At 47.9% G+C, this 72,089-nt stretch overlaps 1 protein-coding gene across 1 annotated transcript; it reads left to right on the forward strand.

The window, feature by feature from the left end:
- The first annotated feature begins 32,926 nt into the window (after positions 1-32,926).
- LOC147123745 (uncharacterized) lies at positions 32,927-57,109 on the forward strand. The gene is made up of 5 exons (XM_085975644.1): positions 32,927-33,427; positions 34,339-34,525; positions 39,881-40,004; positions 44,145-44,200; positions 51,420-57,109. Exons 2-5 carry the CDS (start codon positions 34,424-34,426, stop codon positions 51,486-51,488), a joined length of 351 nt encoding a protein of 116 aa, XP_085831770.1. The 5' UTR covers positions 32,927-33,427; positions 34,339-34,423; the 3' UTR covers positions 51,489-57,109.
- The last annotated feature ends 14,980 nt before the right edge of the window (positions 57,110-72,089 follow it).

Below are 72,089 nucleotides of genomic sequence, written 5' to 3' on the forward strand. Positions count from 1 at the left end.
CCTCAAGATCTTGTCATTTTTGATTTTGCCCCTCTGCTTGTTGTTAAACATAAAAGCAACTGAACGCTGGTCAGTGAGCAGGGCAAATCGTTTTCCGGCCAGGTAGTGCCTCCAATGACGCACAGCCTCCACAATCGCCTGGGCCTCCTTCTCAACAGCGGAGTGTCTGGTCTCCGGGCCTTGGAGGGTTCGTGAAAAGAAGGCCACGGGTCTCCCCGCCTGATTGAGGGTAGCGGCCAGGGCAAAGTCAGACGCGTCACTTTCCACCTGGAAGGGGATGGATTCGTCCACTGCGTGCATGGTGGCTTTGGCAATGTCCTCCTTGATACGGTGGAAGGCTAAGCGGGCCTCTGCCGTCAAGGGAAAAGAGGTGGACTTGATCAGCGGACGGGCCTTGTCCGCATAGTAGGGGACCCACTGGGCGTAATAGGAGAAAAACCCTAGGCACCTCTTCAGGGCCTTGAGGCAGTGGGGCAGTGGAAGTTCCATAAGGGGACGCATCCGGTCGGGGTCGGGGCCGATGACTCCGTGTTCCACAACACAGCCAAGGATGGCGAGGCGGTTTGTGCGGAATATGCACTTCTCCTTGTTATATGTCAGGTTTAGGAGTTGGGCGGTGCGGAGGAATTTTTCGAGGTTTGCGTCATGGTCCTGCAAGTCACGGCCGCAGATGGTCACATTGTCCAGATATGGGAAAGTGGCCTGCAACGCATTTTGATCTACCATCCGGTCCATCTCCCTTTGGAAGACGGAGACCCCGTTGGTGACGCCAAAGGGAACCCTAAGGAAGTGATAGAGGCGGCCGTTTGCCTCAAAGGCAGTGTACTGGCGGTCCTCAGGGCGGATGGGGAGCTGGTGGTACGCTGATTTCAGGTCAATGGTCGAGAAGACGCGGTACTGCGCGATCTGGTTGACCATATCAGCTATACGGGGGAGTGGGTAGGCGTCCAGCAGGGTGTAGCGATTTATTGTCTGGCTGTAGTCGATGACCAGGCGCTGCTTCTCGCCGGTCTTAACGACCACAACCTGGGCTCGCCAGGGGCTGGTGCTGCCCTCAATAATCCCTTCTTTCAGGAGCCGCTCCACTTCGGCTTTAATGAAAACCCTGTCCCCGGCACTGTATCGCCTGCTCTTTGTGGCGATGGGCTTACAGTCGGGGGTGAGGTTAGCAAACAGTTGGGGGGGGGTGACTCTGAGTGTGGAGAGGTTGCACCTGGTGCGCGGCGGGCAGTTTGGAAGCTGCTGGCTGCGGACTGTGAGTGGGGGTAGGGGTCCACCGTACGCCATCATAACACTTTTAAGGTGGCACTGAAAATCTAACCCCAGCAGGACGGCAGCGCAGAGGTCAGGCAGGACCAGAAGTTTAAAATGATCGTACACGGTCCCGTCTACTACGAGTGTCACCACGCAGTAGCCGCCGATGTCCGCCGACTGGGACTCGGAGGCCATAGAAATCCGCTGTTGCGCAGGCAGGACTGGGAGAGAGCAACGCCGCACCGTGTCGGGGTGGATGAAGCTCTCCGTGCTCCCAGAGTCAAAAAGGCAGATTGTATCGTGACCATTTACCTTAATGTCCATTGTGGAACTGGCCAGTTGGTGCGGTCTCGCTTGGTCCAGTGTAACGGATGCCAGCGTAGGGGTCGGTGTGTCGCTGCGGGTATCAGATGAGGCGGTGTCGGGGGCCTGCTGCGTCCCGGCTGTCGTCCAAGATGGCGGCGTCCATGATCCCCATGTGGCTGGAGGCGTCCAAAATGGCTGCTGTACCGGTGATTCGCACATGGCCGGGGAGGTCCAAGATGGCGGCCCGCATGGCCCACACGCGGCGCTGCTGGGGTTCGGGGTGGCTTTGGCCCTGCAGACGCTAGCGTAGTGTCCCTTCTTCCCGCAGCCCGAGCAGATCGCGTTTTTCGCCGGGCAGCGCGCTCTGGGGTGTTTTGCCTGGCCACAGAAGTAGCATTTCTGGCCTTGGAGCACTGCTGTCTGGCCTTGGGACACTGCTGCGGTAGTTGGGCCGTTGTTGGGGTGTGGCTGGGGTGGCACGGCGCTATGAGGCGGTCCTACCGTGTCCCAGGCTGTCATTCCCCGCGGCGTCCACGGTGCAGAGGAGTAGGCATCCATGCCCTGGTAGGCTGCATCCAACGATAGTGCAAGTTCAGAGGCCTTGTTGAGGTCGAGGTTACTCTGCTCCAACAGTCGCTGTCGGGTGTAATTGGATCTGTGGCCTGCTACAAAAGCGTCCCGGATAAGTTCCTCTGTGTACACGGCGGCCTTTACATCCTTACAACCACAGGCCCGGCCAAGCACAGACAGTGCCTGAAGGTATTCCACGGTCGATTCCCCAGGTTGTTGTTTACGACTCCCCAGGAGGTGCCTGGCGTACGCTTCGTTCACTGGGCGCGTGTACTGGTCCTTGAGGAGCTTGATAGCGTCCGCGTACGAGGTCGCGTCTTGGATGACCGAGTACACTCGGTGGTTCACTTTGGAGGTCAGGACATCCAGTTTGTCCTCGTCCGATTTGATTGCTTCGGAGGCGGTCAGGAATTTTTCGAAACACTTAAGCCAGTGAGTAAACTTGGTGGATGAGTCCGCCTCCCGATGATCTAAGTCCAGGCATGCTGGTGTGAGGATCTTCTCCATTATAAAAATGTTGTTAATAAAATTGATGCGCTATCAATTACTCATAAAAGACTGAGAGTTAGAAGAGTAACCAAAGGCTTTTATTAACAACAGAATGGAGGTCTGCCTCGAGTGGTCGACCGGTCCAGGATACTAAGGGCTGGGGAGCAGTCACCTTTATACTAGGACCTGTGGGAGGAGTCAGCTGAGGCATGTCCAGGCATGTACACAGTGGAATACAAACAGGACAAACAGGAATACAAACAGTGGTTTACCACAGGTTGGTAGAGAGAAAACGGGGAATTATGGACCGGTAAGCCTGACATCGGTAGTGGGGAAAATACGAGAGTCCATTATAAAAGATGTAATAGCAGAGCACTTGGAAAACAGTGACAGGATCGGACAAAGTCAACATGGATTTACAAAAGGTCTGGGGAAACTTTTAGCAGGCATACTCAGTGTTGTGGAAGTTTGGAGCCTGACACCCATCTCCAGTGTGACCTCCTTGGAAACCCCTCTCCCCACCTTGACTGAACGCTTCCTCAGCTGAGGCATATACCAGAAGCATGGCGACCATGTAATTCCTTTCCTCCTGGACATCAGATTCGGATGAAGACCAGCCGCGGCAGCAGCAGAACAATGAGCAACAGCAACACCAACAACAGGAACATCAACAGGAGCACCAAGCTGCTAGTCACCCAACTGAAGATGCACAGGCCAGTAGACGCCAGAGCGCCACTATATTGCTGCCTGTGATACAAGGGACGCACTCATCCTGGCCAGATTTGCTTAGCCTGCACAATCAAACACTATAGTCTCACTCCTTCTTACCAGATCATCGACAATGGAGAAGAACCTACAGAATCCTATCACTCTGACCACCATTCTGATATTCGCAAGGCGCCCTAAGCCCTCAATGTGAAAGTCCCATTTGCGAAATGATACAGTCCACAAACTTCAACAGTTTGCCATCAAAACACTTTATAATACAATCACAATGATGGCTGGTCCAAAAACAAAACAACACAGCACTTAAGTGCCTACCCTTGTGACTACTTGTGCTTTATCTTCCTCTTATGCGTGCTCCTACATGGTGCTTCCCCTATGGCTTCAGCAGATGTGGAGGCCCCTTGCTCGCTCTCTTGCTGCTCCTGTCTCGACGGCTTTGGCGGGCATCCTCTGGGGTGGCGAACCTGTGCGGGCTCGCCAACAGTCTGCTGCTCCTACGGCTGTGCAGGGGCTGAGACGCCCATCTCATTTGGGTGAGGACTCTGGTGGGGTTCGACCGAGGTCTTTTCTGTGGCATGGTCGTTTGTGCGCTTGGAGAGGAGCCCCCACTTCCTTGTTGTCTGCCACCAACGACCCTCTCATGGGTCAGCCCCACTTCAGAGCTAGCAAGTGGCTTGACAGCACCTTGCTGCACTGCAGGGGGGCCATGAGGAACCATTTCTGCAATGGAAGTCCTACTCCAGAGGACTTGCATGAAGGTCAGCTTTATTTGCCAAATAGCTGACCATCGCTCCACAAGAGATGTCATTCTATTCTGAACAATGACCATGTTTTCAATACCCGTGCGACTAAGTTCCTCCATGGACCATGGAAGGAGTGAGTGTAGTGAATGCATACCATGGATCCTTAGAAGGATACAAAGGACCCACCCTATGTGTTGTAAGCAGTTGTTGTCATGGCATCACAGCGATAGGAAGTATGAGGGCTGCATGGTCGAATAGTTAAGTGAATGTGACCATAGAGAGAGAGGGAATGGTAAGGGTGCAGGGATGTAAGTGTCAAGTGGGATGTGGAGGAGGAGGTTGGCAAAGCAGAGTGCTGGTGAGGAGAGGCGATGGGGATCAGATTGAGGGTGATGGGAAAATCATACTCACTTTTCCGGTGCGGAGGAGGTCACGAAACCTCTTCCTGCATTGCAGCCAGGTTCTGCGGCTCATTGAAATGGTGTTGTCAACCTGGGCCACTTGTAGCCACACAGCTTTTGTCTGCCGGGGTGGCTTTTTTCTCCCTGAGGAAGGGAACAGCACCTCCTTATTACAGCTGGCTCCGTACATCAGAGCTTGGAGCGAGGGCTCATCAAACCGAGGAGCACACTTTTGCTTGATCGGTGACATTTTTCACAATTCAACTCCTTCATATAAATTGCTGAGCATTTGCAGTCTCCAGAAGAATCAAGGCTGCTTGCAGGCCTTAAATCCAACAGCATTGATGACGTCATCGGAGGCGACTTTCTGTATGAAAAGACTAATTGGGCCAGTGGTTCCCACACGCAGGAAATCAATTGGCCAATTAGGGGAAAATTGCACTTTTTCAACACTTCACTGAGGAGTCGGGGTCCTGACATGATTTCCACCTGACACGCCCCAGCCCGCCCACACTGACAAACTCCAGCCCATACAGTACAGGAGGAGGCCATTCGGCCCATCGTGCCTGAGCCTGTGCACGTTCCCAGTTTGTGGCGTGCCTGTATGGGCAGCTGAAATTTTAATGAAGCAACTTAAAATCTCACTGGCAGTTCATCTGAATAAACTGCATTCTCTAAACTAACAGAAGCAAGAATTGGTAACACATCAATAAAGAAGGGCAGTTAAAGATACAATTTTATCATCACCGGGCTTAAAAAGTCACTCAACAGTTCTATCAGTTTTGTTAATCCATCTCAGCAGTGTTGCAGGTGCTGGAAACCGCCCGAACATTTCAACACTGTGGCAAATCCAGATTTATAAGATCCCAAGACAGCTACAGGTGAGGGAGCCAATGGGGGCATCACGAACAAGCAAGGCCGCATTTATTGCCCATCCCTACTTGCTCTGAGAAGGTAGTGCTGGTCTTTCTTCTTGAACCGCTGCTTATAGCGGTTTTGATACAACTGAGTGGTTTGCTAGGCCACTTCCGAGGGCAATGAAGAGTCAGCCATGTTGGTGTGGGACTGGAGTCACACACAGGCCAGACTGGTTGAGGACAGCAGGCGTCCTTCCCTAAAAGGACATCAGTAAACCAAGGATCACTTTTTCTGATACCAGCTGTTTAGATTTTTTTTTAAACTGAATTAAAATTCTCAAACTGCCGTGGTGGGGTTTGAACTCACCGTTCTTTGGATTATTAGTCCAGTAATATAGCCATTACACTACTGTGCTTAAATTTAGCTCATCTAAACTGTTTCCCTTATTTCTTGGACACCAAAACTGAACACTGTACTCAAGTTCCACTCTGACTGGAGCACTGTTGAGTTTAGGCACCCTATTTTTCAATTTATACTCAACCAATGTGGCAATATAATTAAGTATTCTGTTTGCTTTGTTTATTGCTACTCCACAGTGGTTTGACTTAATAAGTACCAAATCTGTTTTGCTTTAGGACAAATGCAGGGCGGACTATCCTCCTTGGAGTAGGGGTAGGGGGTGCTGCAGAGAGCTTTCCTTGGGGTTCATTTAGCTCCTGATGATAGTTAAATGGAATCAATCAATCCCCTTGTGTTGCACATTACCCTTGGGCAGTGTTGAGGTCTGCCTGGTTAGGCTTGTGACTGGCGGAGTTAAGGTTCTTTCCTCTCAGCCTTTCCTCCAACCCTAACAAGCAAGGTAGTCTTAGCTGAACAAGCAGCTCATCATATGCTGATCAGCTGCATATCCTAGCTGGTTAAGCTCAAGCAGAGCTCTTGCAGATAGTTGTGGTTCATTATTTGGCTCTTGCCAACCTGTGCCCAAGTTTTCTAGGCTAAGCTAAGTAAGGCGTGTTCCTACAATGAGAGACTGCGCACCACCACATCAGGCCAATGGAAACTATGTATATGGATTTATCAGTAGTTATAAGAAATAGGAGCGGGAGTAGGCCATTTGGCCCTTCGAGCCTGCTCCGCCATTCAATAAGATCATGGCTGATCTTCGACCTCAACTCCACTTTCCTGCACTATCCCCATATCCCTTGATTCCATTAATAATCAAAAATCTATTGACCTCTGTCTTGAATATACTCAACGATTGAGCCTCCACTGTCCTCTGGGGTAGAGAATTCCAAAGATTCACCACCCTCTGAGTGAAGAAATTTCTCCTCATCTCAGTCCTAAATGGCCGACCCCTTATTCTGAGACTGTGACCCCTGGTTCTAGACTCCCCAGCCAGGGGAAACATTCTCCCTGCATCTACCATGTCAAGCTCTGTAAGATTCTTATATTTTTCAATGAGATCACCTCTCACTCTTCTAAACTCTAGAGAATATAGGCCTAGTCTACTCATCTCTCTTCATAGGACAATCCCCCCATCCCAGGAACCAGTCTGGTGAACCTTCGTTGCACTCCCTCTATGGACAGTATATCCTTCCTTAGGTAAGGAGACCAAAACTGTACACAATACTCCAGGTGTGTTCTCACCAGGGCCCTATATCATTGCAATAAGACATCTTTACTCTTATACTTGGATGCTCTTAAAAATAGTGATGAGCTTATGTACATTTCAGACATCCAACTGACGATAAGAAGAACAGGCTGAAGTGCAGCTTATAAAGGAGTGGCACATTAGTTGTAGAGAAAAGTGGGTTGGAATCAAAGAGAATGTAAGAGGGACCACAGAGGCAAACTCCAGATTGTACGCACCAACTGAATGGGATTATGAGGGAGAATCTGGGGTGCTCCATTGGAAGTATCATCTTCCGTGGCTATGTGGAATAGGCTCCCAGTTAACACTTTCATGTCATAGAGTCATAGAGTCATAGAGTTTTACAGCACAGAAAGAGGCCCTTTGGCCCATCGTGTCCGCGCCGCCCATCCACCCCTGTCCTGTCTAATCCCATTTTCCAGCATTTGGTCCATAGCCTTGTATGCAATGGCATTTCAAGTGCTCATCCAAATGCTTCTTGAATGTTGTGAGGGTTCCTGCCTCTACCACCCTTTCAGGCAGTGAGTTCCAGATTCCAACCACCCTCTGGGTGAAAAAGTTCCTCCTCAAATCCCCTCTAAATCTCCTGCCCCTTACCCTGAATCTATGCCCCCTTGTTATTGACCCCCCTACTAAGGGGAAAAGTTCCTCTTTATCTACCCTATCTATGCCCCTCATCATTTTGTACACCTCAATCAGGTCCCCCCTCAGCCTTCTTTGCTCCAAGGAAAACAACCCCAGCCTGTTTAGTCTTTCTTCATAGCTGAGGTGCTCCATCCCAGGCAACATCCTGGTGAATCTTCTCTGCACCCTCTCCAAAGCAATCACATCCTTCCTATAGTGAGGCGACCAGAACTGCACACAGTACTCCAGCTGTGGCCTCACCAGCGTTTTGTACAGCTCCATCATAACCTCCCTGCTCTTATATTCTATGCCTCGGCTAATGAAGGCAAGTATCCCATATGCCTTTTTAACCACCTTATCTACCTGTTCCGCTGCCTTCAGAGATCTATGTACATGTACACCAAGGTCCCTCTGACCCTCTGTACTTCCTAGGGTCCTACCACTCATTGTGTATTCCCTTGCCTTATTTGTCCGTCCAAAATGCATCACCTCGCACTTTTCAGGGTTAAATTCCATTTGCCACTTTTCCGCCCATCTGACCAACCCGTTTATATCGTCCTGTAGCCTGAGGCTTTCCTCCTCGCAATTTACCACCCCACCAATTTTCGTGTCATCTGCGAACTTACTGATCATACCTTTTACATTCTCATCCAAATCATTTATGTAGATCACAAACAACAAGGGACCCAGCACCGATCCCTGAGGTACCCCACTGGACACAGGCTTCCAGTCACAAAAGCATCCTTCGACCATCACCCTCTGCCTCCTGCCACTCAGCCAGTTTAGGATCCAACGCGCCAAGGCACCCTGGATCCCATGGGCTCTTACCTTCTTGACCAGTCTCCTATGCGGGACTTTGTCAAAAGCTTTACTGAAGTCCATGTGTTAAGAAGGATCTATTTAATTAACAATGGGATTGACAGTGTAAAAATAGAGATGATTGAATGTTATGTGGAATATAATGGTTTCTGAGCTACTGGACTGTGAAAATCTCATGTGGAATAAGGCTATCAGGCAAGAATATTATGTAAGACGTAAGGTCAGATAGATATATGTGAAGTTTTGCCTCATTTACCTTTGAGATCAGGGACTGTTCCCTTAGCACTCTCACTGCTGGGATGGAAGGTTGTAAGTGAAAGGGCCACACCAGAATTGAGTGCATGAACTGGGCTGACAGTTTGCGGGGAATTTTTCGGGGAGGGGGTCAGTGGGCGCATTCGGTGGTGGGTCAGGTGGGAAAATGTTTTTTTTTGTCAGCGGGTCGAGACCCCACTGTCAACCCGCTGCCATGCACCTTTCCCAGATGTTGGGTCTGTCAGCGCTGAACAGACCTGACACGCAGCGGTGGGGAAGGCAATTCAGGTCATTATGACCTTGTTAAAAGCCAATTAAGAAGTATTTTGAGCTCACCTTACCACTTTACGAGGTTGCCCACGGGGTCCACGCTGCTCGGGGATCATGTCAGGTAAGCAGGTTGGGAGTTGTATGACCATGAACTGATCTCATTACTTGACAGCTGCAAATGTGCTATGAAAGCTCCCATCTCTCAGCTGTTCACTTTCCACGCTCAGAAGCTGTTGCTTACTGCATTTGGAAGACAGATTGAGCTTTATGCAGGTTGCAAGTGTTTGAAATAAACTCTGTGTCCACTGTCACCTCATTGGAACAACCTCTCTCACCATTGACAGATCGCTTCTGTCATCTTAACTTCACCTGCTATCTATTACATCAGCATCGGTGCCTTTGAAACTATCTCACCTTGGTCCTCAGAATCCCACGACGATCAGCCCCAACACCAGCAGCAACAGTCACACCAGCAGCACCAACAACAACACCAACATTTTCCGCAATCAACTGATGCTGCACAGGATACCAGGCATCAGCACCTGACCACATTGCTGCCCGTGACGCCAGGGATGGCCTCACCATGGCCAGATTTACTTCACTTGATGCTGTACACCCTGGCTGCCACATGATGCGCCAGGTTGGCACCACACCACACCAACACCATAAAGCATCCCTACAATGCTCAAGCCATTCCATTCATACTCATCACCATTCACTGCAACTCACTAAGCCACTTCCAAAGGTGCACACAAACATGTCCAAGAACGCAGAGTGTTGAAAATAAAGATTTCAATGTTTGACACCACATTAACAGAAACTTCACATGAGCATTGGCTAAAACACACAAGTGCCAACCCTTGTGTGTTGTTAGTTGGTATGATTGCACTAGGATGAGGGTGAGTGTGAGGGGTGGTTAGTGAGATGGGGAAGTGATAATGTAGATAGAGAGGGATGGGTGGAGGTGCAAGGTAAGTTGGTGTGAGTAAGGATGTGCAGGGGTAGGGTAGGAAAGGCAGAGTGATGGGGTCAAGGCCTGAGGAGGATGAGGTCGAGTGTGTCTTTGCAGTAACGTTTCGTGATCTACTGAGATCATTGAAAGGTTTGCGCCACTGCAGCCTTGTCCTCCTGACCACAACCCTACTTGTGTCCTCCTGTGCAATGTGCAACCGGGCTGCATTGGTCTCCTGGGGAGGTCTCTTCCGCCCATTGGAAGGGAAGAGAACCTCCATGCATGCTGTGACTCCCTCCATAAGCATATGGAGGGAGCCATGGGAGAGCCTGTGTGCAGCCCTGCACCTCTGCAGTGCTTGTCAGTGTTTGCAACACTACAATGCTGTGGAACACTGACAGCACAACTGTCAAAGCAAATTTGCACATGGTCTCTTTGAGGAAACCGGCTAATAACGCATCATCAAATGATGTAATCAGACCCGCTTCCTTCAGTTGGCCGGGAAGCACGCTAGGTGGGCTTAACAAACCCAATCAGGGAAATGTCATTTTGGGCAGTGAGCTGGAGCCAGCAGCGAGGCCGGGACCCGCCACCGACATCGCCTGCCACAGACCCACCGAGGTTGGTAAAATCCAGCCCTCTATTGCAGTACTGAGGGACTGCTGCATTAATGAAATGGTCGACAATAGAGGGAATGCACTGCCCGAAAGGGTGGTGGAAGCGGATTCAATAAAGACTTTCAAAAGAGAATTGGATAAATACTTGAAAAGGAAATATTTGCTGGGCTACGGGAAAGAGCAGGAGAGTGGGTCTAATTGGATCGCTCTATCAAAGAGCCGGCACAGGCACGATGGGCTGAATGGCCTCCTTCTGTGCTGTATCATTCTATGATTCTAACATTCTTCAAACGAGACCTCAAACCGAGGTCACCTCTTCCTTTTGGGGGATATTAAAAATCCCATGGCAGTACTCAAAGAGCAGGAATATTCCCCACGAACAACAACAGAAAATGCTGGAAATACTTAGCAGGTCAGGCGGCATCTGTGGACAGAGAAACAGAGTTAACGTTTCAGGTCATAGAAACATAGAAACATAGAAGATAGGAGCAGGAGTAGGCCATTCGGCCCCTCGAGTCTGCTCCGCCATTCAATGCGATCATGGCTGATCATCCAAACTCAGTACCCGGTCCCTGCTTTCTCCCCATACCCCTTGATCCCTTTAGCCTGAAGAAATATATCCAACTCCTTCTTGAATATATTTAATGTATTGGCCTCTATTGCCTTCTGTGGTAGAGAATTCCACAGGTTCACCACTCTCTGGGTGAAGAAATTCCTCCTCATTTCTGTCCTAAATGGCCTACCCCTTATCCTTAGACTGTGACCCCTGGTTCTGGACTCCCCGACCATCGGGAACATCCTTCCTGCATCTAGTCTGTCCAGTCCTGTCAGAATTTTATAAGTTTCAATGAGATCCCCTCTTATTCTTCTAAACTCCAGCGAGTACAAGCCCAATCGACCCAATCTCTCCTCATACGTCATTCCTGCCATCCCAGGTATCAGCCTGGTGAATCTTCGCTGAACTCCTTCCATGGCAAGAACATCCTTCCTCAGATAAGGCGACCAAAACTGCACACAATACTCAAGATGTGGTCTCACCAAGGCCCTGTACAACTGCAGCAAGACGTCCTTGTTCCTGTACTCAAACCCTCTCGCTACGAAGGCCAACATGCCATTTGCCTTCTTAACCGCCTGCTGCACCTGCATGCTTACCTTCAGCGACTGGTGCACAAGGACACCCAGGTCTCGTTGCACGTCCCCTTCTCCCAATCTATTGCCATTCAGATAATAATCTGCCTTCCTGTTTTTGCCACCAAAGTGGATAACCTCGCATTTATCTACATTATATTGCATCTGCCATGCTTTTTCCCAATCACCCAACCTGTCCAAATCATCCTGGAGATTCTCGGCATCCTCCTCACAGCACACACGCCCACCCAGCTTTGTGTCATCTGCAAATTTGGAGATATTACATCTAGTTCCCTTGTCTAGATCATTAATATATATTGTGAATAGCTGGGGCCCAAGGACCGATCCCTGCGGTACCCCACTAGTCACTGCTTGCCACTCGGAAAAAGACCCGTTTATTCCAACTCTTTGCTTTCTGTCTGCCAACCAGTTCTCTATCCAAGTCAATACGTAGCCCCCAATCCCATGTGCCTTAACTTTACATGCTAATCTCTTATGCGGGACCTTATCAAAAGCCTTCTGAAAGTCCAAATACACCACATCCACTGGTTCTCCCTTATCTATTTTACCAGTTACATCCTCAAAAAATTCCAGTCGATTAGTCAAGCACGATTTACCTTTTGTAAATTCATGTTGACTTTGTCCGATCCTGTCACTGTTTTCCAAGTGCTCTGCTATTACATCTTTTATAATGGACTCTAACATTTTCCCCACTACTGATGTCAGGCTTACCGGTCTGTAATTCCCCGTTTTCTCTCTACCAACTTTTTTGAATAGTCGGGTAACATTAGCTACCCTCCAGTCCATGGGTACTGTTCTAGATTCCATCGAAGATGATCAGCAAAGCATCAACTATTTCTAGGGCCACTTCCTTAAGTACCCGAGGAGGTAGATTATCAGGCCCTGGGGCATTATCGGCCTTCAATCCCATCAATTTCCCTAACACCATTTCCCTACAAATACTGATTTCTTTCAGTTCCTCCCTTTGAACAGACGGAGCTTCAGTTTAACGTCTCATCTGAAAGACAGCACCTCCGACAGTGCAGCACTCCCTCAGCACTGCACCGGAGTGTCAGCATGGATTTTGTTCTGAAGTCCCTGTAGCGTAACCTTATCACTCAGATAATGACCAGATAATCTGTGTTAGTGCTGTTGGTTGAGGGATAAATATTGGCCAGGACACTGGAGAGAATTCCCCTACTTTTCTTCAAAATAGTGCCATGGGATCTTTTACGTCCACCTGAGAGAGCAGACGGGGCCTCGGTTTAACGTCTCCTCAGGCAGCGCAACAATTGATCACAAAAGCTGATGGACTGTCTCAGAAAAGAAAAACAATTTGTTCGTTAACATCCTTCAGGGAAGAGAACCCGCCACTCCTACCAACTCCAGCCTACATGTGACTCCAGTCCCATACTGGGTGGTTGATTCTTAAAGTCTTCAGGGCAACTAGGGATGGCCAATGAATGCTGCCATGCTGGTGTTGCCCAGGTCTCAAGAACAAATTAAAAAAACCCACAGAAAATGCTGGGAATACTCAGCAGGTCAGGCAGCATCTGTGGAGAGCAAGAAACAGAGTCAACGGGGTAGATTTTGCCGAACCTGTCGGGAAGAAGGCGGGTCTTCCCCTTTCGGGTTTTTGACCCACCTACTTCGACGTCTGGCCAATCTGTGCGATTTTCTCTTGAATGACCTTGTTGAGCCCACCCACCGGGCTCAGCAGGCCAATTAAGGGCCACCCGGCAACAGGTGACGTCACAGACTGAAATTTCATCTGTCAAGAGTTTTTGACAGATGAAATAGAAACATAGAAACATAGAAGATAGGAGCAGGAGAAGGCCATTCGGCCCTTCGAGCCTGCTCCGCCATTCAACGAGATCATGGCTGATCATCCAAACCCTAGCACCCGGTCCCTACACCGACAGCCATCCCACCCAAACCCTATCCCCGTAACCCCACGTATTTAATCCCCCCTAATACTAAGTGTCAATTTTTATCATGGCCAATCAACCTAACCCACACATCTTTGGACTGTGGGAGGAAACCGGAGCACCCAGAGAAAACCCACGCAAACATGGGGAGAATGTGCAAACTCCACACAGACAGTCACCCAAGGCCGGATTTGAACCCGGGTCCATGGCGCTGTGAGGCAACAGTGCTAACCACTATGCCACCGTGCTGTTTGAAGCTGTCAAACACTGACAGTCTTACTTCTAACATGAGTCCTTCTCCACAGACTCAGTTAGAACTCTCACCGGCACAGAAAGCTGAAGGCTGTCACTTTTGACAGATCGCAGCCGTTCAGCTTTCAGTTCCGGCTGAGTGATGGACTCCCGATGGCTACAGGAAGAAAGGCTGTGAAGGTAAGTACAGGTAAGTAAAAGTTCTTTACACACTTTAGACACACCAAACACACTTACCTTTACACTCATGCACCCATCACTCACCTGAGCACCAATATCGCGACCCCTCCAACTCCTTCAACCCGACGGCCCACCTGCTCTAACCTGGCGTGGTTTGGAGCCATCGGGAAACCCACACGAAACTCCTCAAAATAGGGATTAGGCTAAAAACTGCCTGTTAACTACCTGTTAACAGGCAGTTAATAGGCACTAATCCCATCCCGCCTGGTTTCACCGGGTCCCAGTGCGGGGCGGGTACCCGCCGCCCCTGAAACTTACGTGGGGCGGGGTTTTGGGCGGGATGGTGTCGGGACCCCCAAATTCGGGATTTTCAGCCCCCGCCCACCTGAAACCCCGCGCGACGGCTGGGGGAAAATTGGGGCCAACGTTTCAGCTCGGTGACCCTTCATCAGAACTGGGAAACACCGGCGCAGCCTTGATGGATGGAATGGTCCATTTCTCTGCTGGAACATTCTATAATTCTAGGTTGCAGTCAACCCTTTTAATGTCTTTGTCAACCGATAGCATAAAATAGGTCCCCACCCGTGCTCGCCGGCTTTTCAATGGAAAAAAAATCACACGCGCGATATTTCGAATGCCCTTTCATGGTGCCACGCACCCAAAAAAATTCAACAGGAACGTTATTGCTCGCATGTCAGAATGGCCATCTGTCACCTCTTTAATCCAGCAATATGTTGTAAACTGCATAATCTCAGAGATATGTCCTGGGAGTGAGCAGAAATATCCTCTATCACAGAAGTTGAGGGCAATGGTGACTTTTTCTGCCATTGACAGGGCAAGTGCAGATGTTCGAATGTGCTGCTGGTCTTGCCTATTAAATCTCTCCAGGGCTTTATAAATAAAGGCATAGAGTACAACAGCAAGAAGGTTATGCTAAACCTTTATAAAATACTGCTTAGGACTCAGCTGAACTATTGGCCTAGATTTTCAGTGTGCCGTGAGGCAGGCTTTAAGGCGTGCAGGGGGCAAAAATCCCGAATTCGGGGGTCCCGACACCATCCCGCCCAAAACCCGCCTCCACGTAAGTTTCAAAGGAGGCGGGTACCCGCCCCGCACTGGGGCCCGCCGACCCGAGGCGGGAAGGGATTAGTGCCAATTAACTGCCTGTTAACAGGTAGTTAACAGGCAGTTTTTAGCCTAATCCCTATTTTGAGGGGTGTCATGTGGGATTCCCGACGGCTCCAAACCACGCCAGGTTAGAGCAGGCAGGCCGTCGGGTTGAAGGAATTGGAGGGGTCGCGATGTCGGTGTTCAGGTGAGTGATGGGTGCAAAGGTAAGTGTGTTTGGTGTGTCTAAAGTGTGTAAAGAAGTTTAAATTACCTGTACTTACCTTAACAGCCTTTCTTCCTGTAGGCGTCGGGAGTCCATCACTCAGCCGGCACTGAAAGCTGAATGGCTGTGATCTGTCAAAAGTGACAGCCTTCAGCTTTCATTGCCGGTGAGAGTTCTAACTGTGTCTGCGTAGAAGGACTCAGGTTAGAAGTCAAACTGACAGTGTCTGACAGCTTCAAACAGCTGTGAAACACTGATATTTCATCTGTCAAAAACTCTTGACAGATGAAATTTCAGTCTGTGACGTCACCTGGTGCCGGGTGGCCCTTAATTGGCCTGCTGAGCCCGCTGGGCGGGCTCAACAACGTCAATTAAAGGAAATTCGCGTGGATTGGCCGGACGTTGATGTAGGCGGGACTAAAACCCGAAAGTTGTAGCCCCGCCACCTTCCCGACAGCTTAATGAAAATCGACATTGTGTCCAACTCTGGGCACCACATGTTGGGAAGGATGTCAAGACCTTGGAGAGGGTGCAGAGGAGATTCACTAGAATGGTACCAGGGATGAGGGACTTCAATTATATGGAGGTACTGGAGAAACTGGGATTGTTCTTTGAGAAGCTAAGGTAAAGGGGAGATTTAATAGATGTGTTCAAAATGATGAGGGGTTTTGATGGAGTAAATAAGGAGAAACGGTTTCCACTGGCAGGAGGGTCGGTAACCAGAGGACACAGATTTAAGATAATTGACCAAAAACCCAGGGAGGGAGAGAAAGAGAATTTTTTTATGCTGCTAGTTATTACGATCTGGAAGGGTGGTGGAAGCAGATTCAATAGTAGCTTTCAAAAGGGAATTGGTTTTATATATTTGAAAAGGAGAAATTTGCAGCTCTGTGTGGAAGAGCAGTGGAATGGAGCTAATTGGACAGCTCTTTCAGTGAACCGGCAAAAACACGATAGGTTAAATGGTCTCCTTTTGTGCTGTATGACTTTTTTTTCCATTCTAAACCAATTCGGTCTGATACAATGTTTAAATTAAAAATAAGCTCCCGGCCCCTTCGGTAATGCCTCCTCGCTGGGTAAGTGCCTTCGAGAGCACTGATTCATACCACAAACTGCGCGCACTGTTCCAGCTCCTTTCATTGTAACTCCTCTATGGAAAAAAAAAGTTCAGGACTGATACAGAGAAGCACTTGCTCACAGGAAGAGCGATTAATCCCTGAAATGGGGGAAATAAACAGCAAATACCAGAAATCTGAAAGTAGTGATAATGTGAGACTTTAGCTACCTCAATAGAGACTGGGATAGTAGTTGTGTTAAAGCCGGGGGGGGGAGGGGAGGAATTTTTGAAGCGAGTTCAGGAGAATTTTCTTGATCAGTATATTTCCTGCACAATGAGGAAGGAGGCATTGCTGGATCTAGTCCTGGAGAATACATAGATACATAGATACATAGAAGATAGGAGCAGGAGTAGGCCATTCGGCCCTTCGTGCCTGCTCCGCCATTCAATGAGATCATGGCTGATCCTTTAATTCAGTATCCCGTCCCCGCCTTCTCTCCGTAACCCTTAACCCCTTTTGCCCGTAGAAATATATCTAATTCCCTCTTAAATATATTTAATGAGCTGGCGTACACTGCCCTCTGTGGCAATGAGTTCCACAGGTTCACCACTCTCTGAGTGAAGAAATTCCCCCTCATCTCTGTCCTAAATGGTTTAGCCCTTATCCTTAAATTATGTCCTCTAGTTCTGTTCTCACCCGCCAAGGGAAACATTCCTTCTGCATCCAGTCTGTCTAGACCTGTCAGAATTTTATACACTTCTATGAGGTCCCCTCTCAATCTTCTAAACTCCAGTGTGTACATCCCTAAACTACATAGTCTCTCCTCATAGGTCATTCCCGCCATTCCTGGTATCAGCCTGGTGAATCGCCGCTGCACCCCCTCCATGGCAAGAACATCCTTCCTCAGATGAGGCGACCAAAACTGTACACAGTACTCGAGGTGTGGTCTCACCAGTGCCCTGTACAGCTGCAGCAAGGTATCCCTGTTCCTGTATTCTAACCCTTTTGCTATGAAGGCCAGCATACCGTTTGCCTTCTTGACCGCCTGTTGCACCTGCATGCTCGCCTTCAGTGACTGGTGTACAAGAACACCCAGGTCTCTCTGTACTTCCCCCTCTCCCAATCTATTGCCATTTAAATAATAATTTGCCCTCCCGTTCCTGCACCCAAGGTGGATAACTTCGCACTTGTCCACATTATAGTGCATCTGCCATTTATCCGCCCAATCGCCCAGTCTGTCCAAATCGCTCTGGAGCTTCCTGGTCTCTTCCTCTGAGCCCACCCCCCCTCCTAGTTTAGTGTCGTCTGCAAATTTGGAAATGCTGCATCCGACTCCCTGATCCAGGTCATTAATGTAAATTGTGAACAGCTGGGGGCCCAGGACAGATCCCTGTGGTACCCCACTTGTTACTGCCTGCCATTCAGAAAATGAGCCGTTTATTCCAACTCTCTGTTTTCTATCTGACAGCCAGTTCCCTATCCACGCCAATACTTTCCCCTTTATCCCATGAGCCTCAATTTTCCATGCTAATCTTTTATGTGGGACCTTATCGAAGGCCTTTTGGAAGTCCAGGTACACCACATCTACTGGCTCTCCCCCATCTATTCTACCAGTTACTCCCTCAAAAAATTCCAATAGATTAGTCAAGCACGATTTACCCTTTGTAAATCCATGTTGACTCTGTCCTATCCTGTCCCCATTTGCTAAGTGCTCCGCTATTTCATCCTTAATGATGGACTCCAGCATTTTGCCCACAACTGATGTAAGGCTTACAGGTCTGTAATTACCTGCTTTTTCCCTACCCCCCTTTTTGAATAGTGGGGTAACGTTAGCTACCCTCCAATCCATGGGCACTGTTCCCGAGTCTAATGAATTCTGAAAAATCATCCTTAGTGCATCCGCTATCTCTAGGGCCACCTCCTTCAGTACCCTAGGATGCATGTTATCAGGCCCTGGGGATTTGTCCACCTTCAATCCCTTTAGCTTCCTTAACACCATATCCTTAGAGATATTGATTTGCGTCAGTTCCTCCTTTGCCAATGTCCCTATTTTTCCCGATATCCCAGGGAGGTTTTTTGTGTCTTCCTTCGTAAAGACTGACCCAAAGTATGCATTTAGTTGATCTGCCATTTCCTTATTTCCCATTATATATTCCCCCGTATCTGACTGCAATGGACCAACTTTGGTTTTCACCAGTCTTTTCCTTTTGATATACTTATAAAAGCTTTTGGAGTTAGTTTTTATATTTTCCGCCAGCTTGTTTTCGTAAGCTATTTTGCCCCTCTTGATTATGCCCTTTGCCCTCCTTTGCTCTATCTTAAACTGTTCCCAATCTTCCGCTCTGGCGCTTTTTTTGGCTATTTTATACGCCCTATCTTTGGATTTTATGCTGTCTCTAATTTCCCCTGTTATCCACGGTTGAGTCACCTTTTTAGATTTCCTTTTATGCCAGATTGGTATAAACAATTTTTGCAATTTTGTCATTCTATCTTTAAATGTTTGCCATTGTTTATCTACCTCCAGTCCTCCCAGGAACGTTGTCCAATCAGACCTACTCAGTTCCCGTCTCATGGCATCATAATTCCCCTTGTTTAAATTCAGGACCTTAGTCTCTGAGTCAATTTCTTCGCTCTCCATTTCGAGTGAGAAATCGATCATGTTATGATCGCTCTGACCCAAGGGTCCCCGTACAACAAGATTACTGATTAGTCCCTTCTCATTGCACAGTACCCAGTCCAATATAGCCTGTTCCCGAGTTGGTTCCTCGACATATTGATACAGATAACCATCCCTTAAACACTCAAGGAATTCCTCCTCCTCATTATTTTTACTGATTAGGCTAGTCCAATCTATATGTAAGTTAAAGTCACCTATGATGACAGCTGTGCTCTTATTGCACGCTTCTCTAATTTCCCTCGTGATGCCCTCCCTAACCTCTATTTTACTATTTGGAGGCCTATATACCACTCCTATTAATGTTTTTCGCCCCTCGCTATTTCTTAGCTCCACCCATATAGATTCTGTATTAACTGAGTTAATATCCTTCCTTTCAATTGCATTTATCCCCTTTTTTACTAGCAATGCTACCCCTCCTCCCTTTCTTTTTTGTCGATCCTTCCTAAATACTGAATACCCCTGTATGTTAAGCTCCCAGCCCTGCTCACCCTGCAACCATGTTTCCGTAATCCCAATTAGATCATAATTATTAACCTCTATTTCCACAGCTAATTCATCTACCTTGTTCCTGATGCTTCTCGCATTAAGGTATAAAACCCTCAGGCTTTTTTTATGCTCACATTTTTTATGAATTAGTTTGGCCCTTTGTTTTTTGTTCCTCACCCTTTTACCATTTATTTCTGTCTGCCTTTCACTTTCCTCTATTTCACTACATAGGTTTCTAGCCCCCTGCCATACTAGTTTAAATGCTCCCGAACTGCTTTATCAAAAATTACCCCGAGAACATCAGTTCCATCTCTGCACAGGTGTAGACCGTCCCTTTTGTATAGGTCACACCTACCACAAAACTGGTTCCAATGCCTCAAAAATTTAAAACCCTCCCTCTTACACCACTGCTCAAGCCACGTATTTAGCCTAACTATCCTGTTCTCTGTACTCTTACTAGCACGTGGCACTGGTAGTAATCCAGAGATTACTACCTTCGAGGTCCTACTTTTTAGCTTGGCTCCTAACTCCCTAAATTCTACTTGTAGGACCTCTTCCCTTTTTTTAGCTACGTCGTTGGTACCAACATGTATCACGACAACTGGCTGTTCCCCCTCCCCCTCCAGAATGTTCTGCACCCGCGCCGAGACATCCTTGACCCTTGCACCAGGGAGGCAACATACCATCCTGGAGTCTCGGTCGCGACCACAGAAACCCCTATCTATTCCCCTTACAATCGAATCCCCTATTACTATAGCCCTGCCACTCTTTTTCCCTCCCTTCTTTGCAACAGAGCCAGTCATGGTGCCATGAGCCTGGCTGCTGGTGCCTTCCCCCGATGTGTCACCCCCCCCGACAACAGTACCTAAGGCGGTGAACCTGTTGCTAAGGGAGACAACCCCAGGGGATTTCTGCACTACCTTCCTGCCCTTGCTCTGCCTTTTGGTCACCCATGTACTGTCTACGCTGGCCTTAACCTGCGGTGTGACCAACTCACTAAATGTGCTATCCACACCCCTCTCAGAATCGTGGATGCTCCAAAGTGAGTCCATCTGCAGCTCAAGGGCCGTCATGCGGTCCCACATGAGGTGGATCAACTGGAGAATGTTACAGTGGAGGTGCATCTCGGGAATAGGGATCATAGTATTGTAAGGTTTAGATTAGTTATGGAGAAGGACATGGAACAATCTAGAATAAAAATACTTAACTGAAAGAGGGCTAATTTCAGCGAATTGATGAGGGATCTGGCCCGGGTGAATTGGAGTCAAAGACTAGCAGGCAAAATATAATGGAGCAATGGGCGGCCTTTAAAGAGGAGTTGGTTCGGGTACACTCGAGGTACATTCCCACACGGTGGAAAGGGAGGGTAACCAAAGCCAGAGCTCCCTGGATGGTGAAGGAGTTGGAGAGTAGCATGAAGCAGAAAAAAGGGGGCGTATGACAGATGTCAGCTTGATAATACAAGGGAGAATCAGGCTGAATATAAAACGTACAGAGGAGAATTTAAAAAGGAAATAAGAGGGGCAAAGAGACAGTATGAGAATAGATTGGCTGCTAACATAAAGAGGAATCCAAAGGTCTTCTGTAGGCATATTAACAGTAAAAGGGTTGTCAGAGGAGCAGTGAGACCGATTACAGACCAAAATGGAGATCTATTTGTGGAGACAGAAGGCATGGCTGAGGTAGTAAATGAGAACTTTGTGTCGGTGTTTACCAAGGAAGGGGACTTTGACAAAGCTATGGTAAGCGAGCAGGTTGGTGGTATTATGTCCGTGTATAATTGAGACATGGACTGCAGGAGTTGATTATAACAAGTCTTTACTGAAAGGAGACAACCTGGAAACTGAAACTACATTAGCCTGCTAGGGCCTTTTATACAGGGGTGGTCACTGCCGGTACTGCAGTCTGAGACCAGTTATTCCCTTAAAGGTACATACACAAAAATTCCTCCCCTTTTAGATAAACAGTACATAACATTCATTTAACAACTAAATAATAACTAATTACAATTACAATTACGGTTGCTAGATACATTGGTTGAAGTTAAGCAATTATAAGTTCAGTCTTTGAGGAGGCTTCCTGATTCTGTCTGGATAACGCCTCTTTGGGATATCACGTTCTTCTGGCAAGGTTGCATCGGGATCAATGTCGTTGTTTGGTTCGTCTGCTTCCAATATCACCGATTCTGCGGTAAATGCAATTGGTACTTCGGTTTCATCGCCAGGTGTATCAGATCGTGGTGTGGAGTTGACGTTTTCCAGTGAATCTAGAATCTGGTCAGCATGGCGTCTTACAATGCTCTCTCCAACGTCCACGGTATACATTAGAGGTCCTTGCCGTGTACAGATCGTTCCTGGCTGCCATTTCTCTGTGCGGTAGTCCCGGGCCAAAACTGTTTGACCTATCTTAAAACTCCTGGTCGGCCTTTCATTCATATTCTGAAACTGCCTGTTCTCCACATCTCTTCTGACGTTCGGCTTAACCAAATCCAAGCGGCATCGTAGTCTTTGATTGAAGAACATCATGGCTGGAGTTTGGTTGGTAACCGCATGTGTCGCATTCCGGTCGGCAAACAAGAAGTTATCCACCTTGTGTTGTAGGGGTATATCTTCATTACACATTGCCTTGATAGCCTTCTTGAATGTTTGAACAAACCTCTTGGCCAATCCATTAGTGGCTGGATGATATGGGGTGGATGTGTAATGCTTAACACCATTGTTCTTTAAGAACCTCCGGGACTCTTCAGACACATACTGTGGTCCATTGTCAGAGCAAATCTGTTCAGGCAGCCCATTCCTGGCGAATATGGTTCGTAAGACTGTGATAGTTTTTTCTGTGGTGGTTGAGGACATTTTTATTACCTCTGGCCACTTTGAATGTGCATCCAGCGCAATTAAAAACATCAAGTCCATAAAGGGACCAGCAAAATCAATGTGCACCCTTTGCCATGGAGATGAGGGCCACTCCCATGGATGTAGAGGGGCCTGTGGTGGGGCGTTTTGGACCTTCTGGCATCCTGTACAGCTCTTGGTCATCTCTTCGATTTCTCTATCGATTCCCAGCCACCACACAAACGCTCTGGCTAAGTTCTTCATTTTTACCCCTCCCAGATGACCCTCATGAAGCTCATTAAGCACTCTATCCTTCAATTTGGGTGGAATTACTACTCTGGATCCACACATCAAGGTTCCTCTGCACACTGACAGGTGTTCTCTTCTCGGCGAGAATGCTGGCAGCAGTGGTTCACCATGTGCTGGCCATCCCTTCACTGTTAAATCATAGACCCAGGAGAGTGTCGGGTCATTTCGTGTTTCCTTTTCTATGTTTGCATTCGTCACAGGGAGACATTCGACTATAGTCGAGTGGAATAACTCCACTGGATCCACTGCCAGTTCTTCTTCCACCATCGGCAACGGTAGGCACGACAATCCATCAGCATTCCCATGCTGTTTAGATCCTTTGTACTCGATGTCATATTGGTGTGCCCCTAGGAAAAGGGACCACCTCTGTAGCCGTTGTGCCGTCATTATCGGTACACCCTTCTGAGGGTTGAAAATGGAGACGAGAGGTTGATGATCAGTTAGTAGAGTAAATTTCTGACCGTGCAGGTAGTGATTGAACTTCTTCACCCCCCACACCAGGCTGAGGGCCTCTGTCAATCTGGGCATAGTTACGCTCGGCTGAAGTTAACGAGCGTGACGCAAAAGCTATCGGCCTCTCTGAACCATCAAGGAATTTATGTGGCAGTACCGCCCCAATGCCGTAGGGAGACGCATCACACGCCAGTCTTATCGGTAGTGATGGGTTGTAGTGAGCCAATGCTTCTCTTGAAGTGATTAGGTCCTTACTCTTCTGAAAGGCCCGCTTACATTCATCGCTCCATTTCCATGCTACTCCCGTTCGTAGTAGGGCGTTCAGTGGATGCAGAATTGTGGACAAAATCGGCAAAAACTTATGGTAGTAATTCACCAATCCGAGGAATGACCTCAGTGGCGACACATTTTCAGGCGCTGGAGCCTTAATTGCCGTTTCAATTTTGTCAGGGGACTTATGCAACCCCTCTTCATCAATCACGTGGCCACAATACGATATCTGTTTCTTAAAAAACTCGCACTTGGGGCGATTGGCTCGTAGCCCATGTTCACGTAGTCTAGTGAGCACCTGCTCTAGGTTGGCAAGGTGTTCACTGTCATCTTCACCTGTCACTAGGATGTCGTCTAAGGAGCACTGAGTCCCCGGAATCCCTTGCAGGACTTGTTCCATCGCTCTTTGCCATATCGCCGGAGCTGATGCTACTCCGAATACCAGTCGATTATACTGGTAAAGACCTTTGTGAGTGTTTATCGTGAGATACTTCCTAGAGGATTCTTCAACCTCCATCTGCAAATATGCTTGTGCTAGGTCAATTTTTGTAAAACACTTCCCTCCAGATAGTGAGGCGAAGATATCTTCTATCCTTGGAAGAGGATATTGTACTGTGTGAAGTACTGGGTTCACCATCACCTTGAAGTCCCCACAGATGCGAACCTTCCTTGGCTCCTCAGACTTATTGTTTAACGTTCTCTTCATGACAGGAACGATGGGTGTCACCCACTCGCTCCAGTCTACATTAGATAACACGCCTGCATTCTCCAGATTCTCCAGCTCTGCCTCGACGGCTGGGCGAATTGCATATGGTACTGGTCTGGCTTTGAAAAACTTGGGAATTGCATTCTCCTCTATTTTTATCGAGGCGGTTACGCCTTTAAGAGTGCCCAGTTCTTGTTGAAGTACCTCTTTGGCGTCAGCTAAGATTGTTGACAATCGTCCAGGAGTGACGTCGTCATCCTTTTTACCAGCCACCGTCAGTGCCTGAATGGAGTGCCAGTCTAAACTTATCTTTCTGATCCATTCACATCCCAATAACGGTGGTTCCACCATCTTGCAAAATGTAGAGATACAACTTCCGTATTTTCTTGCCGTTGTATTCGACAGGCACCCTTATTTTTCCTCTGGGGTATACTTTTTGCCCCGTATATGTCCTCAAGACAATGGATGTCTCTCTCAAGAGTATGTGTGAGAATAGCTGCGCGTAGTCTCGTCGATTCATGACGGTCAGAGCTGATCCTGTATCCAATTCCATTTTGACTTGGGACCCTGCTATCGTGAGGGTGACCCTAATGGTTCAGTGATCCTCTTTTGCGATTACGTTGTGAATTTTGAGACAGCTTAGTCTGTTGTTCCCGGATTCACTATCGCTCATCTGGTCTTCGGAACTACTGTCCGTCATCTTTTGTACTTTCCTGTACGGTTCCTTAGTAGCCTTTTTGTTGTCGTTGGTCTTCTTCCCAGACCTGCAAACTCGTGCAATGTGTCCCATCTTTCCGCATTGCCTGCATATTTTGTCCTTGGACCAGCAGTCCTTCTGGTCATGGTTTGTTCTGCCGCAGCGATAACATTTTGCAAATCCCCGTGTCATTTCGTGGGTGCCGTATTCCTGTGGCTTTTGTTGTATTTCCGCAACTCCCCTTGCTGCTGCTTCGTACAGTACTGCCACGCTGAAAGCCTTATCCAGTGTCAGCTCTTTCTCTGAGAGTAACCTCTTCTGGGTTCCTTCACTCAGGAGTCCACAGACAAATTTGTCCCGTAAGGTATCTGCCAGTCCTGCTCCGAACTGTAGTGTCCGTGTGTAGATAAAGACACTGAAGACAGGAGTTGGTTCATAGGTATTTACTAAGCAAGTCTGGGGGGGGGGGTTCTAAAGGATATACACAATACACAGGCTTATATAGCCCAAGTGGCAATTACCGGCATTACGCACACCTGGGGCTCTTAAAGGCACATGCACCACAATTCCTCCCCTTCTAGCTAACTAGTACATCATATTTTAAGTAATTATTAATTACATGTTATATGCAAAATAATATACATTGCTGTATTAATTAATTATAAGTTAGTCTCTCAGGAGGCTTCCTGACTCAGTCCGGATAACGCCTCGGGGGTGTAGTAGTTTCTGGTGGTGTAGTAGGTTCTTCTGGCAAGGCTGATTCGGCTTGAAGGCCAGTGTCGGGTTCATCGGGCTCCAGTATCACCGGATCGGAGGTAGATATGGGTATCTCTACTTCATCGTTAGATGTATAGAGTGGTGGTGTAGGTTGTCCCTTTTCAGATGACTTGATGATTTGGTCAGCATGGCACTTTATTATGCTGTCTCCGATGTCCACGGTATACATCAGTGGTCCTAATCATGTGCAGATAGTTCCAGGCTGCCATTTCTCGGTACGGTAGTCCCGGGCCAAAACTGGTTGGCCTATCTGGAAGGCCCTAGTTGGCCTTTCATTCATGCCCTGAAACTGCCGGTTCTCCACGTCCCTTCGGATGTTGGGCTTGACCAAATCCAGCCGGCATCTTAGGTTTCTATTGTAGAACATCATGGCGGGAGTTTGGTTAGTAACCATATGCGTTGCATTCCTATATGCAAATAAGAAGTTATCCACCTTGTGCTGAAGTTTTATGTCTTCATTACCCATGGCCTTGATGGCCTTCTTGAAGGTCTGGACAAACCTTTCAGCCAATCCATTGGTGGCGGGATGGTATGGGGCGGACGTGTAGTGCTTTACCCCATTGTTCTTTAAGAACTTTCTGAATTCTTCGGACACAAATTGCGGTCCATTATCAGAACATATCTGCTCCGGCAGCCCATTCCTGGCAAATATGGTCCTTAATACTGTGATGGTTTTTTCCGTGGTGGTGGAGGACATCTTTATTACCTCCGGCCACTTGGAGTGTGCATCAACTGCGATTAAGAACATTGAGTCCATAAATGGACCAGCAAAGTCGATGTGCACCCTTTGCCAGGGAGATGAGGGCCACGCCCATGGATGTAGAGGGGCCTGTGGCGGAGCATTTTGGACCTTCTGGCATCCTAGGCAGCTCTTGGTCATGTCTTCGATGTCTCCATCGATACCTGGCCACCATACAAACGCCCTAGCTAGGTTCTTCATTTTCACTCCACCCAGATGTCCCTCGTGAAGCTCCTTTAGCACTTTATCCTGGAGTTTGGGTGGAATCACCACTCTGGATCCACACATCAAGGTTCCTCGGCACACTGACAGCTGTTCTCTTCTTTGCGAGAATGCTGGCAACAGTGGTTCGCCATGTGCTGGCCATCCCTTCACTGTTAAATCGTAGACCCGTGAGAGAGTAGGGTCATTTCTTGTCTCCCTTTCAATGGCAGAATTTGTCACTGGTAGACATTCCACTATGGTAGAGTGGAATATCTCTACTGGGTCTACTGTAGGTGCCTCTTCTATCGTTGGCAATGGTAGGCGTGATAAACCGTCAGCATTCCCATGCTGTTTTGACCCTTTGTATTCAATGTTGTATTGGTGTGCCCCTAGAAAAAGGGACCACCTCTGTAGTCTTTGTGCCGTCATAATGGGGACACCTTTTTTAGGGTTGAATATGGAGATGAGGGGTTGATGGTCAGTCAGCAAGGTAAATTTTTGTCCGTGTAGGTAATGGTTGAATTTCTTCACTCCCCATACCAGGCTGAGTGCTTCCCTGTCTATCTGGGCATAGTTACGCTCAGCTGAGTTCAATGAGCGTGACGCAAAAGCTATCGGCCGTTCCGAGCCATCAGGGAATCTATGGGACAATACCGCTCCTATGCCGTAAGGGGATGCATCGCACGCCAGTCTGATTGGTAGTGATGGGTTGTCATGAGCCAAAATTTTCTCGGATGTGATTAAGTCTTTACATTTATGGAAGGCACGTTTACAGTCTTCGTTCCATTTCCAAATCACTCCTGTCTGTAGACGATCATTAAGAGGGTGTAGAATAGTTGATAAGTTCGGTAAAAATTTATGATAGTAATTTATTAATCCCAGGAATGACCTTAATTGTGAAACATTTTCAGGTGCTGGGGCTTTTATAACTGCTTCAATTTTCTCAGGTGACTTATGCAACCCTTCCTTATTAATTATGTGGCCACAATATGATATCTGATTTTGGAAAAATTCGCACTTGGGGCGATTTGCTCGTAGTCCCCGTTCTTTCAGCCTAGTGAGCACCTGCTCCAAATTGGCAAGGTGCTCGTTGTCGTTTTCTCCTGTTATAAGGATGTCATCTAGGTAGCATTGAGTCCCCGGAATCCCTTGCAGGACTTGCTCCATAGCTCTTTGCCAGATAGCTGGAGCTGATGCTATTCCAAAAACCAGTCGATTGTACTGGTACAGGCCTTTGTGTGTGTTTATTGTGAGATACTTTTTAGAGGTCTCCTCAACCTCCATCTGTAAATATGCCTGTGCCAAGTCAATTTTTGTGAAACGTTTCCCTCCGGATAGTGAGGCGAAAATATCTTCTATCCTCGGAAGAGGATACTGTACCATGTGAAGGACCGGGTTTACAGTCACCTTAAAGTCCCCACAGATGCAAAATTTTTTCTGTTCCTCAGAGTTATTTTTCAATGTTTTTTTCATGACTGGGACGATGGGTGTTGCCCATTCGCTCCAATCCATTTTGGATAATACGCCTGCCTTTTCCAAATTCTTCAGCTCTGCCTCGACTGCCGGACGTATTGCGTATGGCACCGGTCTTGCCTTAAAAAATTTTGGAATTGCTGTATCTTCCACTTTTATTGAGGCGGTGATGCCTTTCAAGGTTCCTAGTTTCTCTTGAAACACTTCTTTGGCATTGGCCAAGATGTCTTTTAATCGTTCAGGTATGATGTCATCATTGTTTTTTTCCTTACTGGTCACCGTCAGTGCCTGAATGGAGTGCCAGTCTAAACGTATCTTCCTTATCCATTCACGTCCCAACAACGGTGGACCACCATCTTGTAGAATGTATAAATACAACTTTTGTATTTCTTTGCCGTTGTATACCACAGGCACCCTTATTTTTCCTTTGGGGTAGACTTTCTGCCCCGTATATGTTTTTAAGATAATGGATGTGTCTTTTAGAGGTATATGCGAAAATAGCCTCTCGTAATCTCGTCGATTTATTACGGTTAGAGCTGATCCTGTATCTAGCTCCATTTTAACTGGGGACCCTGCTATTGTGAGGGTAACCCAAATGGTTTGGTAATCCTCTTTGGCAAGTACATTATGTAATTTGAGACAGCTTAGTCTCTTGTTTCCGGAGTCGCTATCGCTATTCTGGTCTTCGGAGCTATTGTCCGTCATCATTTGTACCTTCCTCTACTTTTCTTTATTGATTTTTTGTTTTCTGTCAGTGGATTTATTTTGTCCAGATTGGCATACCCGTGCAATGTGTCCAATCTTACCACATTGCCTGCATGCTTTGCCCTTGAACCAGCTGTCCCTCTGGTTATGGGTGGATCTGCCGCAGCGATAACATCTTCCGAACTCCTGTGTCATTGTATGGGTGCCGAAGTCCTGTGTCTCTTGTTGTATCTCTGCAGCTCCTTTTGCTGCTGCTTCGTATGATACAGCCATACTGAAAGCTTTGTCCAATGTTAAATCTTTTTCAGAAAGCAGTCTTTTTGTGTGTTCCTTCACTTAAGAGACCGCAAACAAATTTGTCTCAAAGATAATCTGATAGTCCTGCTCTGAATTGGCAGTACTTTGATAGCTTTCTTAATTCGGTTAGGTAATCAGCGTTACTTTCATTCTTGGGTTGATTTCTCTTGAAGAACTTGAATCGTTCCGCTATCAGCAGCGGTGTTGGGTTTAAATGCTCCTGCAGGGTATCAACAATTTCTTTAAAAGTCTTGTCCTTTGGTTTGGCTGGAGTGATTAAATTTCGTAACAGCCCGTATGTCTTCGCGCCCATTAAGTTCAGAAGTACTGAAGCTTTTTTTTCATCTGTTATTCCATTTGCAGTGCAATAAACCTCTACTCTTTCCACGTATGTGGTCCAATCTTCTATTTCGCCATCAAAAGCCTCAATATTACCAGATTTAGGCATTTCAGAAAAGATATGGCGCTTCCCGCGCTTTTTTTCTCTCTGCAGCAACGATATGGCGCTTCCCGCGCATTCCCGCCGCTGCTACCGATAACAACGCTGTTTTACTGTGGTTTCCATTTATTCACTGTTGGAGACTCGTTCCCGGCGGAGGTCTAAACGCTGACCTGCTTGCCGCGCTGGCCGTCTCTCGAGTGCACCCTCCCAGTCCGTTATTGCTTGCCTCCGATTTCGCTGCCTGTCTCAGCTGTAGAGCCCGCCACTGGAGCTCCAGCCTGACGCCCAGGAAGGATTAGCGCAGTACCTGTCACTAGCTTGGCCAGCTGGTGAAACCACAGTTTCTCTTACTTCCTTGAGTCTTCTGGACGCTGGAGGAATCGATGTCCTTGAGGTGCTGCCGAATTGCAGGTAAGTCCGTTTCCACTTCGTCGCCACTGTAGTGTCCGTGTGTAGATAAAGACACTGAAGACAGGAGTTGGTTCATAGGTATTTACTAAGCAAGTCTGGGGGGGGGGGGGTTTCTAAAGGATATGCACAATACACAGGCTTATATAGCCCAAGTGGCAATTACCGGCATTACGCACACCTGGGGCTCTTAAAGGCACATACACCATAATTGCTCTTAAAGGCACATACACCACACAAACTGGCAGTGCTTTGATAGCTTGCGTAGTTCCGTAAGGTAATCAGCATTGCTCTCATTTTTATGCTGATTTCTCCTGTGGAATTTAAATCTTTCTGCTATCAGCAGCGGTGTAGGATTTAGGTGTTTCTGTAGGATAGCAACAATTTCGTTAAAACTCTTCACCTTCGGTTTGGCTGGAGTAATCAGGTCCCGCAATAGGCCGTACGTTCTTGCGCCCATTAAATTTAGCAATACCGATGCCTTTTTCTCATCGGCTATTTCGTTTGCCTCGCAATATACCTCGACTCTTTCCACATACGTGGTCCAGTCTTCTATTGCATTATCGAAGGCAGTGATATCGCCAGTCTTTGGCATCTTGAAAATCTAAGATGGTGCCTCCCGCGCTTTGCCTTTGTCCCCGATGGATCAAAATGGCGCCTCCCACGCTTTTCCTTCTTCCCCGCCGAGTTAAGTTGGCGCCTCCCGCGCTTTCCCGCCACTGCCGCTGCTGCCGACGCTGTTGCTGTTGATTATATTTATTTTACTATCCTGTAATGGCGACGCCCTATGGTCTTCGCGCCTCCTCGATCGCTGCTGCCAACGCCGTGCTCCGCGGTATTTTTATTTTTCTATCGCGCTTCAATATTCGCTCCGTTAATTGAAGAACCGTTCCTGTCATGGAGCGGACCCTCTGGGACACTTCCCTCCCTCGTCTTAGGTCCGAACGTTGCCCGGCTTTGAAGCACCGGCCGCACCCTGTTTGCTCCACCCTCTCTCTCTACCTTTGCTTCCCGACTTGCTGCCCGGCCCCGTTGCAGAGCCACCCGATTGAGCTCTAGCCCGCCGCAGCCCAGGAAGGATCAGTGCACTACCTGCCACCAGCCCGATTAGCTGGGAAACCTCAGACTGGAGAACCAAGCCTGGCTCTCAACAGTCTCTCCTGCACTTTTCAATTCGATGATTTGGAGGGCGGTTGCCCACGGTCGACGCCCGTTTGTCGAGTTTCTTTGGATTATTTTTTTTTTTTTCTTCTGGCTTCGACCTTCAATAACGTCGTCTAAGGTGCTGCCGAGTTGCAGGTAAGTTCGTTTCTTACTCGTCGCCAGTATTATGTCCGTGTATAATTGAGACACGGACTGCAGGAGTTGATTATAACAAGTCTTTACTGAATGGAGACAACCTGGAAACTGAAACTACAGAAGCCTGCTAGGGCCTTTTTTACAGGGGTGGTCACTGCCGATACTGCAGTCTGAGACCAGTTGTTCCCTTAAAGGTACATACTCAACAGGTGGGATACTGAAATAAAAATAGATAATGAGGAGGTACTAGAAAGGCTGGTGGTGGCATAGTGGTTAGCACTGTTGCCTCACAGCACCAGGGACCCGGGTTCGAATCCGGCCTCGGGCGACTGTCTGTGTGGAGTTTGCACATTCTCCCCGTGTTTGCGTGGGTTTCCTCCGGGTGCTCTGGTTTCCTCCCACAGTCCAAAGATGTGCGAGTTAGGTTGATTGGCTATGATAAATTGACCCTTAGTGTTAGGGGGATTAAATACGTGGGGTTACGGGGATAGGGTGGGATATGTGTTGGTGTAGGGGTTACGGGGATGGGGTGGGATATGTGTTGGTGCAGGTTCGATGGGCTGAAATGGCCTCTATCTGCACTGTGGGGTTTCTGTGATTCTGTGATAATTAAAGTGGCTCATAACCCAGTCCGGATGGGATGCAACCTAGGATGCTGAGGGAAGTAAGGGTAGAAATTGCGGAGGTTCTGGCCACAATATTCCAAGCCTCACTGGATACAGGGGTGGTGCTGAGGATGGCAGGATAGCAAATTTTGCACCATTGTTCAAAAAAGATAGAAAGATAAACCTGGCAATTACAGACCAGTCAGCGAAAATTAACAAGCACTTGTAAAAGTCTGGAATAATAAAGGACAACCAGCGCGGATTTGTTCAGGGCAAATCATGTTTGCCTAAGGTGATTGAGTTTTTTGTTGAGGTAAGAGAGAGGGCGGATGAGGGCAGTGCAGTTGGTGTTGTGTATATGGACTTTCAAAAGGCTTTTGGTAAAGTGCCACATAGTAGGCTTGTTAGCAAAATTGAAGCCCATGGGATAAAAGGGGCAGCAGTAGCATGGATACAAAATTAGCTTATTATATATATAAAAACAGAGTTGTGGTGAGAGGTTGTCTTTCGGACTGGAGGGAGGTATACCGTGGAGTTCCCCAGGGTTCCGTACTAAGGCCACTGCTGCTTTGAATAAACATTAATGACTCGGATTGGGGGTAAAGGGCACATTTTCGAAGTTTGCAGATGACACAAACATGAAAGTGTAGTAACCACTGAGGCAGCTAGTAATAGACTTCAAGAGGAAATAGACAGGTACGTGGGATGGGCGGACTCGTGACAGATGTAATTCAACACAGAAAAGTGTGAGATGATGCATTTTTAGAGGAAGAATGAAGACAGTACAACTTTTAAAATGTTTTCAATTTAAAAAAAATAATTAAATAAAAGCTGAAGGAGCCCTAAAAGGGCCTTGGCCTTTGAGCCTCCTATCCTGGGTGCCCTCCCCATGGGGGACTAGTGTGTCTTTGGGCCTTGTTTCAAAGGGCGCGTGCTCGGCTTCCCTGGGCGTGTGAGGCGGGCTGTCTCCTCACGCCGGCGCTCGCGCCCTGCTCAACCCTCAGCCGCAGCGCTCTGATTGGCCGCGGCGCCGCTCACGTGTCGCCCTTCTAATGGCCCCGCCCCGGGGGGGAGGCGGGCGCTATAAATAGAGGCGGCGTCGCCGGGCACTTTGCAGAAAGCGGGAGGCTGCAGGAGGCGCGTTCACAGCACATTCTCAGTCATTTCACACTTTTACAGCAAATGCTGATGGATTGCAGCTCAACAAAATAAAAATCCAGTCACAAATTATTTCTGACCAGAAAAGGAACAAAAATATCTGGAGGAAAAACCAGGAGCTGGCAGGGTTACTTTTAGTGAGAAAGAAACTCAGGTCGTGTTAGTCTGAGGGAAAGTCAGAAGAAAAGACCGCTTCAGATATTAGTGCCACATTACCTAAACACTGCTACTGACAGGAAAGTCTTTCACTCAGATTGGACTTCATTTTAGCCCCGTGAGGTGACAGGAAAAAAGGAAGAAATAATCGACCCGGGGGGAAAACCATTGAAAAGACTGAGGGATCGAGAAGGGCACAAAAATTGGAGGGAAAAGTTGAGTAAATAAGGTGGCCAACCTCAGGAAGGTTTGGGCAAAACTCAGAGTGACAGGGAAGATACTGAAGAAGGCAAGGCCATGTCTGAGAAGAGGAAATCGGAGGTGAGATGATGGCAGATTTGAAATGGAAACCAGAAAGAAAATGCTGGAGAAATGTATGGTTTGCAACTTGAGATGGGGAAGATTCAGCTGCTCAGTCCCAAAAGATACCAATCACATTAATACTGTCAGTAGGGAGTGGCAGAGTTCCCCAGTGTTTAGATTGGATCACCAACATTAATATTGAGCAGTGAGACCATTTGGCCCATCGAACTTATCCTTCCAGTAGAAACCTAAAATTCCCTTATCACAATATCTAACTGCTTAAATTAATTCATTTTTAGTTTTTTGCCTCTACTACCCTCCCCAGTGACCACTTCAGGTACTGATAATTCCTGCTGTGACCATAGTTCTGAACTTCTCTTTTACCAGGTTTATCCTAGTCTTGTAGTTATAATTTAACTGAAAGTACTGCTGTGGATTTGCCTTTCCTATTCCAATTATTACTTTAGGTCTGATCAGAGACTGAGCAAACCTCCCAAAACATGAGGAGTGATCTGATCGAGGTGTTTAAATAGAAGGTCCACCACCATCTTCTCAAGGCAACTAGGGATGGGCATTAAAGATGGTCTTGTTAGCATTGACCACATCCTGTGTAACAATTAAAAAGGGAATTGACAAGATAGATGAGTTCCAATACTCATTTTGCTAATAGGGAGATCTGTAATAAAGGGACATCTATTTAAAATGAGAACTCAGCTGTTGAACATTTAATCCAGGAGAAAATTCTTAACGCAAAATGTAGTTGGATTGTGAAAAGCACGACCACAGAAGGCCATTGATGCAGATTTAATTCAGGTATTTAAAAGGGGATAGATACTTAAAGTGGGGAAAATGAGGTTGAAAAAGTAGATCTACCATTGTAAATAACATGGCGAAGCTTGCTGAATGGTGTTTTGCTGTGTTCCCTGAAGTTACTAGATTGATCTCGACTATGACGTTCGGGTGAGTGTGAATAATTTCACACTGAAGGGGAGGAATCGGAGGCATTCACTATGGATGTCCTTGAACAACTGGCTGAAAAACAGCAGCACCAAAAAACCTGCTGTAAGGTGTTTGACTACAGTTTTCTATGGAATGTTGCATGTGAGCATAAAGAAGGTGAGGAAGAATAAGTTAGAAAAGGGGATGGTGTGTGGTATCATTTTTAGCCATTTTGTTTTGCTTTTCGAGAAGGCTGAGGGGGGACCTGATTGAGGTGTATAAAATTATGAGGGGCATAGATAGGGTAGAGGATATAGGAGCGGTGACAGTATATAGGAGCTGTGAGGCGAGGCCCGACCAGATCGGACCAGGAGAGCACCGAGGCGGCAGTATAAAGGAGCGGTGAGGCGAGGCCCGACCAGATCGGACCAGGAGAGCATGGAGGCGGCAGTATAAAGGAGCGGTGAGGCGAGGCCCGACCAGATCGGACCAGGAGAGCACCGAGGCGGCAGTATAAAGGAGCGGTGAGGCGAGGCCCGACCAGATCGGACCAGGAGAGCACCGAGGCGGCAGTATAAAGGAGCGGTGAGGTGAGGCCCGACCAGATCGGACCAGGAGAGCACCGAGGCGGCAGTATAAAGGAGCGGTGAGGCGAGGCTTACTAACTCAGCAGCGGGGAGAGAGGTAAAAAGTAATCAGAGTGTGACGTCACCAGGGAGCAGGTAAGTGATTGGTTGGTGAGTATTTCTCTTTTTTAAACTTTAACTCTGTAGTTTATAGTTACTAAGGTCTTTTCTGGTGTAGCAGGGACTGTTGGTTTACCAACTCAGGCACTGTAGAGTCATCTTTAATTGGTGATAGTGAATTAATTTAAAGTAATTAAAGGGTAAGTCATGCCAGGAGAGCCCAGCCCCGTGTTATGCTCCTCTTGCTCTATGTGGGAATTCAGGGACACTGCCGGTGTCCCTGATGACCACGTGTGCCAGAAATGCATCCAGCTGCAGCTACTAGCAGACCGCATTGCGGCGCTGGAGCTGCGGATGGATGGGCTTTGGAGCATTCACGATGCTGAGAGGGTCGTGGATAACACGTTTAGTGAGTTGGTCACACCGCAGGTAAGGGCTGCACAGGCAGAAGGGAAATGGGTGACCATCAGGCAGAGCAGTAGAGGCAGGCAGGGAGTGCAGGGAACCCCTGTGGCCATCCCCCTCTCAAACAGGTATACCGATTTGGATACTGTTGAGGGGGATGACTTACCAGAGGAAGGCAGCAGCAGCCAACTTCCTGGCACCAGGGGTGCTTCTGCTGCTCAGGAAGGGAGGAAAAAGAGTGGGAGAGCAATAGTGGTAGGGGATTCTATCGTAAGGGGTACAGATAGGCGTTTCTGTGGCCGTAGACATGACTCCAGGATGGTTTGTTGCCTCCCTGGTGCCAGGGTCAAGGATGTCACTGAACGGCTGCAGGGCATTCTGAAGGAGGAGGGTGAACAGTCAGAGGTCGTGGTTCACATTGGGACCAATGACATGGGTAGGAAGAGGGATGAGGTCCTGCAGCAAGAATTTAGGGAGCTAGGTAGCAGATTAAAGAGCAGGACCTCAAAGGTTGTAATCTCTGGATTACTCCCGGTGCCACGTGCTAGTGAGTATAGGAATAGGAGGATAGAGCAGATGAATGCGTGGCTAAAGAGTTGGTGCAGGAGGGAGGGCTTTAGTTTCCTGGATCACTGGGCCTGCTTCTGGGAAAGGTGGGACTTGTACAAGTCGGACGGGTTGCACCTGAACCAGAGTGGGACAAACATCCTTGCCGGGGAGGTTTGCTAGCACTGTTCGGGGGGGTTTAAACTAAAATGGCAGGGGGTTGGGAACCTGAGCAGGGCGACAGAGGAAAGGGAAACGGATAAAAGCAAAAGATAGGAAGGAAAAAAACAAAAGTGGCAGTCAGAGAAATCAACGGTTTAAATCAAACGCGGCCACTGTAAATAATAACTCTAATAGGTCTAAGAGCGTTAAAAAAACAAGCCTGAAGGCTTTGTGTCTTAATGCGAGGAGCATTTGTAATAAGGTGGACGAATTGGCTGCGCAAATAGAGGTAAACGAATATGATTTGGTTGGGATTACGGAAACGTGGCTCAAGGATGGCCAAGACTGGGAACTCAACACCCAGGGGTATTCGATATTCAGGGAAGATAGGCAAAAAGGAAAGGGAGGTGGGGTAGCATTACTGGTTAAAGAAGGGATTAATACAATTGTAATGAAGGATATTAGCTCTGATGATGTGGAATCTGTATGGGTAGAATTGAGAAATACTAAGGGGAAAAAAACATTAGTGGGAGTGGTATATAGACCTCCCAACAGTAAGGCGGAGGTTGGGGGTGGCATTAAAAGGGAAATTAAAGAAGCGTGCAATAAGGGCACAGCAGTCATCATGGGTGACTTTAATCTACATATAGATTGGGCCAACCAAATCAGTAACAATACTGTGGAGGAGGAATTCCTGGAGTGTTTACGGGATGGTTTCCTGGACCAATATGTCGAGGAACCAACCAGAGATCAGGCCATCTTAGACTGGGTATTATGTAACGACAAAGGATTAATTAGCAGTCTTGTTGTACGAGGCCCCTTGGGTCTGAGTAATCATAATATGATCGAATTCTTCATTAAGATGGAGAATGAAGTAGTTGACTCAGAGACTCGGGTCCTCAATTTAAATAAAGGAAACTACGATGGTCTGAGGAGCGAGTTGGGTAGGATTGATTGGGAAATGGCACTCAAAGGGTTGACGGTGGATAGGCAATGGCAAACATTCAAAGACCGAATGGATGAGCTACAGAATTTGTTCATCCCAGTTTGGCATAAAAATAAAACAAAGGTGACTCAACCGTGGCTAACAAGGGAAATTAGGGATAGCATAAGATCCAAGGAGACGACATATAAATTGGCCAGAAAAAGCAATAATCCTGAGGATTGGGAGCAGTTTAGGATTCAACAAAGGAGGAAAAAGGGATTAATTAAGAAAGGGAAAATAGAATATGAGAGTAAGCTTGCGGGGAACATAAAAACTGATTATAAGACCTTTTATAGATATGTGAAGAGAAAAAGATTGGTGAAGTCAAGCGTAGGTCCCTTACAGTCAGAATCAGGGGAATTTATAATGGGAAACAAAGAAATGGCAGACCAACTAAATTCATACTTTGGTTCTGTCTTCACAAAGGAGGACACAAATAACCTCCCAGAGATGCCGGGGAACATAGGGCCTGATGAAAGGGTGGAACTGAAAGAAATCAGTATTTGTAGGGAAATGGTGTTAGGAAAATTGATGGGACTGAAGGCCGATAAATCCCCAGGGCCTGATAATCTACATCTCAGGGTACTTAAGGAAGTGCCCTGGAAATAGAAGATGCATTGTTGGTCATCTTCCAGAACTCGTTAGGCTCTGGAACAGTACCCATGGATTGGAGGGTAGCTAATGTTACCCCACTATTCAAAAAAGGTGGTCGAGAAAAAGCGGGGAATTATAGACCGGTAATCCTGACATCGGTAGTGGGGAAAATGCTAGAATCTATTATAAAAGATGTAATAGCAGAGCACTTGGTAAGCAGTGACAGGATCGGACAAATTCAACATGGATTTACAAAAGGTAAATCATGCTTGACTAATCTACTGGAATTTTTTGAGGATGTAACTGGTAAAATAGATAAGGGAGAACCAGTGGATGTGGTGAATTTGGACTTTCAGAAGGCTTTTGATAAGGTCCCACATAAGAGATTAGCGTGCAAAATTAAGGCACATGGGATTGGGGGCAAGGTATTGACTTGGATAGAGAACTGGTTGGCGGACAGAAAGCAAAGAGTTGGAATAAACGGGTCGTTTTCCGAGTGGCAGGCAGTGACTAGTGGGGTACCGCAAGGATCGGTCCTAGGACCCCAGCTGTTCACAATATATATTAATGATCTGGACGAGGGAATTGGATGTAATATCTCCAAATTTGCAGACGACACAAAGCTGGGTGGGAGGGTAAGCTGTGAGGAGGATGTCGTGAAACTCCAGTACGATTTGGACAGATTGGGTGATTGGGCAGAAACATGGCAAATGCACTATAATGTGGATAAATGTGAGGTTATCCACTTTGGTAGCAAAAACAGGAAGGCAGATTATTATTTGAATGGCAATAGATTGGGAGAAGGGGAAGTGCAAAGAGACCTGGGTGTTCTTGTGCACCAGTCGCTGAAGGTAAGTATGCAGGTGCAGCAGGCGGTTAAGAAGGCAAATGGTATGTTGGCCTTTGTAGCAAGAGGGTTTGAGTACAGGAACAAGGATGTCTTGCTACAGTTGTACAGGGCCTTGGTGAGACCGCACCTTGAGTACAGTGTGCAGTTTTGGTCGCCTTACCTGAGGAAGGACGTTCTTGCCATGGAAGGAGTGCAGCGAAGATTCACCAGGCTGATACCTGGGATGGCAGGAATGACGTATGAGGAGAGATTGTGTCGATTGGGCTTATACTCACTGGAGTTTAGAAGATTTAGAGGGGATCTCATCGAAACTTATAAAATTCTGTCAGGCCTGGACAGACTAGATGCAGGAAGGATGTTTATGATGGCCGGGGAGTCCAGAACCAGGGGTCATAGTCTAAGAATAAGGGGTAAGACATTTAGGACTGAAATGAGGAGGAATTTCTTCACCCAGAGAGTGGTGAACCTGTGGAATTCTCTGCCACAGAGGGCGGTGGAGGACAGTTCATTAAATATATTCAAAAAAGAGTTGGATATATTTCTTAAGGCTAAAGGGATCAAGGGATATGGGGAGAAGGTAGGGACAGGGTACTGAATTTGGATGATCAGCCATGATCTCATTGAATGGCGGAGCAGGCTCGAAGGGCCGAATGGCCTACTCCTGCTCCTATCTTCTATGTTTCTATGTTTCTATGGTAGATAGAAAGGAACTTTTCCCCTTAGTAGAGGGGTCAATAACAAGGGAGCATAGATTCAAGATAAGGGGCAGGAGGTTTAGAGGGGATTTGAGGAAGAACTTTTTCACCCAGAGGGTGGTTGGAATCTGGAACTCACTGCCTGAAAGGATGGTAGAGGCAGGAAGCCTCACAACATTCAAGAAGCATTTGGATGAGCACTTGAAATGCCATAGCATACAAGGCTACGGACCAAATGCTGGAAAATGGGATTAGATTAGACAGGGTTTGATGGCCGGCGCGGACGCGATGGGCCGAAGGGCCTCTTTCTGTGCTGTATAACTCTATGACTCTATGACATCCTCTGGAGCAAGGTAGCACCAACACTGATTTTAGAAGGTCTTGAGACAACTTTCCTTCAAGACATTTCAACATCATGCTGCCACGATATTGATGGCTCCCAATAATGGCTGGCTGTGCCGGCCCATTCAAGTGGTGTGGAGGATATTCTTTTAAAGATTGGCAGATCTGACAGGGTAGCTAATCTTAAATTTGTAGAACTCTAGTTTATGAAGATTACAGATTTAATGCCTAGATGAATCAGAAATTACATTCATTTTATTTCTCCAGATTCTCGAAAAGCTTAAAGACATTGCCGTGTATCTTTCCAAAGATGATTGGGCAGAGCTAAGTGAATGGGTAGACATCCGTTATAAGAAAGTGCAGCAGAACTATGAAACCATGCTTGCAATAGGTTTGTACAAAATCAATTATTTTCTTCCTTTCAACATTTCTCCCTTCCTGTCCTGAACACCCTGATTCGTACTGGCATACAGTTCTTCCAATATTACACCCAAGTGGATGTTCTCCTCATATGTGGTTAGATACTTTGGCTGGGATTTTCCATCTCACCGCTGCTGGCACAGATTAGGAACGCATATCAGGAAATGCAGCACCTCCATCCTATGATTCACTGAATATTAATTTATGATTGTATCGGTGCCATCTCCTGCTCTCGCCCTGAACTAGAAAATGTCATTCACATTTGCTTCCAATTTCCACCCTTCCCTCACCTTCACATGGTTCAACTCTGACTCTTCCCTTCCCTTCCTCGACTTCTCCGTCTCCATCTCTGGGGATAGGTTATTGACAAACATTCACTACAAGCCCACTGACTCCCACAGCTACCTGGACTACACTTCCTCCCACCCCGCTTCCTGTAAGGACTGTATTTCATTCTCCCAGTTTCTCCGTCTCTGCCGCATCTGCTCTGACGATGCCTCTTTCCATACCAGTGCTTCCGACATGTCTTCCTTTTTCCTCAACCGACGATTCCCCTCGAGCCTGGTTGACACGGCCCTCGACCATGTCCATTCTTCTCCCGCACTTCTGCCCTCACCCCTGCCCCTCCCTCCCGGAACCACGATAGGGTTCCCCTTGTCCTCACCTTTTACCCCACCAGCCCCCACATTCAACGGATCATCCTTCGCCATTTCTGCCACCTCCAGCGTGATCCCACCACCAAATGCATCTTCCCCTTACCTCCCCTTTCAGCATTCTGTAGGGACCGCTCCCTCCGCGACACCCTAATCCACTCCTCTACCACCCCCAGCACCCCTTCCCTTTTGCCCGGCACCTTCCCATGCAAGCGCAGGAGATGCAACACATGCCCTTATACCTCCCCTCTTCCCACTGTCCAGGGCCCCAAACACCCCTTCCAGGTGAAACAGCGATTTACTTGTACTTCTTGCAATCTAGTATACTGTATTCGCTGCTCACGATGTGGTCTCCTCTACACTGGGGAGACCAAACGCAGATTGGGTGACTGCTTTGCGGAACACCTCCGTTCAGTCTGTAAGACCCTGAGCTTCCGGTCGCCTGTCACTTTAATTCACCGCCCCATTCCCACTCAGACCTCACCGCCCTCAGCTTCTTGCACTGTTCCACGGAAGCTCGACGTAAACTCGAGGAACAGCACCTCATCTTTCGATTAGGCACTCTACAGCCCTCTGGACTCAACATAGAGTTCAACAATTTCAGATCATAACCTCGGCCCCTATCACATATATATATATATATTTTTTTTTTCCCTCCCACGTGGCAGCTGTCCTTCATTCTGCCAGTGCAATTCACACTCCAACTAGAGCCATCCTTTGTTCCTTAACCTGTCCCATTACCACCTCCTCTCGCCTTGAATATCTCTTAATGGCCCAGTAATTCCGGGCACAACGCGTGAGTACAGACGGGGTACTCACGCGTGTGCCCGGAGGAATTGCCGGTTTTCAGCATGCACAGCGCATGCGCTGAAAACCGGCATTTCCTGTCCTCTGACCCAAGGGGTTAAGAGGCAGAACGCGCGCGACTGCACAGGCAGGTGCGCAGTGAAATTCCTTTTTTTTTTCCAGAGTTGCGCGTGTGTAAAGGCCTCCGGTCTTTACGCTTGAAAAACCACACGTAAATACTTAGTTTTTCAGGTAAGTGGGCTTTTAGTACAATTGAGAATTTTTTTTTCCACAGGTTAGTTATTTTTAAAGAATTTACAGTAAGGTAAGTTTAGTTTTAGCCCCGATTTAAAAAACATTTCTTTTTTTCAAATTTTAAAATTATTGTTCAAAATAGTTTTTCAGAGTTCTTTATTGTTCATTTAAGTAGTGCAATGTTTTTTTAAATTTTCTTTCAGGTTTAAGTAGTGTTTTGGGGCCAGGAGTTTTCATGAGTTTGACAGCTCTTTCTGTCAAACTCATGAATGAGTTTCCCCTCCCCTGATTGGCTGCACAGTGCTCACCTGATCCCAGCCGGCACATCGCACTAACTACGCCGCTGGATCAGGTAAGCACATCGCGCCAACATCTGAACCGGGCCTGTGACAGGAAATGCAAGCAGGCCCGGGCTTCAGATGTTGGCGCGCAGGGTGAGTGCACATCGGGGGCTTGCATGCGCGGCAAGCTCCCGATCCTAATTTCAGGGCCAATGTCTCTCAATGTCTCTTTGTCTCTCCTGCTTTCTATCCTATCACTGACCTTCCCTTTTGTTCTTTCATCCCCTCCCCCTTTTCCCAGCCCCTAACTTGCTTTAAAATCTATTCTATTTCCTGCATTTTTCCAGTTCTGACGAAGGGGCTTCGACCTGAAACATTAACTCTGTTTCTCTCTCCGCGGATGCCCCCTGGCCTGCTGAGTTTTTCCAGCGTTTTCTGTTGTTATTTCGGATTTCCAGCATTCGCAGTATTTTGCTAGAATATTAATTTAATTGCCTTGAAAAAATCCTGTCTGAGTGTTGGTAGTTGTGTGATGTGCGGGACAGCACGGCTGATCCTGATCTCATCTGACTATCAGAACACCTCCTATTGTGACAATACCCCACTCTTTGTGCAAAACTACGAAATGATTGTCATTAAAACTAAATGAAGAATAAAAACAGTAAATATTGGAATAAGGGAGGAAAGCTCTACATCTCAGATGCCATCAAGGACCTTCCTTTCCCTCGGAACTGAGAGTGACCGTCAGCTGTCACAAATGTAAATTTCCTTCCTTTGGACTCTCCAATGGGTCCAATAGGGAGCAGCGGCATAAACAAATACTGGGAGATCAAGTCTCTTAGAGGGCATGGGTCTGAGTGCTGTGCTCCCAGCTCCCCAGCATAACATAAAAGCACCTTTTCGTCTGATCAATCTGTGCTGGATTTAAATCCAGATGCCATTGATGAAAGGAAAGCCTCTGTGCGGCTCTTACCTGATATTATTCTAAAATGGTTTGATTCAACAGATGCCTTTCGTCAGTAAGTTAAGTCAATTTAAATACAGGCTGTTATCAGCTGTAGATGAGTGGAATATTTTAATTTTCACAGGATTGAATATACCAAAACCAGCGTTCATGTCAAGACCTAGCAGTGGGCGCCAACCCCGTGTGTATGTTTCTAGTGACTCGGATGAGGAGTGGACGCCTAAACATCTTGTGAAAAACCCACCAAGTAAATTGAATGGGGTAGATTTTGCCGAACCTGTCGAGAAGAAGGCGGGACTTCCCCTTTCGGGTTTTTGACCTGCCTACTTCGACGTCCGGCCAATCCGCGTGATTTTCCCTTGATTGACCTTGTTGAGCCCACCCAGCGGGCTCAGCAGGCCAATTAAGGGCCACCCGGCAACAGGTGATGTCACAGACTGAAATTTCATCTGTCAAGAGTTCTTGACAGATGAAATATCAGTGTTTCACAGCTGTTTGAAGCTGTGAAACACTGACACTCTAAGTTCTAAGCTGAGTCATTCTGCACAGACTCAGTTAGAACTCGCACCGGCACTCAAAGCTGAAGGCTGTCACTTTTCACAGATCGCAGCCGTTCAGCTTTCAGTTCTGGCTGAGCGATGCGCTCCCGACGGCTACAGGAAGAAAGGCTGCTAAGGTAAGTACAGGTAAGTAAAAGTTCTTTACACACTTTAGACACACCAAACACACTTACCTTTGCATTCATGCACCCATCACTCACCTGAGCGCCAACATCGCGACCCCTGCAACTCCTTCAACCCGACGGCCCGCCTGCTCTACCTGGCGTGGTTTGGAGCCATCGGGAATCCCACACGAAACCCCTCAAAATAGGGATTAGGCTAAAAACTGCCTGTTAACTACCTGTTAACAGGCAGTTAATTGGCACTAATCCCTTCCCGCCTGGTTTCGGCGGGTCCCAGTGCGGGGCGGGTACCCGCCACCCCTGAAACTTACGTGGGGCGGGATTTTCGGCGGGATGGTGCCGGGACCCCCAAATTCGGGATTCCCCCCCCCCCCCACACGCCTGAAACCCCGCCTGACGGCTCCCCAAAAATCTAGCCCAATGTGTTTTCTTTGGTAAAGTATTAAATGTGCTTTTTTATCACCCTGATTATAACCAGTTTCTCCAGCAGCTAGTACATATTTTTGTCAGGAGGCAGTTACCTTGAAGTTTTGGAGAGCTGGAGAGGTAAGTAAATTGTCTGATCACATTTTCCCTTATACTTGTGTAAGTTTTCTTTTCCAATTTTTATCTGCATAATGTGTTGATTTTTTCGAGCCTGAATAAACTAGATGGGGTCAATTTTAACTCAGGTGCGGGGAATTGTCGGGTTCCCCGAATTTCGTGTTTCCCACACGAATCTAAATGGGTGTGTGAGGTTGATGCAATTTTAACTCAATTGGCCGATTGATTTCCAACATGTGGGAACCCTTCGCAAATGAGTATTTCCAGTCAGAAAGTCGCATAATATGACATAAGAACATAAGAACATAAGAAGTAGGAGCAGGAGTAGGCCATACGACCCCTCGGGCCTGCTCCGCCCTTCAATAGGATCATGGCTGATCCGAACCTAGACTCACTTCCACTTCCCTGCCCGCTCCCCGTAACCCCTAATTCCCTTATCAGCTAGGAAACTGTCTATCTCCATTTTAAATTTATTTACTGTTGCAGCTTCCACAGCTCTCTGAGGTAGCAAATTCCATAGATTTACTACCCTCTGAGTGAAGAAGTTTCTCCTCATCTCAGTTTTGAAACGGCAGCCCCTTATTCTAAGATTATGCCCCTTAGTTCTAGTCCCACCCATGAATGGAAACATCCTCCCCGCATCCACCCGATCAAGCCCCCTCACAATCTTATATGTTTCGATAAGATCGCCTCTCATTCTTCTGAATTGCAATGTGTAGAGTACTCAACCTTTCCTCATAAGTCAACCCCTCATCTCCGGAATCAACCGAGTGAACCTTCTCTGAACTGCCTCGAGCGCAAGTATATCTTTTCTTAAAAATGGAAACCAAAACTGTACACAATATTCCAGGTGTGGCCTCACCAGTACCCTATATAACTGAAGCAAGACTTCCCTGTTTTTATACTCCATCCCCCTTGCAATAAAAGCCAAGATTCCATTGGCCTTCCTGATCACCTGCTGTACCTGCATACTAACCTTCTGTGTTTCATGCACCAGGACCCCCAGATCCCTTTGTACTGTAGCACTTTGCAGTTTCTCTCCATTTAGATAATAACTTGCTCTTTGATTTTTTCTGCCAAAGTGCATAACCTCACACTTTCCAACATTATATTCCATCTGCCAAATTTCTGCCCACTCACTTAGTGACGACATCATTTAAGGTCTGCAACAAGCCTTGCTTCTTCTGCAGGCTGCCAGCCTTTTGGCATTTGATGGCACAGGAACCTGTAGGAACAATGGCCAGCGGGAGGCCAAGATCATCTCCTAAATTTGATGAGGCATCACTGCAGGCATTGTTGGATGGGGCTAGGGCCAACAGGAAGGGCCTGCTCCCTTCTTCAGGGAGGAAGAGGCCTCCCAGTCAGACCAAGGCCGTGTGGCTACAGGTGGCTGGGGAAGTCAATTCCTTGGGGCTCACACGGCGCAGCTGGATGCAGTGCAGGAGAAGATTCCATGACCTTCATCGCACTGGAAAAGTAAGTATGAAGTTTACATCACCCTCAATCTGATCCCCATTGCCTTTCCTCACCAGCACTCAGCTTTAGCAATCTCTTCTTCCACATCCCACTTGACACTCACATCCATGCACTCTTAGCCATTCCCTCTCTCTCTATGCTCACATTCACATAACTTTTCCACTATGCAGCCCTGACACGCCCTCTCGCTCTGATGCTTTGAACACAACTGACAACGCACAGGGAGGGCGCTTGGTCTTGCAACCTCACTCCATCTTTGTCTCCTTCTAAGTATCAATGCTATGCAATCCCTACACTCACTCCCTCATTCTCACTCAACCTCCACTTGTCTCCATTGCAGGAAAAGAGAGCTCATAACAGGAGCGAGCGAGCCAGGACAGGAGGTGGGCCACCCTCATTAGCCCAGCTCACCCCCTGGGAGGAAGCCGTCCTGGAGATTGTCGGGGATGATACAGACGTGGAAGTTGGGGGAGGACAGACAGGTGCACCCACACAAGCTGGTGACAGAATAGTTTTCCATCTCTCTCATTGCCATTGCATGAGTCGCTGATAATGATTCTGAAGCTACATCATATGGACTTATGATCATCTGCAAAATGCAATGTGCATGTAGCCTTGGCATCACATCTCTAACTCTTTCCATTACTCCCCCACAGGACCATCGCGAGCCCCCGTCTCCCCACTGTGCAGGAGGAAGAGCCTGAGATTCCAGACTTCTCAGAGGAATCTGCAACATCTGAGAGCGCAGCATCAGCAGAAATAAGCACACCCAGCACCAGCGCAGATATTCACACCTCGGGGGGACCTTCGGGACATAGAGCAGTGCTGTCATCTGGTGTATCACAGCTCACAAGTGAGCATCAGCAGAATGTGGAGACCGGGACAGTAGTGGAGAGTCCTCGTCAGATGGCGCAGGACTCTGCCAGCTCGGCTCAGCTGCATGTCGACCCTCTGCCTCTGGGTCCATCCATAAAATCAGAGGTGATGGAACTCCATGCACAGTTGTCGGAGTCTCTGGCAGGTTTTGTCTCCAGGGTCGCTGCGAGTGTGGAGCGAATGGAGGAGTCCATAGCGTCCATGAGCAGAGCTTTTGTGGAGTCAGTGGCGCATGAACGCATCAACACGGACAGGATGGCTACCTACGTGGATATGATTGCTGCCTCCGTGGTAAGGCTGGCTACCGTAGAGGAGAGGATGGCTACGGTAGAGGAGAGGAGGGCTACGGTAGAGGAGAGGAGGGCTACGGCCAAGGAGGAGGTTAGTCACCAGGGTAAATCCATGTTGACTTTTTCCGATCCTGTCACTGTTTTCCAAGTGCTTGACTAATCTACTGGAATTTTTTGAGGATGTAACTGGTAAAATAGATAAAATAGATGAAGGAGAACCAGTGGATGTGGTGTATTTGGACTTTCAGAAGGCTTTCGATAAGGTCCCGCGTAAGAGATTCGCATGTAAAGTTAAGGCACATGCGATTGGGGGCAAGGTACTGACTTGGATAGAGAACTGGTTGGCAGACAGGAAGCAAAGAGTTGGAATAAACGGGTCTTTTTCCGAGTGGCAGGCAGTGACTAGTGGGGTATCGCAGGGATCGGTCCTAGGACCCCAGCTATTCACAATATATATAAATGATCTAGACGAGGGAACTAGATGTAATATCTCCAAGTTTGCAGATGACACAAAGCTGGGTGGGCATGTGTGCTGTGAGGAGGATGCCGAGAAACTCCAGTATGATTTGGACAGGTTGAGTGATTGGGCAGATGCATGGCAGATGCAGTATAATGTGGATAAATGCGAGGTTATCCACTTTGGTGGCAAAAACAGGAAGGCAGATTATTATCTGAACGGCAATAGATTGGGAGAAGGGGAAGTGCAACAAGACCTGGGTGTCTTTGGGCACCAGTCGCTGAAGGTAAGCATGCAGGTGCAGCAGGCGGTTAAGAAGGCAAATGGTATTTTGGCCTTCATAGCAAGAGGGTTCGAGTACAGGAACAAGGATGTCTTGCTGCAGTTTTACAGGGCCTCGTTGAGACCACACCTTGAGTATTGTTAGCAGTTTTGGTCGCCTTATCTGAGGAAGGATGTTCTGGCCATGGAGGGAGTGCAGCAACGATTAACCAGACTGATACCTGGGATGGCAGGAATGATGTACGAGGAGAGACTGGGTCGATTGGGCTTATACTCGCTGGAGTTTAGAAGAATGAGAGGGGATCTCACTGAAACTTATAAAATTCTAACAGGACGAGACAGTCTAGATGCAGGAAGGATGTTCCCGATGGCGGGGCTGTCCAGAACCAGGGGTCACAGTCTAAGGATACGGGGTAAGCCATTTAGGACTGAGATGAGGAGGAATGTAATATGTGAAGAGAAAAAGATTGGTGATGTCAAGCGTAGGTCCCTTACAGTCAGAATCAGGGGAATTTACAATGGAAAACAAAGAAATGGCAGACCAACTAAATTCATACTTTGGTTCTGTCTTCACAAAGGAGGACACAAATAACCTCCCAGAGATGCCGGGGAACATAGGGCCTGATGAAAGGGTGGAACTGAAAGAAATCAGTATTTGTAGGGAAATGGTGTTAGGAAAATTGATGGGACTGAAGGCCGATAAATCCCCAGGGCCTGATAATCTACCTCTCAGGGTACTTAAGGAAGTGGCCCTAGAAATAGAAGATGCATTGCTGGTCATCTTCCAGAACTCGATAGGCTCTGGAACAGTACCCATGGATTGGAGGGTAGCTAATGTTACCCCACTATTCAAAAAAGGTGGTAGAGAAAAAGCGGGGAATTATAGACCGGTAAGCCTGACATCGGTAGTGGGGAAAATGCTAGAATCTATTATAAAAGATGTAATAGCAGAGCACTTGGTAAGCAGTGACAGGATCGGACAAAGTCAACATGGATTTACAAAAGGTAAATCATGCTTGATTAATCTACTGGAATTTTTTGAGGATGTAACTGGTAAAATAGATAAGGGAGAACCAGTGGCTGTGGTGAATTTGGACTTTCAGAAGGCTTTTGATAAGGTCCCACATAAGAGATTAGCGTGCAAAATTAAGGCACATGGGATTGGGGGCAAGGTATTGACTTGGATAGAGAACTGGTTGGCGGACAGAAAGCAAAGATTTGGAATAAATGGGTCGTTTTCCGACTGGCAGGCAGTGACTAGTTGGGTAACGCAAGGATCAGTCCTAGGACCCCAGCTGTTCACAATATATATTAATGATCTGGACGAGGGAATTGGATGTAATATCTCCAAATTTGCAGACGACACAAAGCTGTGTGGGAGGGTAAGCTGTGAGGAGGATATCATGAAACTCCAGTACGATTTGGACAGATTGGGTGATTAGGCAGAAACATGGCAAATGCACTATAATGTGGATAAATGTGAGGTTATCCACTTTGGTGGCAAAAACAGGAAGGCAGATTATTATTTGAATGGCAATAGATTGGGAGAAGGGGAAGTGCAAAGAGACCTGGGTGTTCTTGTGCACCAGTCGCTGAAGGTAAGCATGCAGGTGCAGCAGGTGGTTAAGAAGGCAAATGGCATGTTGGCCTTCGTAGCAAGAGGGTTCGAGTACAGGAACAAGGATGTCTTGCTACAGTCGTATAGGGCCTTGGTGAGACTGCACCTTGAGTATTGTGTGCAGTTTTGGTCGCCTTACCTGAGGAAGGACGTTCTTGCCATGGAAGGAGTGCAGCGAAGATTCACCAGGCTGATACCTGGGATGGCAGGAATGACGTATGAGGAGAGATTGTGTCGATTGGGCTTATACTCACTGGAGTTTAGAAGATTGAGAGGGGATCTCATCGAAACTTATAAAATTCTGTCAGGCCTGGACAGACTAGATGCAGGAAGGATGTTTATGATGGCCGGGGAGTCCAGAACCAGGGGTCATAGTCTAAGAATAAGGGGTAAGACATTTAGGACTGAAATGAGGAGGAATTTCTTCACCCAGAGAGTGGTGAACCTGTGGAATTCTCTGCCACAGAGGGCGGTGGAGGCCAGTTCATTAAATATATTCAAAAAAGAGTTGGATATATTTCTTAAGGCTAAAGGGATCAAGGGATATGGGGAGAAGGCAGGGACAGGGAACTGAATTTTGATGATCAGCCATGATCTCATTGAATGGCGGAGCAGGCTCGAAGGGCCGAATGGCCTACTCCTGCTCCTATCTTCTATGTTTCTATGAATTTCTTCACCCAGAGAGTGGTGAACCTGTGGAATTATCTACCACAGAAGGCAGTTGAGGCCAATTCATTAAATATATTCAAGAAGGTGTTAGATATATTTCTTAAGGCTAAAGGGATCAAGGGCTATGGGGAGAAAGCAGGGACAGGGTACTGAGTTTGGATGCTCAGCCATGATCTCATTGAATGACGGAGCAGGCTCGAGGGGCCGAATGGCCTACTCCTGCTCCTATCTTCTATGTTTCTATGTAACCACTTATCATTGGTAGACCTCCCATGCCATTGCTCATAGGTAGTCAATGAGAGTCAGCATTGATTTGTGAAGGGCCGGTCTTGTCTGACTGATCTAATAACCTTTTGGAGGAGGTCAGTAACGTGGACAAGGGAGTGTCTCTGGATCTTGTATGTGTGGACTTCCAGAGGGTTAAATTATGAGAACAGGTTGCAGAGACTGGGCTTATATTCCCTCAAGTACAGAATATTAAACGGTGATATAATTGAGGTGTTTAAGATGTTCAAAGAGTTGGTCGGGTAGATCGATAAAAACTATTTCCTCTGGCGGGGAAATCCAGAACAAAGGGGCATGAGCTTAAAATTATAGTTAGCCTGTGTAATGTATGTAGTGTATATATACCTTAAGGGAGAGAACTACTTTTTACAGCTCCTGTATACTGTAGTACCGGCAGTGACCACACCTGTATATAAACCCTGAGTAGTGATCTGTACAGTTAGTTCTAGAGTAACACTCATTCAGTAAACACCTGTTGAATCGTTCCCTGCAGTCTGTTGTCTGATTATTGAAGGACACAACATTAAGATACACGGATATAACAGCCTGGTCAGGGATGTGATGTCAGGAAGCACTTCTTCTCCCAAGGGCTAGCGGAATTGTGGAACTCTCCCCCCATACCTATTGAGGCTGGGGGTCAATTGAAAACTTCAAAAATGAGATTGGTAGATTTTTGTTCGGCAAGAGTTTTAAGGGATGTGGAACCAATGCGGGTAAATGGAGTTAACATACAGGTCAGCCATGCTTGAATTGAATGGCAGAACAGACTTGAGGGGCTGAATGGCCTCCTCCTGTTCCTGAGTTGATCAAGGGATATCGATCAAAGACAGGTAAATGGATTTGAGGTGCAGAGCAGCCATGGTCTAATTGAATGCTGGAGGGGCTGAATGGCCTACTCCTGTTGCTTTAAATGTATGCAATTACTTAACATAATTGGTAGAAGGCAAACAATGCCATCACTGCCCATCGCCCACACACCCTGTGGCCTTGGTCGTACCCACATGGAAACCTGTTACCGCTTTCTAGCGAAACAAGTCAGTGTAACTTAAGCCCAAAGGTTTTTACCAAATATGGTAGCAAGGTGAGGCCCCTTTAATTGGACGGGTCAAACCGTGACATCGCAGAGTAAGCCTCACCCTCACACTGCGCATCACACTGAGATGAGACATCACAATAGCTTTGTAAACTATATAAATGTGAGGCATCTGACTCTGATTAACTGGCTTTTCTGTCTATGACTGAATGCGGTCGGCTCGAACATCTGAACAGCTTTGCTCTGTGAAGACAACACGAACAATTGAAACATCATCAACCAGCAGCGTGGACAGAAGGTCGTGAACTTTGACAGGTTTGTCTTTCTGGGATGGCAGGAATGACGTATGAGGAGAGATTGGGTCGATTGGGCTTATATTCGCTGGAGTTTAGAAGAATGAGAGGGGATCTCATTGAAACTTATAATATTCTAACAGGACTAGACAGACTAGATGCAGGAAGAATGTTCCCGATGGCGGGGGAGTCCAGAACTAGGGGTCACAGTCTAAGGATAAGGGGTAAGCCATTTAGGACAGAGATGAGGAGGAATTTCTTCACCTGGAGAGTGGTGAACCTGTGGAATTCTCTACCACAAAAGGCAGTTGAGGCCAATTCATTAAATATATTCAAGAAGGAGTTAGATATATTTCTTAAGGCTAAAGGAATCAAGGGATATGGGGAGAAAGCAGGGACAATGTACTGAATTTGGATGATCAGCCATGATCTCATTAAATGGCGGACCAGGCTCAAGGGGCTGAATGGCCTACTCCTGCTCCTATCTTCTATGTTTCTATGTCTTAACCTGTTTATCTTGTATTATTAGTGAAAGCCATAATGAGCAATATTAAGTTTATCAGATACAGTAATATTGATGCACAGTCGGGTGGAATAGTTCAGTTTGTTATTGGTAGTTTTTCCATAGTGTTGCTCATAGGTAGTCTGGGTCCCGGAGCCTGGTTACTGATGGTTACTGAGCCCCATCCAGCTCCTGACTGACCGGCTCCTCCCAGTCCTGGAGTTTAATGCTCACTCCCTGCTCTGTAAATGTAGACAACTATTTACTGACTGTGACTAACTGTGTTTGGAGCTGTAGTTCCTGCTTGTATCATTCCCCGTGAAAGTCCGAGTGAGTTACAGCAAAATCCGTGCAGATATAAAGGCTCAAATACTGGAAACTGAAAGCAGGTCATACATGCTGGTTGTTCTGATCAACTTGTCCTGGACACGGGGATAGCCTGTGGTACAGCTAAGCCCGACCATTTAAGAAGGTCAAGAGTGTCCCTCTTGAAACCGTTGATTGGTGTTGAATGAACGGGTCTAAATAAGAGAGGCTGACAGGGAGAGTGAACGACTGAATAATCAGTTTCTCAAAGTGTTCACCAGTACTGAGAGCTCAGGGTTAAGACTCGAAGAATGTACTCCTGGGCAGTAATGCCACTGGAGCTGCCTTGACCGAGCTTGGTACCTGCCCTCACAGCTCGACGCTGACCCAGGTGTTGACTTTTTAAAGGGAATTTGATAAATCCTTTTACAGGTTATATATTTTATTATACAAGGGGAGCGATAAAATGCCATCATTGTCCTTGTTGCAATCCAGTGATTTTTGTGATTTCTTCTTCTGCCACAGGTACATGGTTGGTGTCAGGATGAGTGAGAGGAAATGGACGGTTTCATCAAACTACCAACAGACTAAAGTTGTCAGTAACAAAACCACAAAGACAACTGGATCACACGTCCTGACCAAAATCACATCAATGCCAGCAGAGATACCACAAAGGAGGAAATAGCAACACTGAAATACCCCTCACGCCCATCCCTCTGTGCCCCATCCATTTCTTTAGTATCAACTGTACATCTTTTAATTTCTTTATTTGATGGCCAATAACAGATCCATTTAAATGTGCAGTCAATGATTGGAGATGGTGTTAAACCAACTCTTTCCCTTCTGGCACGTTTCTTTCCCATTTTAAAAGATTTCCCACGCCCCTCTCCCTCCTCCCTAGTTCTCCCCTGGGCTGGACCTTCACGTCCAGCACTCAGGTCCCCGCATCGGCATCAAGCACCAACCCTGCTCCAACTCCAGGCTCAGTTCGGCATTGCTCGGGGTTAACTGCACTGGCACTGGATAGGGCCCAGTCCATACAGTCATCTCCGACCGATGTCGACCGGTGGTCCAACTGTTGGGACTGAACAGGAAAGTCTCAAGGGTGGACGCTCCGGTTGTTGCCTCGATGATGTAGAATGGGACGAGCTGGTTAAAGCCAATCCATCCCAGTCAACAACATCGGGTGAAACCCCGGTACCACTTGTACCGAGGCCTCCCAGGATAGAGGAAGAGTCCTCCTCTGGCACCAGCTGGTTCGGAGGTGTCCGTTCCTACTGGGGCCAGAATCAGGCTGGTTCCCCCAAGCGCCACCAGCTACTGTTGGTGTGTCCTTCACTAGAGGCATCCGTCCCCTCTGGTGACACCAACGCAGCCCCGGGACATTGGTCTCCAGTTGGCGCCAGCTCATTTGGGGGCACCACCCTCGGTGGACTCGACCCTACACAGGGTCACCTATGCTGCGGGTGATGTCCACTTTGGTGAGTGCAGCCGCAGATCTCTATTTATAGATCTGTGGCTCCCACCCACCACTGTGGACCCACCTTCAGCCGCTCCCTACTACACTCGAGAGGCACTCCCAGGGAGGGTGCGTGCACTCCAGAAACCAAACTGGGAGCCCGAGTCGACCACGGCCTCCGTGCGTTGAGGCTTTTCCATGTATTCAAAACAAGGGTGACTTCGAGTCTGAAACTGAGTTCCGGAAGTCCCATCACTTGTGGGGGTTGAGTCTTTACCTGGGGTCTTGCAAAGGCCTCAGGCATCGACCTTTGTTGGATTTCCCCACCCAATTTCCAAGGCGGTTTGGGCGGATTTGATAGGCGCGCTCCAGTTATGGCCAAGGTAGACAGCCCCGCCACCCTGCCTCACAACTTAAGGTTCGCTGGTACAGCTGGCGAACTTCAGTCGTGAAAGCCTCAGAAGGAAGGGAACTGCCCAGGAAACTAGTCCTGTTCCACCCCCCAGAATCCAAATGGTGGGACATGTGGGTCTGGCAGACCTTCCTGCAGGGTTTGGCGCATATCCCGAATTCCCTGCCACCAAATCCACCGGGGCTGGCTTCACTGACCAGCAGGTGAGTTGAGGGAGCAATCCCTGCCAGAGAGGACCACCTTCAGAGAGCATCTGCTGCAGCAGCAGACTGTGTGGGTGCTCTCAATGTAGGAGCAGGATCTATCGTCCAGTGGATCTTGCATCGCCACTGAGTTTGTCCTCACACCTTGGGGAACCTTCAGGTTCTGCAGATGCCCATTGGTGCCGAGGGCTTCTTTGGCGAGCAAGTGGAGGGTCTGCTGTAGCAGAACCTTCAGGCATTCCCGAGATGACACACAAGGGTGAGGGGGCACTGTTCACTTTGAAGCTTAGCCCACCCCATCTATAGGCCCCTTCCACTCGCCAACACCAGTACACTCACCACCTAGCCACTAACCATCACCAACGCACTCACCATCACCAATCCATTCACCACCACCATCCACTCGCCACCACCAATCCATTCACCTCCACCAGCCTATTCAAGGCTTTATCCGGAGCACGATGTCCTTTATATCTTGCTAGCCCGTCATTCCAGATTAGGACCTGGAATGCAGGTAGTTCGCAACAAGTAACCTTCGAGACCCTGTCCAGCTCCACCTCCCCCAGCAGTGATCGTGCCTGGATAGCCCACCTCAGAGTTGTGTGGGTGGGCTATTTCCAGTACTTCCCTGTGGAAGTGGATCACTCTGGATGTTTGGTTTGACCATCAGAGGATCCATCTACTAGTGGGCATACTGGCAGGTCTTCTGCCATCCAAACTGAGAGCGAGTGATCGTCATCCAGAAGGCTCAACTGTTGGGGATATTTCTCCAGTTGAGCCTTCTGGATGACCATCACTCTGCCAGTAATGTACCCACAGGATGAATGGTCTTCTCGGCCAGTGATTTCACTTGGCATTTCAACAGGCTCGGGGTGTGAACGGTATAATAGGACATTTCCACTTTCAGACTCGGTGCAGGGTAAGTTAGTGTGTCTGCAGACAGACAATATGACAAGGGTCCGGTAAGTCAACAAACAGGGTGGGACCCTCCTTCCTGGGTCCCTCTGTCAAGATGACGCGTTGCTTCCCATTGGTGCTTGAATGACGGGGTGACACTCTTGGTGCCACATTTGGCCCGGGGCGGACAACACAACAGTCGGCATACTCCGCTGCTCTGTAGTTCACCCTAACTAGTGGATGATCCACACTGAGGTAGTCCAGAACACCTTCAGGACTTGGGGGGGTTTACCAGGTCGATCGACTTGCTCGCATCACCGGATAATCACCAATCTGCTGGAGGACCTCAGGCTGTCGGGGCGGAGGCCCGATAGTCTTTCGTGCTTTTGTTTCTGGATTCTGTTGCTCAGGGTTGCCTGATCTCCAGGATGCTCCAGGAAATTGCAGCAGGTGGTGGTTCTGGTTAACCCTTTAGTTACCTCACAAACCGTGCTTCAGGGATACCCGGGTGTTGAATACACACTTTGATTTCAGGAGCCCACGGGAGAAATCCAAGTCATTTTTAGAGTATAGAGGACCCTACCTTTTTTAGGGAATTTTTCATTCTGACATCCTCCACACACTGCTGGGCACTGTCCAACTGGTACTCAGGGTGAGAAGGGTGGACCGTACCTGCAAGTGAACAGATTCTCCGGCTCCCAGGACAAATAGATCAAAGTGGGTGTTATTCACGGGTGCCAGCGCCAGATCCAAACAGTAAGCTGAACCGTAAGGATCTGGATTTGGGTCCTGCCAGCTTCTGATTGATGGCCTGGCAGTTGAGATGGAATGCCCGTCAAATTAGGGTATACCAGCAGTGCGGCACTCATGGGTAATGCTCACTTTATTGCGTCTGTCCTGGTCATTTAAGCCTCTGTTCCCATACAAGTACCTCCACCCTCCTCGTCCTCAGTACTACTTGGTTAGTCACCAGCTGTGTGTGCAGAATGCCTGAATGAAGATCACAGCTCCCTTGTCAGCTGTTCCCGTGTCAGCTGCTCCCTTGTAAGCTCCTCTTCATTCTTCAAGTGACGCGGCATTTGCCACCCACCTGGTTTTCTCTTGGGTCTAGCGGGGAGTGTTGGTATGTCTTTTCCTCGTTCTGGGTTGTCTTTGGGTGTCAACAAACTGGGTTCTGGGGTGTGCTAAAAGTTAACACTGCACGGGAGTCGGGGAGGGAGGGGAAAAACAAGTGGGTTTGCCCTTCAAAGTTAGGACGTCTTAACAAAATGTCTTAACAGGAAAGGTCACGCCTTAAGAGATTTTCCTCAGGCAAATTGTGCCGATGCATCCCGGTAATTAGATCCACATTCCACCCCCAATTCGGCCTGTCAATGTTTAGGAACGGATGTTCCCAGCAAATTAAACGATGTCACAGTTAACACTTTAAAGAAATGATTGGGGACAGTTTTCATTCAACCTGGAATGACAGAAATGGGAACTCTAGACAACCTGCCAACCAGTTTCTCGTCATCGCTGAATATTGGGTTTGTGACTGCTGCTACAGAACTAGACAGGCGATTGTTGAAGACCAGGCTCCCGGGGACTGTGTTCAATTGATGTTAGCAGAGTTGAAGTGAGAAAGTAATTGTCTCAGAATATTTGGGCCATAATGATCTCCTGAACTAGTTTCGATCGCCTAAGGGGGTCGGAGAGGAATTTCCCAGATTTTTTTCCCAAATTGGCCTGGGTTTTTATGTCTGGTTTTTCGCCTCTCCCAGGAGATCACATTTCGCATATTATAAGTCATGTTTCAATAGCTGAAATGTGAAAAGTTTAACATCTGAAAATAAACGTGGATTGAAAATGAACAAACTTACTGTATGTCTCCTGATTTGTGCACGGATCATTGAAGGGAACAGAAAGGGGAAGAGATGAGTTCTGATTGTCCCTGGGCTCAATTACTGACTGGGTGAATTCTTTGAGCCACACACTAGGAGGGACCTAGATTGACTCCCCAGTCTGCACATACAAACATACAAAAAGATATACAAAAGTAGATGAAGACTATCAGGCCCATTAAGCTCACCCCATCCAGTAGACAGTATGACCTCACATGCTGCCATCCTACCTACCAGTTATGCTATCTCTGGAAACAGACAAAGAAACATGGCCAATTCAGGAAAAACCTCTGGCCAATTGCTCTCCAACTCCCAACACATGACAATCTAAACTAATCACTAACTCTCGCTGTAACTGGTAATGTCCTCTCAGGGACTGGTCAAGATCATACAGCACAGAAGGAGGCCATTCAGCCCATCTTGCCTCTGCCAGCTCTCTGAATGCACTATCCAATTAACCCCACTCTCCCACTCTTTCCCCGTAGCCCAGCAAATTTTTCCTTTTCAAGCATTTACCCAATTCCCTTCTGAAAGTTACAGTGGATGGAATTATAAGTTGGTGGAATTCTGTCATGTGATCCCCAAAGTTCCAGTAACTAAATTGCCAAATCCCCCAGTCAGTAAAACCTGGATTGGGCTTATTCAGTCACTAAAACACCAGTGGCACTTTCAAAGTCCCAGGCCACGTCAAGGAACTCCTCCAAACACAATTAAACAACAAAGTTGTGAATTGGTTCAGAAACAAATACTAGTGGGGAGGGGCTGGGGGTGAAGAATTGAGTGGGGGAAACAAGACAACACTTTGCATGTACTGAGGCAGAGTCGCGTGTTGGGGTTCCAACTCTGCAGGATGTACCGGAGTCTCCTGGAATTTAATCTCCTGGAATTTTTGATATTTGTTTATGGGATGTGGGCTTCGCTGGCAAGGCCAGCTATTATTGCCCATCCCTAATTGCCCTTGCGAAGGTGGTGGTGAGCCGCCTTCTTGAACCGCTGCAGTCCGTGAGGTGAAGGTGCTCCCACAGGAGCAGTTTGGTACAACTGAACGACTTGCTCGGCCATTTCAGAGGGCAGTTAAAGGTCAGACCGAGTAAGGACAGCAGATTTCCTTCCCTGAAGGACATTAGTGAACAAGGTGGGATTTTAGCGCAATCCAATTGTTTCGTGGTCATGATTACTGATGGTAGCTTTTTATTCCAGATTTATTTACGTGACTGAATTTAAATTCCCCAGCTGCCATGTGGTGGGATTTGAACTCATGTCTCACAGATTGTTTAATCTAAGTCTGTCCCTGGATTGCTAGTCTGGTAACATAACCACAATGCTCCCATTCCCAATTGCAGCTGTGAGCAAACCTGGGATAAAAGTCAACAAGGTATTAAAGAAAATGATTTTTTTCCCCATTTTCTTTGACCACTTTCATTCGTTTATAAAAATATTGGAGACGGGGGAAAAAGGCGGTTGGATACAGCAAGTCACGTGATGAAAGCTCCAGGAATACGTCCAATCAGAGATGGTGACCCGTGTTGTGTGACTCACGCCATTTGTACACCAAGACAAAATAAAATAATAGCACGCGTTGATAATTGTGGGTGGCACCAAGACACACACGTGCAGAATGTGAAACCTGTTGAATAATCACTGACTACTGAGGCACAAGTGGGTCTAAATAACACTTTAACAAACAGAATGGCTGCACATTAATGGCACAGTAATTAACTTGGGATATAATAGGCTTTGGCCTAGAAATTTGGTTGGTAGCACCGGCGCTGAGCGCCTAAAGAGACCTAGAATTGGGGTGATACCGTATGTTGGGGCGTTCGCTATGAAGATAGCGACAACTCAGATATTGACTATACATTTAGCGTCTGCGCTAAGTGTTTGCGCGCGCCCGCGAGCGCAAGCAGATCATGACATCATTTCAGTGTGCAACACCTTTTAGGAGCGCCTGAGCGCATATTGGGTGGTGCCCGGAGCCTTAACGCCCAGCGCTTTTAGTGACAGTTCGAGGGAGGGCTAACAGGCCCTTCTCGGAGTAGGGGGGCGCTATTTAAAGGGGACAGCTCTAGTGCAGAATCTTCTGCCACTTGGCCTGCTCATTGCGATCGTTGCTGGAGAGAGTTGGCGAGCTAATGTGGAGCGGAGTTCTGGGAATTTAGCTTTACAGTACTTGGGACCTTCAAAACCTGTCCGAAGCACTTGCAGCACTACACCTAAAAGCCTTTTGACCAACTGGCATCGGAATGGGAGCTTCTTTGGAGGGCGACGGCCTCATCGCCCAACACTGTGAAGGGGCAGAGAGACGGCGGGAGAGAGGGCCGGGGTTGGCCAGAAGGAGGAGGGGCAATGGAGGTCGGCCAATCCGACGGGAAGCTGTGTGCATCTTTAGGCAGCAGGTGACAAGCCTTGACATGTCGGAGGAGCAGTGTTTGGGAAGGCTCCGATTCTGGAGGGACATTGTTACTGATCTGTGCCACCTGCTTGGTCAGGTTCTGCAGCCGCGTGAACGCTGCAGAACCTCTCTGTCCATGATCGCTAAACTGACTGATGGCCTCAATTTTAATGCCAACGGATCCTATCAGTCAGCCATTGGGGACATTGCGACTGTCGCTCAGGTTGCAGTCCACTGTTACATCCGGCAAGTTACAGATGCCCTTTATAGGCGAAGGCATCAATTCATTACCTTCCCTCGGACCCTGCACAAGCAGGCGGAGTGCGCGCAGGGTGTCGCTTCTATTGCGGACTTCCCCATGGTGCAGGGGGCGAGTGACAGCACACACGTGGCTTTGAGGGCGCCATGCCATCATCCTTAGGACTTCCGCAACCGCAAGGGGTTCCACTCCCTCAATGTGCAGCTGGTCTGTGACCACCACCAAATCATCATGGCAGTCACCGTGCATTTCCCAGGGTGCAGCCACGATGCCTTTATCCTGCGGTTGACCTCAGTTTGTAACATTTTTGAGGGGCTGCCTCGAAGACGAGGCTGGCTTACTGGGGACAAGGGCTATCCTCTCTGGCCATGGCTGATGACAACACTCCGTGTGGCCGACACCCCAGCAGAAGAGCTGATCAGCAGCGGCCATCAGGCGACCAGGCACAGTAAACAGCACACTATTGGTGTTGTCAAAAAGCGTTTCCAATGTCTGGAACATTCGGGGGATCCCTGCAGTACTCGCCGCAGCAAGTGGGACACATCGTCGTCGTCTGCTGCATGCTCCACAACTTGGCGAATCGACGCAGCCAGCCAATTCCAGCTGTCCCTCAATGACCAGCAGAGCAGGCGGAGGAGGAGGAGGAGGAGGAAGAGCAGGCGGAGGAGGAGGACGCGGAGGAGGAGGAGGAGGAAGAGCAGGCGGAGGAGGAGGAGGAGGAGGAGGAAGATGGAAGGGCTGCTGAAAGTGGAAGGGCCATATGTCAGAGGCTCATCTGGACTCGTGTCGAGACCCCTGTGGCGGAATGATGAGAGTCTTAACTCATGCGCACTTTGGATGTTTGACGGCCTCTGAATGCCAGCATCACTGAAACTAGTCACATGCACCATGCCACATTGAAACTTCTGTTTATTGGCACAAAAGTATTTCATTACAGCTAAACAACGTAAGGTCAACAGAAACCATAACTTTCAAAATAACTGTGAACTCTTCGGCAAAGCCGCAAAACTCAACAAACCTTCTGCAAATATAACAACAGGTGGGGGTGTCCTTGAATTTGGACAAACAAACGTCTCAGCACCTCCCTCTACAACTGGCCCCTTGAGGGAGAACGACTTCTCTTTTGCGCCCGGCCCCTTCCCTCCCTGCTGCTCCTACGTAATTGGACCCCAGTGGCGGGCTCAAGGCTGGGGGACGCCTGCTGACTGTCTGGAAGCACAGAAGCCCCTGAGGGACGGCCTGGCCGACCTCTGGGCTTGGAGGGTGCGGACGCAGGATGCTTGATGTGACCATGGCTTGAAGCAGTGTGGCCTGCAGGTGGTGGCAGCTGCAATGCAGGCGCCCCAGCGCTGGCATGTGCAATGGTCTCCTGCCGAGAGAGGACACCTGCACCATGGTCGGACAACACACTGGCTATCTGAGGGGAGCGGCTCGGCTCATCCGCCACAATCGCATGCTCCACTGATTCCTGGCCTTGTATGGGACTGGAAGGGCCCGGGGTGATCGTCACTGATGCAGAGAGGGTGGCTACAGTGAGAGATCGCGTTGCGTCAATCTGGGTGTGGCGGAGCCCAGCAAGTGACTGCGTGGCAACAGTGAGGACCTGTGTGCCAGGTGCCAGTGCTTCGGAGAAGGCCTGGACAGTTCTTCCCATTGCTTCGGACAAGGCAGGTGCCGAGCGCTCCACTGCCTCGGACAAGCCCTGGACAGACCTTTCCAGGGATTGTCCGAAGCCCTGAACAGTCCTTTCCATAGCCAACTCAAAGCCGTGGACAGTCCTCTCCATTGTTGGGCCGAAGCCCTGGATAGTCCTGTCCATTGTTGCCCCGAAGCCCTGGATAGACTTGTCCATTGTTGCCCCGAAGACCTGGAGAGTCCTGTCCATTGTTGCCCCAAAGCCCTGGAGAGTCCTCTCCATTGTTGCCCCGAAGTCCAACATACTCTTAGCCAATGAATCTATTGACTCAGGCATCTTCTCGACTGCAGCCATCAGCTCCGTGTGTCTGACCCGGGCCTGTTTGCTCATCTCAGCCAGGCGACGCACCTCATCTGCACTCTGTGCAGCAGTCATCACTACCTGCCTTGCCCTCCGGGGAGACGGTGGCCGAACTTGCCTATGCCCCGTGCATTGCTGCATGCCACTTGGTCCGGCAACTGGTTCATCCTCAGAGCCCCCCCCCACTCCCCTCCAGGGGACTACTATCCCCAGTCTGTAGATGTGTCCGCTCCCCGGATTCTGCAACGGCTGGTCCGGATTCCTCCTGGTCCTCGCCTCCGGTGGCACTGGCACTGGCAGCTTCAGTGCATTGAGCCCCAGTTGGTGCTGCTTCATCTGAAAGTGGGAGGTGGAAGAGTGGCTTTAGCAAAAGGACAGGTTTGCTGAAAGGCATGCCAGATTGTGGCAAGGCTCTGACATGGCTGCACACTGAGGATGCATGCTGGCGGGGGGACCAAGTGGAAGGCAACAGGTGAAAAAGGTGAGAGTCTTACCCTCGCTGTCGGAAATGGGGTCGGCAGATGCAGTGGTCACAGGACCAGACAGACGTCCTCCAAGTATCTGGTGCACTCTCTCCTCCAGATCCGTGAGAGTGACCACTTGTGGAGGTCCGCCACCGGTTTGACGCTGCTCCTTTCGGATCATCGCCAGCTTGGACTGCAGGGGAAAGAAGGGGAAGTTCTGTAACATGATGCCTTGAGAGATCATCGCATGCCCCCCATGGTGCAAGAGCCCTTACATGAGGCCTTGAGAGATCATCGCATGGCCCCCATGGTGCAAGAGCCCTTACATGAGGCCTTGAGACATCTGTCCATGTGTGTGCCCAGAAAGGGCCATGGGTGCATGCAAACAGATGGCCATTGGGGCATCATTGCAACAGGGTGCCCGAAGTCAGCTGCAGATGGAGGGAATCAGAAGTTTGCTAAACCATCACTCACCCTAACGATCCGTGTGAGGTCGTTGAATTTCTTCCTGCACTGAACAGGGGTCCTGGTCGTCATGCTGCTGGAGTTGACCCTCACAGCAACCTCCCTCCAAGATCGTCGGTAAGCCTTCTGATTCGGCCTCTTGCCATTATCCGGATACAGGACATCTTGACGGCGCTCAACTGCAGCCACCAAGTGGTCCAGAGCCTCAGTGCTGAAGCGCTCTGCTCTCTGTCTAATCTTCTCCATGCTGAACAAGTTTGTAACGCCAGACAAGGGCGAGCGCCGATTCTGAGGCCTACAGGGCGTTGGGTGTTGAAGCTCAGGCTGACTGACCCACCCCTTTAAGAGCCGGCCGGCGCCTGGAAGTCTCGTGGTTTCCCGCAATTGAGATCACCTGCGCTGCGCCCGTCCGCGTCGATATTGAGTAGCGCCTGAACTTTTGCGCCTTAGGAGCACCGTGCAATGGCTGAATTAGCGCCTCAATCCCCTTTGGGGGCGATGCAACCCAATATCTCGCCAGGCAGCGATAACTTTCGTCTGGCTATAAACTTAGCGCTCCGCCAGTTCTAACGCCTCAAGCGGGACTATACCCAATTTCTCGGCCTTTATTTTGGAAGTACTTAACTCCCAAACTCTCATTACCACATGGCTTGCCGAGAAACAACTGGATCTTCTTTCAATGACAGGTGTTAGAACTCACAAGCAATCAGCACAGTGTTAACCCTTCGCTCCCTGGAAGTTTAAAGAACTTTCATTTTCAATTGACATTGAGAATTACTATTTTGGGAACTGCCTCCCCAGTTTAGCGCCAGGATTCTCCCCAGATAACCTGAGTTTGTAACACACTGTTCACATGGTTAGTGCCCCGAGGCACTTTAGAGAGTAGAATGAGATGCCAATTAGTAATACTAAGAAAGAAGCAATGGACACAAGTAACACTGCCCCTTCACTGGACAGCTGCTGGCGATAACCTTCAATCCGCCTTCACAACAGATGTCAAGCCAGCTCCTTCTTCAAGGTGAGAAATTACCATGGATGATAATCCTGAGATTTATTCTCCTTTTTGATTCTTATCCTGCCCCTGACATTAAATTACTTGGTTTTATTACCCCATTGTCTTCTATTTGCAAATGTGAGCTATTGGAGCTTGATAGACAAACATGCTCACACGTGTCGCCTAGAAACACAAACAAAATGATTTTTTTTTAAACAGTGAGGATATTGCACCGTGAGATCAAATCCATGTGCTGCCGTCAAAAATGGGTGAATAGTTTAGGGTCTGGTCATTACAAGGACAATTTGAAGGATAAAGGACCAACTGAAAGGTTGGTGCTGAATTTAGCAAAGACCAACTTTCCAATGTTGATACCAGATAAACATTAGCACAAGGCAATTTTGATTTACGCCCTCCAATTTCTCAGTAGTGCACCAAGAACTTGCATTGATAGACCTTTCACAGCATCAGGACATCCGAAAGCACTTTACAGCCAATGAAGCACTTCCTTAAAGCATAATCGCTGCTGCAATGTAGGAAACGCAGCAGCCAATTTGCACATAGCAAGCTCCCACAAATAGCGATGAAATAATGTCCAGATAATCTGTTTATTTTTAGTGATGTTGGTTGAGGGATAAATGTTGGCCCAGGAGAACTCCCCTACCCTTCTTCAAAATACTGGCCATGGGATCTTTTAAGTCCACCTGAGAGGACAGATGGAGCCTCGGTTTAACGTCTCATCCGAAAGACGGCACCTCTGACAGTGCAGCACTCCCTCAGTACGGCACTGAAGTGTCAGCTTAGAATATGTGCTACCACTGGGCCATGCAGGCACCTAAATCAAACAGCTAGATGATTTTAAAAGCACGGGATAATGGAACAAGAAACCTGAATGGGTTTCAAGAAGGAACTAGACAGGTTCTTATCAACAAATGTGATTCAGGGTTATTAGAAACGCACCAAGGGAATACAGTGGATAGGTGGGCTCATCAGAATATAGGAACATAAGATATAGGAGCAGGAGTAGGTCATTTGGCCCCTCGAGCCTGCTCCGCCATTCAATAAGATCATAACTGATCTGATCTTGGCCTCAACTCCACTTCCCTGCCCGCTCCCCATAACCTTGACACCCTTATCATTCAAAAATCTGTCTATCTCCACCTTAAATATATTCAATGACCCAACCTCCACAGCTCTCTGGGGATTGGGAGCAGTTTAGGATTCAGCAAAGGAAGACAAAGGGATTAATTAAGAGGGGGAAAATAGAATATGAGAGTAAGCTTTCAGGAAACATAAAAACTGACTGTAAAAGCTTCTATAGATGTGTGAAGAGAAAAAGATTGGTGAAGTCAAGGGTAGGTCCCTTGCAGTTAGAATCAGGGGAATTTATAATGGGGAACAAAGAAATTGCAGACCAATTAAAAACATAGTTTGGTTCTGTCTTCACAAAGGAGGACACAAATAACCTCCCCAGAGATGTCGGGGAACATAGGGTCTAATGAGAGGGAGGAATTGAATGAAATCAGTATTTGTAGGGAAATGGTGTTAGGGAAATTGACGGGATTTAAGGCCGATAAATCCCCAGAGCCTGATAATCTACATCCTAGGGTACTTAAGGAAGTGGCCCTAGAAATAGTAGATGCATTGCTGGTCATCTTCCAAAATTCTATAGACTCTGGAACAGTTCCCATGAATTGGAGGATAGCTAATGTAACCCCACTATTTAAAAAGGTTGGTAGAGAGAAAACGGGGAATTATAGACCGGTAAGCCTGACATCGGTAGTGGGGAAAATACGAGAGTCCATTATAAAAGATGTAATAGCAGAGCACTTGGAAAACAGTGACAGGATCGGACAAAGTCAACATGGATTTTCAAAAGGTCTGGGGAAACTTTTAGCAGGCATACTCAGTGTTGTGGAAGTTTGGAGCCTGACACCCATCTCCAGTGTGACCTCCTTGGAAACCCCTCCCCCACCTTGACTGAACGCTTCCTCAACTGAGGCATATACCAGAAGCATGGCGACCATTTAATTCCTTTCCTCCTGGACATCAGATTCGGATGAAGACCAGCCGCGGCAGCAGCAGAACAATGAGCAACAGCAACACCAACAGCAGGAACATCAACAGGAGCACCAAGCTGCTAGTCACCCACCTGAAGATGCACAGGCCAGAAGATGCCAGAGCACCAATATCCACTATATTGCTGCCTGTGATGCAAGTGACGCACTCATCCTGGCCAGATTTGCTTAGCCTGCACAATCCAACACTTTAGTCTCACTCCTTCTTACCAGATCATCGACAATGGAGAAGAACCTACAGAATCCTATCACTCTGACCACCATTCTGATAATCGCAAGGCGCCCTAAGCCCTCAATGTGAAAGTCCCATTTGCGAAATGATACAGTCCACAAACTTCAACAGTTTGCCATCAAAACACTTAATAATACAATCACAATGATGGCTGGTCCAAAAACAAAACAACACAGCACGTAAGCGACTACCCTTGTGACTACTTGTGCTTTATCTTCCTCTTACGCGTGCTCCTACATGGTGCTTCCCCTGTGGCTTCAGCAGATGTGGAGGCCCCTTGCTTGCTCTCTTGCTGCTCCTGTCTCGACGGCTTTGGCGGGCATCCTATGGGGTGGCGAACCTGTGCGGGCTCACCAAGAGTCTGCTGCTCCTACGGCTGTGCAGGGGCAGAGACGCCCATCTCATTTGGGTGAGGACTCTGGTGGGGCTCTGACCGAGGTCTTTTCTGTGGCATGGTCATGCGTGCGCTTGGAGAGGAGCCCCTACTTCCTTGTTGTCTGCCACCAACATCCCTCTCATGGGTCAGCCCCACTTCAGAGCTAGCAAGTGGCTTGACATCACCTTGCTGCACTGCAGGGGGGCCATGAGGAACCATTTCTGCAATGGAAGTCCTACTCCAGAGGACTTGCATGAAGGTCGGCTTTATTTGCCAAATAGCTGACCATCGCTCCTCAAGAGATGTCATTCTATTCTGAACAATGACCATGTTTTCAATACCCATGCGACTAAGTTCCTCCATGGACCATGGAAGGAGTGAGTGTAGTGAATGCATAGCATGGATCCTTAGTAGGATACAAAGGACCTACCCCATGTGTTGTAAGCAGTTGTTGTCATGGCATCACAGCGATAGGAAGTATGAGGGCTGCATGGTCAAATAGTTAAGTGAATGTGACCACAGAGAGAGAGGGAATGGGTTAGGGTGCAGGGATGTAAGTGTCAAGTGGGATGTGGAGGAGGAGGTTAGCAAAGCAGAGTGCTGGTGAGGAGAGCCGATGGGTATCAGATTGAGGTTGATGGGAAAGTCATACTCACTTTTCCGGTGCGGAGAAGGTCACGAAACCTCTTCCTGCATTGCAGCCAGGTTCTGCGGCTCATTGAAATGGTGTTGACAACCTGGGCCACTTGTAGCCACACAGCTTTTGTCTGCCGGGGTGGCTTTTTTCTCCCTAAGGAAGGGAACAGCACCTCCTTATTACAGCTGGCTCCATACATCAGAGCTTGGAGCGAGGGCTCATCAAACCGAGGAGCACACTTTTGCTTGATCGGTGACATTTTTCACAATTCAACTCCTTCATATAAATTGCTGAGCATTTGCAGTCTCCAGAAGAATCAAGGCTGCTTGCAGGCCTTAAATCCAACAGCATTGATGACGTCATCGGAGGCGACTTTCTGTATGAAAAGACTAATTGGGCCAGTGGTTCCCACACGCAGGAAATCAATTGGCCAATTAGGGGAAAATCGCACTTTTTCAACACTTCACTCAGGAGTCGGGGTCCTGACACGATTTCCGCCTGACACGCCGCAGCCCGCCCACACTGACAAACTCCAGCCCATACAGTACAGGAGGAGGCCATTCGGCCCATCGTGCCTGAGCCTGTGTACGTTCCCAGTTTGTGGCGTGCCTGTATGGGCAGCTGAAATTTTAATGAAGCAACTTAAAATCTCACTGGCAGTTCATCTGAATAAACTGCATTCTTTAAACTAACAGAAGCAAGAATTGGTAACACATCAATAAAGAAGGGCAGTTAAAGATATAATTTTATCATCACCGGGCTTAAAAAGTCACTCAACAGTTCTATCAGTTTTTTAATCCATCTCAGCAGTGTTGCAGGTGCTGGAAACTGCCCGAACATTTCAACACTGTTGCAAATCCAGGTTTATAAGATCCCAAGACAGCTACAGGTGAGGGAGCCCATGGGGGCATCACGAACAAGCAAGGCCGCATTTATTGCCCATCCCTACTTGCCCTGAGAAGGTAGTGCTGGTCTTTCTTCTTGAACCACTGCTTATAGCGGTTTTGATACTACTGGGTGGTTTGCTAGGCCACTTCCGAGGGCAATGAAGAGTCAGCCATGTTGGTGTGGGACTGGAGTCAGGCCAGACTGGTTGAGGACAGCAGGCGTCCTTCCCTAAAAGGACGTCAGTAAACCAATGATCACTTTTTCTGATACCAGCTGTTTAGATTTTTTTTTAAACTGAATTCAAATTCTCAAACTGCCGTGGTGGGATTTGAACTCACCGTTCTTTGGATTATTAGTCCAGTAATATAGCCATTACACTACTGTGCTTAAATTTAGCTCATCTAAACTGTTTCCCTTATTTCTTGGACACCAAAACTGAACACTGCACTCAAGTTCCACTCTGACTGGAGCACTGTTGAGTTTAGGCACCCTATTTTTCAATTTATACTCAACCAATGTGGCAATATAATTAAGTATTCTGTTTGCTTTGTTTATTGCTACTCCGCAGTGATTTGACTTAATAAGTACCAAATCTGTTTTGCTTCAGGACATATTCAGGGCGGACTATCCTCCTTGGAGTAGGGGTAGGGGGTGCTGCAGAGAGCTTTCCTTGGGGTTCATTTAGCTCCTGATGATAGTCAAATGGAATCAATCAATCCCCTTGTGTTGCACATTACCCTTGGGCAGTGTTGAGGTCTGTCTGGTTAGGCTTGTGACTGGCGGAGTTAAGGTTCTTTCCTCTCAGCCTTTCCTCCAACCCTAACAAGCAAGGTAGTCTTAGCTGAACAAGCAGCTCACCATATGCTGATCAGCTGCATATCCTAGCTGGTTAAGCTCAAGGAGAGCTCTTGCAGACAGTTGCGGTTCATTATTTGGCTCTTGCCAACCTGTGCCCAAGTTTTCTAGGCTAAGCTAAGTAAGGCATGTTCCTACAATGAGAGACTGCGCACCTCCGCATCAGGCCAATGGAAACTATATATATGGATTTATCAGTAGTTATAAGAAATAGGAGCAGGAGTCGGTCATTTGGCCCTTCGAGACTGCTCCGCCATTCAATAAGATCATGGCTGATCTTCGACCTCAACTCCACTTTCCTGCACTATCCCCATATCCCTTGATTCCATTAATAATCAAAAATCTATCGCTCTCTGTCTTGAATATACTCAATGATTGAGCCTCCACTGCCCTCTGGGGTAGAGAATTCCAAAGATTCACCACCCTCTGCGTGAAGAAATTTCTCCTCATCTCAGTCCTAAATGGCCGACCCCTTATTCTGAGACTGTGACCCCTGGTTCTAGACTCCCCAGCCAGGGGAAACATTCTCCCTGCATCTACCCTGTCAAACTCTGTAAGATTTTTATGTTTTTCAATGAGATCACCTCTCATTCTTCTAAACTCTAGAGAATAAGGGCCTAGTCTACTCACCTCTCCTCATAGGACAATCCCCCCATCCCAGGAACCAGTCTGGTGAACCTTCGTTGCACTCCCTCTATGGACAGTATATCCTTCCTTAGGTAAGGAGACCAAAACTGTACACAATACTCCAGGTGTGTTCTCACCAGGGCCCTATATCATTGCAGTAAGACGTCTTTACTCTTATACTTGGATGCTCTTAAAAATTGTGATGAGCTTATGTACATTTCAGACATCCAACTGACGAAAAGAAGAACAGGCTGAAGTGCAGCTTATAAAGGAGCGGCACATCAGTTGTAGAGAAAAGTGGGTTGGAATCAAAGAGAGTGTAAGAGGGACCACAGAGGCAAACTCCAGATTGTACGCACCAACTGAATGGGATTATGAGGAAGAATCTGGGGTGTTCCATTGGAAGTATCATCTTCCATGGCTATGTGGAATAGGCTCCCAGTTAACACTTTCATGTGTTAAGAAGGATCTATTTAATTAACAATGGGATTGACAGTGTAAAAATAGAGATGATTGAATGTTATGTGGAATATAATGGTTTCTGAGCTACTGGACTGTGAAAATCTCATGTGGAAAAAGGCAATCAGGCAAGAATATTATGTAAGACATAAGGTCAGATAGATATATGTGAAGTTTTGCCTCATTTACCTTTGAGATCAGGGAGTGTTCCCTTAGCACTCTCACTGCTGGGATGGAAGATTGTAAGTGAAAGGGCCACACCAGACTTGAGTGCATGAACTGGGCTGACACTTTGCAGGGAATTTTTCTGGGGGGTTCAGTGGGCGCATTCGGTGGTGGGTCGGGTGGGAAAATGTTTTTTTTTGTCAGCGGGTCGAGACCCCACTGTCAACCCGCTGCCACGCACCTTTCCCAGATGTTGGGTCTGTCAGCGCTGAATTGACCTGACACGCAGCGGTGGGGAAGGCAATTCAGGTCATTATGACCTTGTTAAAAGCCAATTAAGAAGTATTTTGAGCTCACTTTACCACTTTACGAGGTCGCCCACGGGGTCCACGCTGCTCGGGGATCATGTCAGGTAAGCAGGTTGGGAATTGTATGACCATGAACTGATCTCATTACTTGACAGCTGCAAATGTGCTATAAAAGCTCCCATGTCTCAGCTGTTCACTTTCCAAGCTCAGAAGCTGTTGCTTACTGCATTTGGAAGACAGATTGAGCTTTATGCAGGTTGCAAGTGTTTGAAATAAACTCTGTGTCCACTGTCACCTCATTGGAACAACCTCTCTCACCATTGACAGATCGCTTCTGTCATCTTAACTTCACCTGCTATCTATTACATCAGCATCGGTGCCTTTGAAACTATCTCACCTTGGTCCTCAGAATCCCACGACGATCAGCCCCAACACCAGCAGCAACAGTCACACCAGCAGCACCAACAACAACACTAACATTTTCCGCAATCAACTGATGCTGCACAGGATACCAGGCATCAGCACCTGACCACATTGCTGCCCATGATGCCAGGGATGGCCTCACCATGGCCAGATTTACTTCACTTGATGCTGTACACCCTGGCTGCCACATGATGCACAAGGCAAGGGAATACACTGTGGTAAACCACTGTATTGTATATTGCCACCTCTGGGTGGCGCTGTGTATGGAGGCATGCCTCAGCTGACTCCACCCACCACTGTGTGGGTTTCGTTCAGACTTGTTCAGTCACTCACGAAGAAGCATGGTCTCTTCTTAGCTAATAAAAGCCTTATTCATCTCTTCTTTCGACTCATCATCTCTTCTTCGACTCATCACCTTTTATGAAGTAATTGATAAGCGTATCAATTTTATTAGCTAAAAGTTAAATGGCGACACCTGAGGAGCAACAACAGCAACGGATACAGCAGACATTGCTGAGAGCCCTCAGACCACCACGCCTGGACCTCGACCCTCAAGATGTGGGTGCATCAGCCAAGTTTGAACACTGGCTGAGCTGCTTTGAATCCTTCCTCGCAATCTCACAGGTTACAGAGGAGGATCACAAACTGAAAATTTTGACCGCCCAGGTGAGCCATCAAGTATATATGCTAATCCGGGACTCTAATACGTACGTGGCGGCCCTCGAGCTACTAAAAGGGCAATATACGCGCCCAGTGAACACAATTTACGCCCGACACCTCTTGGGATCCCGCAGGCAGCAACCGGGAGAATCGGTAGGGGCATTTGCACGGGCGCTACTGGCACTCTGCAGAGACTGCGATTGTAAAGCGGTAACGGCTGTGGAGCACGCGCAGGGACTCGCCTGTGATGCCTTCGTCAGGGGCCTCCAGTCAGACCACACCCGGCAGAGACTGCTAGAAAGCAAGGAACCCGACCTGAAGACGGCCATTGCCCTTGCGCTCTCGTTAGAGGAGGCCCACCGAAACCTCGAGGCATACCCCCGTAACGGCGCCGAGACATGGCAATCGAAACCGTGGGACACGGGACCGCCGCCCCCGGCACCAACCGCTGCAGCGACCCAACCGAGACAGCAGCCTCCGGTAAGAACTGCTTCGATGCCCAGTAACCAGGCCCAAAAATGCTATTTCTGTGGCCAGTTAATACATCCCAGAGCGCACTGCCCAGCTAAGACAGCTACCTGCTCGGGCTGCGGGAAAAAAGGCCATTACGCTAACGCCTGCAAGGGGAAGCCAGCCAGCAGCGCAGCGTGCGGGCCGTGGGAGCAGCCATCTTATC

Source organism: Somniosus microcephalus, chromosome 2 (genome assembly GCF_052327205.1).
Source record: "Somniosus microcephalus isolate GS21.2 chromosome 2, FLI_Smic_1.0, whole genome shotgun sequence".
NCBI classification, from domain to species: Eukaryota; Metazoa; Chordata; class Chondrichthyes; order Squaliformes; family Somniosidae; genus Somniosus; species Somniosus microcephalus.

Bases quoted from the DNA above. Each gene is read 5' to 3' on its own strand.
- LOC147123745 (XM_085975644.1), top strand. From the start codon at position 34,424: ATGTCCTTGAACAACTGGCTGAAAAACAGCAGCACCAAAAAACCTGCT. The intron at 34,526-39,880 runs GTGAGGAAGAAT...TTATTTCTCCAG, and splicing joins TGCATGTGAGCATAAAGAAG to ATTCTCGAAAAGCTTAAAGA. The intron at 40,005-44,144 runs GTTTGTACAAAA...TTTCTCCAGCAG, and splicing joins TGAAACCATGCTTGCAATAG to CTAGTACATATTTTTGTCAG.